Genomic DNA, 72089 nt, shown 5'->3' on the forward strand with positions numbered 1-72089 from the left:
AAACAATCAAAAAAGTTCCAAAATACAGGTTGGGCAAAAAATCTGAGATAAACAAAAAGATATCTAAATCACTCCAAAATGAACAAATCTCATTAAACTTGTTTGATTCATTTACCGTATGGCCTGAAAGCAGGCAGCCGATATCAGAAAAGTCGCCTCCAATCAAAGATAACTGAAGAAAACCAAATCTGTAATTTCCACAAGAGAAGTTTTGAAAAAAAATTGTAAATGGATCTAAACCAGTCTATAACCAGGAATTAAAATATGCATAAATGAAGCTCTTTCAGGTAGTAAGGTTTTCACTTTCTCCTACAGGGACTAGGTGTAAACCTTCTGACATTATCAAGCTATACATAGATGATGTCAGCTCATTGGTCTGTTAAACCTGACACAAGGAAAAGACTTGGCTTCTAATATATGTGCTCTGATAACAAGTTGTGTAGATTGATTCTTGTCTAGTGATGGAAGAAGTAAGATAAAAAGAAGAAATAGAAGAAGAAAGGGGAGATAATCGATTAGAAGCAATACCTCTATACAAAATATTTGTAGAGAACCAAAGAACAGAGGTAGAGATTAGAGAAAGAATACCAGAACATTTAGAAGTAATTAATACCTCTATACAAAAAGAAGGCCAGAACAATTCATCTGCAGTAGCAATAGCACTTCTTTGGTGTCCAGAACGATGACTTGGACTATGGTGGTGTCGCTTTGGTGCTAGCAATAACCGTGGACGATGAATGGTGGTGAACTGATTGTGTTTGAGAAGAGAGAAAAGATCATGAGAGAATGAGACATAATAAAGCCAAGGAACGGAACTGAAACTGGTTTGATAGATTGGAGGGAGAGTCGTTTCTTTCAAAAACTCAGAAATTTTTCATTATCATTGCATATTGAAAGGAGATGTGAAGGGTCGTTTCTGTTTTCGCAGAGATAGAGAGGGGGGGAGGGAGGGAGAGGGGGGAAATTTTATTTTAACGATATAATCTTTTTATTAATTAATCTTACAGCTTTTTTTATTAATGTAATCATTTTTAAATGGAATTTAAGTAGATATTAACTTATAGTTAATTTTGAATTTAAACTTTAATTTATTAATAATAAAGTTTTATTGTCAAATATAAATTTAAATTTCTATAGTTCTTATTTATTAATTATACAGCTTATTTAATCATATTTATTAATTTAAATTTCTATAAAATGGATTTTATTTTTTATCAATTATTTTGAATTTTTTAAATTTATAATATTTTTAAATGGAATTTAAATGAATATTAAATTAAAAGTAAATGGAATTTTAAATTTTAATGCATCTTTTATTTATGTAATCATTCTTAAATAGAATAAGTTGATATTAAATTATAGTTAATTTTGATTTTAAATTTTAATTTTATTAGCTATAAAATTAAAATTAAAATTAAATTAAAAGTAAATGGAATTTTAAATTTTAATGCATCTTTTATTTATGTAATCATTCTTAAATAGAATATAAGTTGATATTAAATTATAGATAAATTTGATTTTAAATTTTAATTTTATTATCTATAAAACTAAAATGAATATTAAATTAAAAGTAAATGGAATTTTAAATTTTAATGCATCTTTTATTTGCGTACTCGTTCTTAAATAGAATATAAGTTGATATTAAATTATAGTTAAATTTTATTTTATTAGTTATAAAGTTTTGTTGTGAAACATAAATTTTAATAGTTTTAGTACTTAATTGTAAATGATAGTCTAAATTAAAAGTTAATTTAATTACATTAAATAAATTTAGAGAATTGGATTTGGTATTGACCTAAAAAGGAGAGAGGTTCACAGGACAGTGGTTTAAGTTAAACCCTGATGGCATAATTATATATTAGATTACAATTTATTAATATATATACTTATGTTCTTTTATAACATATAATTTTTATTTTAGTTTCAATTTTTTAGATTAAAGAATAGCATTTAAGCCAAAAAAGGTGTTTTTAGCAAAAATAGTGGGGCAAGGCGCCTTCGACCCCTTGGGAACATGTGGATCTAAAATAGTTACCTGAAATTAAAAAAACAAGAACACCCCAATTGAACATCTAGCACAAAGTTATGGCCTCTAGAAGTTGTATTTATATGCTAAAAATAAAAAAATCAACAAACTGGTCATTTTCTAAAATCAAGACCAGTTCATTGATTTTCCGGTTTGGCCGGATAGGTTGGTGATTTTGGCCTTTTTTTTTTTTTTGTGCAATCCAATTTTGGGGAATGACCAAACCAGCCAGGGGCCCAAGGCCTAGTTCAATCAATCCAACTGATGGATCCGGTTCGATTTTCTAAACATTGGTTACAAATTCAACTAAAGTCTTCATACCTTTAACTTGCTAGTAGAGATTTTAGAATTTCACCATTGTTCCATAAATTTGCTAAACACTAGGCTAAATGGAATATGAGTAGGGGTGTCAGTTGGACCGAATTTGGTCCAATCTGATCCAGTCCAATGTGAATCCATTTTGGACAAATTTGGACTAGTCCAATTCAATGTCTGGACCATTCAATCTGTTCAAATTCATTTTGATTTAGATTGGTTTCAACCCAAACCCGGCCCATTGACACATGTATTCTTATCTAATATCAATGAACCAGATATTGACTTAATCCAACCAAATCTAATATAAATTTGTTACGAATGAACCAGGTCCAATCCAATCTAATAAATATTTTGGACCGAATTGGTGTCCAAATTTATTTTGGAGTGGACGGGATCCAATCTAAAACCGGACCATTGACACCCTTAAATATGAGGGCACTAGTTGAAAGGTCATGATACAAAGATAAGAGTGAGGATGATCTTTTCAGCCCAATTTAAGTCAAGCAAACCCTTAAGTGGGTCAGTGGTTCAACCACTCAAGTCGAAAGGGTTTCGTCCAAGTCAATAGTTTTTAAACTAATGATGAATTAGAGGTTGACCTAAACTAGAATTATGGCTGAGTCACCATTTTATTGGTCCAACCAACCAGTTCGAGGACAATTTTATAATTTTTGTACATATAATTTATTACTTTTTGGGCTAGCTAGATTGAATGCTAAGCCTAGACATATATTATCAAGCCTAATGTATGGGAGAATGGAGCTGGGCAACACCAAAGGCTACTAATGGTCTACAAAAACTAGGCATGTCAATAATACTGAAAATCCAAGGCTCGATCCGACATTTGATACAATTATCTTGGATTCGGTTGATGTATTTACGTAATCAGATGGGATTCAAATTTGACTCCATTCGATCCAATTATATTATAATATTCATCGATTTTAATATATAAATTTTATATAATTATATTTAAAATTAAAAAAATTTATATTATTTTATATATGAATTAATATATGTATACTATATTCAATAAGTTATTTACATTAATTTATTATATATAAAAGTTGAAAAGTAATTAACATTTTTTCTATATTTTAAACAATTAAATTGGAATTGGATTAGATCTGAATCTGAGGCCTTCAAGATGGTTTGCAATACAATGCATACATACAAGCATGCATAGACGATACATACATACATACATACATACATATATATATATAGATCTTTAGTGACATTGTAAGAAAATGTTACTAAAAATATATTTTGATTTAAATTATGAAAAAACATTCAATCAGCATTTTGTAACAAATACTCAATTATTTTGTCATTGTAAATTTTTTTTTTTGGTGACCAATATTAAACTATTCGTCACTATAAATCAACTTTTGTGATTTTGTGACAGACACTTACCGTTACTATAGCTAACCATTTAGTGACAATAATTTAATAATCCGTCACTATAATTCAACATTTAGTGATGATTATTCAATTGTCCATCACTACAATTCAACAATTAGTGACGGATGATAACTATCTGTCACTATATATCAAGATTTTGTGATTTTGTGATGGACAAGAACATGTCCATCACTATAAATTACATTTTAGTGACGGAACTTCAATTATCAGTTGCTATATACATTTTTTAGTGACAGACAATCATTCCGTCACTTTGCCATCACTAAATATTACATTTCTAGTAACGGAACTTTAAATCCATAACTATAAATTATTTATAATGACGGACATCATTGTACATCCGTCACTAAATCCCAATTTTTTTGTAGTGCGTTTGGAAGTCTCGCGGGTTTGGCATCACATGGCTTGCAGTTTAGAGGTTTAATGAAGGTCATGTGGTCGAACGCACCACTATCAAGCATTCATGTGTTTTCATTACCAAATATTAGGAGGTGAATTAGTAGTCTTACTGGAAAATTTTGCAAAGTTAGAACACTTATTCTCATTCAATAAGTTCATAAGCTGTTGATATTGTTCCGATGTGAGACTTAGGGAAGATGATGAGCTAGAGGTTGATCCTTCAGTTGAGGTGTTCTGAGCCGAAGAGGGTGGTTGTGTACCTTGTTTCTTCTTGTGGCATGTCTCCCAGTCCCCTGGATAACCGATCAATTCATAACACCTCTCTTTCGAATGACTGGTGTTTTTGCAATGGTCACATTGCAATCTTGGCTTCCCTAAATTATGTGAGGTCTAAACTAGGGGTATAAACGGATCGAATTCGGAAAATAAATTATTAGATTTTTATTTAAAGTAGCAACAAAATACATCCATACTAATAAATCTAAGCTGGATACAAGCGGAAGACCCCAAAGTATCACTCACCTCCACAATTGGCACCAACTCTAGTGTATGTAGAACTATTAAGAATGGCAACGGGGTAGCGTGAATTGCATATCCCATTCTTGCCTTGTATCCCAACAAGGCTAGAAATCTCAATTCCATCTTCATTCTCACAAATAATGAAAATCCCCAAATTTGTCCTGCTCCAATCATTCCTACTTGAAAGCCCTTTTTTTTCTCTTTGGAAAAATACCACCCCCCCCCCCATCTGTTGTCATCTGAGTTTTAGGCTTCCCCCTGAAACTCGCCCTGAACCCAACCCATCCTGAGTGGGGCGAGTCAATTTGCCATCTCTATTAGCAAGCAAAATCTATACACGTATACAAACTAAGAACCCGTTTGGGAGGGCTTCACAATGAAAGCTATCTGTAACTGTAGCAGTCCATATTGCCAGTGCATGCATATGCTATTACGGTATTACCTACGAGCTTTAGCCAAATCTTAGACACGACTCACGAGGCAAAAGGACGAAGCCTGATTTTAAATTTTTAATTGCCGACGTTCGTTTTTCGTAGGGCAGCAGTAAAAAATTACTTAGGTTATAGTGATACCACTGCACTGGCTGTGGCTGAGCAGCAAAAGATCGGTATTTCGGCTCACAAAAACCAGCATTGGAAACATTTTCTTGATTCTATATGATTGTTGTTATTACGGAATAAGGAGAGGGATATACTGTCCAGCTTTTAGCCTTGGCGAATCTTGCCAATCCTCTGTTTGAGGTCCTATACCCCATAAATATTCGCTCAATTGTTAGGCACTAGCTTGCACCTCTAGTGGGTGGCCGTTCTCATGTATTTTTTACCATGTTTAGCTAATAGAGGTTGAAAAGAGTTTTTCTTTGCATCTATCCTAATAGAAAATGTACAAATTTGGCGTTCCTGAAGATGGTAAAGCCAAAATTACAGTCAACAAAGAACCCTAACCACAGTGAAATAAATACCTTTCCCAATCAGCAAACAAACCACCAGGCAAGCTTATTATGAAAATACATAGAATCCTGATATTAAACAGAAGTTGCAGTTGCCTCTACAATGCCTTCCTGCAGTTTCTTCTGAGGTAGACCATTCGGTGAGCTGGAAGTGAAGCAACTTTTTCGTCATAAGCAGCTGCATGAACACCAAGAGCAGCTCGTCCAGAGGGATCAGGCTTTTTAGACTATGCAGCATCCCATTCCGCCGCTTTGGCAGTACTGCATGCCACACTAGGGCCTCCAGGGAAAGTTGATCTCGCAGCATTCTGTCAAAACGATCATTTTATGTAGGGAATTCAGTAACAGAACGAGTAGCAATAGCTTGACAATAACAACAACAATAATGTGTTTACCAAAGCTAAATGGAATTTCAGCAATTTACAACAAAACAAACACTAAAAATAAAGAAAATAAAAATGAAATAAAAAAAAAAAGAAGCAAGCTTAGTAACAACAACAATAAAAGTTATATGGGCCTTAAAAGCTCAAGGTATTTCTTCCCGTTTCTTTCACTAAACTGTTCTGTGACATGAATTTTTTATCTTGTTCCCATATAAACTATTGTGGAATGTTCCCCACCTGAGACACATGCTTCCTACTGGAAGTAGCACATCATAACACATGAGATGAGACAGCTGAGAAGTGGCAAATGATGCTTGCCTTGTGCCTGGCTGAAATGAAGACAATGAATCATCTTATCCACTGTAATTTTGTACCTCAAATATGGAAACAGTTCCCAAATATTTCCAGTATTCCTTTCCTGATTCATCAGGATATAGAGGACATTCTGGGGTTTTTTTTTTCGGATGGGAACAGTTAGAGGTTGGTATTATAACCTTCAGGCTTCAGCGCTAAGTGCAAGGTTTAAACTTTAAAGTGATGCATTCTCCACATGGAATTTTGAAAAAAGGTAAGCTACAAAAATTCCGAACAAGGAGAGACTCCAACAGGTAGTGGTCAAGCTGATTAAAATTAAAGCAGTCCATTAGGGTTGTTAATCAGGGATGTCTAGAATTCTTAATGATTATTAGGGTAGACTCAATCATCGGAAAGTGCAGTACCATCATTCCTTGCATAGAAAAAACATCATTTCCTTGGCCCCCCATACCATGAAATCTTTTCCATCCTCAGATCTCCAATCAAGTTAAAATTTGATGGCTGTTTATTAGGCAGGCTTGGACCATCAGGGGTTGAAGTATTTAGAGACAATGATGGCAAAGTTATTCTTTTTTTTTTTATCAATAAATGTGGATTGTATTAAAATTAATAATATAGTTGGGCATGGGGTTCTGCAGTAGACAAGCTTCATCACTGCAATAGGCAAGCTTCAGACCGAGTTGAGTCACCAAGACCAATAGGACCTGAAAACAGTGCTAATATATTGCCTTTTTGAATCTCTAAAGACTACCCTGATTCCTAAAGCACCTAGGCTCCCTAAGCTACATCCATCAAAATTTATTTTGATTTAGGCTTAGGCTCTCCAACCATCAGTCTCTAAGAGCTATTAAATGATAATTGCACCAAGGGAAAGCCCCAGATATTGATATAATGGAAGAGAGGTGGAGCCATTATTAGCATCCCTCATTACATCAGGTTCTTAGATCACCTAATTCAATGCCTGATAAACTTTCAGCAAGTAGTTCAGACCAAGTTGAGTCACCATGCCCAATACGGCCTGAAAACAGAGCTAATATATATCGCCTTTCACATCTATAAAGACTACCCTAATTCTTAAAGCACCTAGGCTCCCTAAACTACACCCATCAAAATTTATTTTGATAGAATTAGGGGATGGAAGGGGACAAAGTAAATTTGTAAGGTTCCTTAAAGTGGAGAAGCGTGCCACTGCCTGCCAATTCCTACAATATTGATGCAAGGAAGTTGGTAAATTCTTTCTGTGATTTTACCCAATGAGTCACCTTGATGATGGCGTTCTTAATGATTGCAGCTTGTTTCTCTCCCTCTCTTTAAATATTCTATTGTTTCTTTCTTCCGATACGTCATCCTTAATATTGCTGTCCTAGTACGCCACATTATTTCACCCCTTCTCTTCAGTGGGAAGAAAAAGGATGTGCTAAAGAAGCCGTCAATATCCCTTGGTTGTGTCCACCTGTAACCAAACACAGTAGATAAGAATTCCCAGATGTTGGACACATAAAGATAGGATATTAGAAGGTAAAATGTAGCTTCACATCGTGCTCTACAAAGGAGACACATATGGGGCAATAAAGACCAACTCGGTCTCCTTTTCTATAAAATCTAGCAAGAGTTGATTTTGGCATGATACACCTTCCAAAAGAAAGCTCTAATGTTGAGTGATAACAATCCTTTCCATGTAGCATTTACAAGGAAAGGCATGGAGGGGGTGTCATGAGTGATACCCAAGAAGAAAAAGAAAAGGTCCATGATTTTCCTTGGAAGGAAATATGGCTGCCACGTATCCCAAGTCCCAACCAAAGTTGGATTTTTAGTGTAGTCTGATGCGGTCGGTAAATGTCTTAGAGGAGGGGAATAGTGCTTGATTCATCAAATGGTGTGATGTGTGGCATGTATGAAGAGTCGGTAGAGTATTTGATTGTGCACTACAGGTTTCTGGACTCTTTTACAGTCATTTCTGCAAACTGCTCCAGGTTAGTTGGTGTCAGCCAAAAAGTATGTATATCTATCTCCTAAGGTCTTGGAAGCTGGTGGGGTTGAATCATTGAATCAGAGGGGGAAGATTTTATGAAGCACAAAGCATGATCAGCAAAGGAAACTTGAGAGTCTTTGAGAACAAGAACAGTGCTACAGATGATGTGGTGCTTCGAACTATACCCTATTTACTCTCATGGTTGTCAACAAAGGATCTGCTAAGAAAAGCCCCTTATCACCTGTTTTTTGAACATAATACAATTCATGCACAGATCTGATATGAAGTACAGTTTTTCTTATTGGTATAGCATGCCTGGATTTTAGTGGCTCTCCTGGAAGATGTATAGTTCCTGGCTGATCCATACATGTAATCCGAAGTTTTACAGAGAAGAAACATAATGCAGTACCTTACCTGTTCTTGAAATAGAAAATCCAGTGGAGAGCAGTCCAGACTCCAGATTCTAGTACCCAATTCTGATTTGAAGATATGAACCCCCTCCAGATATTCAAGAAGTGAGAAATTTAAAGGGGTTTACACTCTTAGGTCTTTTCTCAGACAAGTCCCAACCCAACCCCTGTCTATAGGTAGTGGCACATTAGGAGACTATACATTCCTTATGCAAGGATAACTGGATAAGTGATATTAAGGGATGGGAATCCTTTTTTTGGTTGGAGGATGGGAATCTGTCCTTAAGAGATTTATCCCTCCACCAAATATCAACCCAGAACATAGTTTTATTGCTAGAGAGAACACCCTACCTTATGCTCTGCAAAGGTAGGAACAATGGAATAGATGTCTTTCCAAAGCAATGATAGAGAGGCTCTTGCATTTGAAACTCATGTCCAAGACAATAGCCACCATTCCATGTATGGCTCTTTATTACCACGTCCCATAGTTTGTCTAATTCCAAGGGGAATCTCTACAAGCATTTCCCTCATAGAGTCAAATGCCTTATTTATCAAAAATAAAATAATAGAGTCGAATGCCTTTGAGTTTCCCTTCCCACTCCCAACCCACCCTAATTTACACTTTTACAAGCCACACCCCAACTAATCAAGTGGTACTTCTGTGCCACTTCCCTTGAGTCCCACAAGAAATCTTTCATGACTTTCTCTATTGTTTTAGTAATTTTTTATTAATAACAGAATTTCATTAAATTTAATATAGAACAGTACAAAACAGGAGAGGTAAACTTTTTTTAACTCCATAACAGAATTTATCTATTACAATTGAGCCCAAAACAAATGACTCCTTCCAACCCCTTCCTTTGCTAGTACTGGTACATCAGCAATCCCATTTGCAGTTCTTTTTACGCAACTAAATTTCACTTCCATATTTTGTGTCAACCACTTAAACAGTTAAACCTTTTCTTTTCATCATTAAAGATCCAAAACCCTTGGCCTTCCTTCTGCAGCCACTCCAACACCAGCTTGGAGTCACCTTCTATAATCAACTTCCTTATATTCATGTTATTTGCCTTTTGCAGTACCTCCATGACAGCTAACACCTCTGCCCTTAAAGAATCACTTACTCCAATTGGACACAAAAATAGGCCCACAATTCTGCCCCTCCCAGTCTCTAAAAACACCTCCAATACCAGAGGGACCTTGATTATCTGCACTGCTTCCATCAAAGTTTAATTTTATATAGCCATTCAGTGGTGGAGACCAAACAGGGCTTGTGGTGAACTTATTTGGGAGATCACTACTTGAACAAGCATCAAACATCTCCAAAGATTTTACCCAATGTATCACTCTCACCATGTTTCTTTGACAGCCTCACTAGTCCTTTCCTTTCCTGAAAAAACTCTCTAATATCCAATGCTTATTTCTTCTATAAAAAAACCATAATAGATTCAAACCATCCCACCCTATTCCTCTCCTAATCCTTCGTCCTTTACTCCTTAACTCATTTTATTGTTTTTTTTCAAAACAAAATATTATTATCAGAAAAGTAAATCGATTACTTTGAGAATTAAGTAGTACTTGTGGGATTTGGCCATTTGGGAGATGCCACTATAAGTATAATGTGAGTTGTGCGATGCTTTTGTTATGCTGCCAACATTATAGCGAGCTATGCTAGCATGGCACGAAATTGTGCGCCCGGGACTATGGCCCATGGGCCCGTGCCGGACCAACCTGGCCTGTGGGCCGGTACAAATTTTTTTATGCGACAGGTTGTAGTAGAATTTTCCTATAATTCATTTATAAATGTTATAACATGACACTTATAATATATATATAGATATAAATAATTATATTTTATAATGTATAAAATAAATTTATATGCATGATATATGTCATTTATATTTTTATAATATATATGAAAGACATATACCTGGGTTGTTTTACACGTCTAGTTGCCATAAAACCTATAACCCAAAGATATGGCAGTTCTCTCACCCCTCATATCATTTATGCATTTTTGACCTTGTGTAATAATATTTTTAGCAGTTGGAGTCATGCGTTGGAGACAGCTTTATATGAATAAAAAACATACAAGTACGAATATATTATTGATGTACAGCTGCGACTTGCTATGAGGCGGGTTTGAGGAGGAAATCCAGACTTGGTTGTGAAAATTCACACAATGACAATGCCTCAACCATTCATGAATGTAAAGTGAAAGAGAGAACAACTCTGGACCATATGCATTTAATGACTATAATGGGCACAGCCATTGCATTCAGGCTTCAGCCAATTTGATCTCACTTCATACCCATTTTAAACATGTGGGTTGGGGTTCAAGTTATTGTTTAAATCAAATTAATCTCAATTTACTTAAAGCCCCGTGTAATCGGATTGATCTATTTCCGTATTTTGTTTAATTTACACAAGAGTTATAATTGGAATGAGATTTCATTTGGGAATGGTCATTCACTCAAGTAACAAAATGTCATTTGGGCAGGAATGAGGATGGGATTCCAAATCTACCCAACCAAATAATTAGCTAGAACCAGAATGATCCATTTCCATTCTAATTCTAGATACCTATTCATTTGAACCAAATGGACCCTAATTAATTGCAGTCCCCATGCAGGCTTTGTTAAGCGAGAGTGAAAGAACATCAGCGTATAGTATTTCTACTTGAGCTTTACACATATTAGAATAACCATTTTTATAATTTTACTTATTTACTTAAAACAGTAACTTTATTAGTAAATTATTAAACAATTTTACTAATTTTCTATATCTATTATAGCGATTTAAGTAATTTATGATAACATTATTACTTTACTAATTTTTTAAACCTTATTGATTTATTAATGTTCTAATTTACTAATTTAATAATGTACTACTTACCATAAATTTTACGATTTATTATCATGTTACTAATATACAAATTTCTAGTATAATTAATTATTAATTTTATTGTTAACTAACTTGACTAGATGCGTAATTTTAAGTTCACTATTAATTTTTGGTTTAGTAAGTTAGGTAATTTTATAATTCAATAATTTAAGTAAATTAAGTAATTAATTTAATAATTTTCTAATTTAAACTTTATTGGTTCACTTAAGTCAAACAAGTTTATATATTTAGTACATTAATTTTAATGGCTCAACTTGAGTAATTAAGAAATTTACTAATTACAATTAGTAAAAGTTCACCTTTGTAATTTAAGTAAATCAATGATTAGCTATAAATTTTATCCTTTTTTGAATTTTTAGTTTTTTATTCCATGTAACTTTTTAAACAACCAATGACATGCTCCCCTTCCCATATAAATTACCGAAAATCTCCCTCTCTTCCACACATTCCCAATAACCTAAATAATATCCTCTTCTAAATTTTTTTATAAACTACGTCCTCCATTATCCCCTACTTTTTCCTAAATTACCTCTAATTCATATTTATTCTCTCCCCAACTTTTTATCTATATCTATCTAAGAAAGTTTGAATTAAAAGTTAAAAAAATCAAAAAATATATTTAAATATATATATTTATAAAATTCATTTTATTAATCATATATTTAATAATATTCATTTTATTAATAGGTTTATATTTTTACAAAATTCATCACGAAATTATGTACTAACAATATAAATTATGGTTTTCAAGATTATTCAACTTAAATTTTATTAAAAAAATATCATTAAAAAAAGTATTATTTAAATATTTCAATAACTAAATATCTTAAATAAAAAATTATTAAAAATAGATAAATCATTATATAACAAAATATTTAATATTATGTAATAACTTTAAAATAACAAAAATTTTGAAATATTTTATATATTATTTAAATATTTAACTAATGAAATATTTAACATAACTAGATTTAAAATAGTTAAAATAATGAAATTTTGTAATAATAGTATAAGTTATAATTTCATGGATGATTAAATCCAATAAATAATTAATGTTTTAAAATTTAAATAATTATACTATTTAAATAACTAAATAATATTGTAAGTAACTAATTTCACTTACATCAATTAATAATTCTAGAAAAATCACTTTAAAAAAATCAAAATTTAATATTAATAATTTTAAAATCTTAATCTATATTTATTATATATTTCTATATACTAAAATTGATATTTATTATACTTTAAGCAATTATTTATTGATGACTTTATTATATATTTCTGTTATTTAACATAAATTTTTCAATAATTATTGGAGATTGAATCGATGCTATTTAACTTTTTAAATTTAATTTGTTGTACTTATTGTGTTTTTATTGTAATTTATTGATTAATATTTACTAGAGATTAAACTATTATTTGAAATTACACTATTTTTTGACTAATTTAATAGATTTCTAGTCTTTATTGTTGATGAAGGAAGATTTGGCCCGACCTCGTAACCACTCAACACGTGGGAAAGGCAACAGTTCGGCACAACAGCTCGCAAAGGCGCGAGCTCCGAAATGAGGAACCAGTGGTCCGAACTCCCTGCAAGGAGCCCGAACTCCCAGTAAGGAGCCTAAGCTCTCCCTTAGACCCCGAGCCTTACGAACACAAGGGGCAACAATCCGAACTGGCCTGCCCCACGGCAGTTCGAGCCACACCATTGCAGCACTTCGCCCCCGGGACACCGAACTGAACAAACCGTACCTGACTACCGAAGGAGACCGTATCCAGGGGCGGCGCACCTGACTGACTTGGAATCTGATGCTTGACAGTCGCATTCCAACAGCCACCTGCCACCGCCATCTCTAGTTACAGAGACGGCTCCAATAAGGAGCAGTGGCGGTTCTGTCCCAGCAGAGGTGATGACACCCGAATTAGCAGAAGCACAGAAGTAATTATACCTGACCTGATAGAGGCCTCGGAGTGAGTGCGCGAGGTGGTTATAAAAGGCTCTCTACCCCCCGAGGACAAGGTATGTAAAGTTTGCGCCATCTAGTTTTATCTTGCCTTTGAGAGAATACTAACTTGAGCTTTGGAGTGATCTCGCCGGGTTCCTCCCTGGAGATTCCCCACTTTCTTCTCCGTTTCAGGCCCCCCTGTCGCTCCAATCAGAGGCAAGGTCGTTGACAGCTAGGACCGGCCGGATTGCACACCATCAATTGGCGTCGTCTGTGGGAAACGCTTCTAAAAGCCTCCCTCTAAAACTCTCATAACCTCTTTTCTCCAAAAACCCCAACACTCATGGCTTCTTCCAGCAATTCCAGACGTGGCACGGAGATGAACACCACCGGGGAACAACTTCAAGTCCCCGTGGTGTGCGTCGGACAGTTCACCATCCCCCTTCCGGTGGATGGGATCCCCAGCTTGAATGCGCCACAAGCAGTGGCGCCCGTAAACCTTCCTGCCATGAGCATTCCCTTTCCATCCCCTATTGAAACAACCTTTACTGAACCAACTGTTGTCCCCCTGGCAACCAGCCCGAACCAGTTGGATGACCTGATGCAATGCATGCGGGCAATGCAAGCCCAAATGCAACAATTCCAGCAACATCAGCTCCAGCAGCACCAAGTACTGCACCACATCTCCCAGTATCACACTATCAACAGCAGTTCCCCCAACTGCCTCTGAACCAACCACTGCTTCCACCTCGGCACCTTGCTCCAAAGCCGGTTAAGCCCTCCCCTCAGGGTGAACGCCGTCACCAAGGAGAGGCCTCCCAACCTCAGAACCCCCACAAGAGCCAGGCCTCATCCCCGGGTCGAGGGCAAAGAAAGATCACTCCCACCGCGCAGCTCGCCCGCCAAGTCAATATCCCGACACTCCAAGTCTGAGCTCCCGCCAACAGAGAATCGGTTCAGCGTCCTAGCGACAGACTACCAACATCCCGGGCCCATCGAGCTCGGCAACACAGAGGCCAGCAGCGCCAGCACCAGGCCCACTCAAAAACGAAGGCGCCGGCGAAGTTGTCGAACTGCCACCCGTGTGCTGCCCGAGCTCAGAGGTAAAGAAGAGACGAGCTCGAACGAGGTAAAAGCTGCCCCAATTCTCTCAGTTCCTTCCCCCCTCGCATCAGAACTCCTAGCAGTCCCCATGCCCAGAGACTTCAAGCTCCCACCTTTGGACAAGTATGATGGGTCCTTCGACCCCAACGACCACGTCGATGCTTTCCAATCCCAAATGCACCTCGCCAAAGCCAGTGAATCGTGCATGTGTGTGGCCTTCACAACCACCTTCAAGGGGGTGGCTCACACTTGGTACAGGAACCTGGCCCCTGGGTCAATAAGAAGCTGGACCTAGTTCGTGCAGGTCTACACCGCGCACTTTGTCACCAGCAAGCGATGCCCCAGAACCGAGGAGAGCATCTTTGGAGTAGTCCAGAGGGAAGGAGAGTCCATCCGGGGCTACATCAAGCGATTCAATGACGCGTGCTTGCAGATACCACGATTAGACCCCGCGATGCAGCTCGCGGCGGCCAAGAGAGGTGTAACGCACAAAGAGTTCAAATGGCACATGGTAGCTAACCAGCCTGCAACCGTGGTCGAATTCCTCAAGCTCGCGGATAAGTTCATGAGAATAGAGGAACAAATCAACCAATGGACCGAAAGTGGGAACGAGAACGATAAAAGAAAGAGGGAAGGCGAGCCCTCCAACCCAGTCGACAGAAAAAACCCGACCCGGGAGCCGAAGCCGAACCAGCCGTTTCGAGCTCCCTTAGCAGTTCGGACGGATTACACACCGTTAAACATGAGGCGGACCAAGATCTTGATGACGATCAAAGACGCCCCATACGTAAAGTGGCCACCTCGCCTAAAGGGGAATCCAAACGAGAGAAATAAAAATTTGTATTGAAGTTTCCATTGAGACCACGGTCATAGTACCGAACAGTGTAATAATCTTCGGGACGAGATAGAGGGACTGATCCGTCGCGGATACTTGAGGAATTTTGTACAGTATGATAATAATAATAACAATAAGGCTGGTCGGCATGGGGAGCACGGAAAGGATGCCCCCGAATCCAGCAGCAGGCCAGCCGAACCGTTGCAGCGACAGCCTCCGGAAGAGAGGCCAGTTCGGGGAACCATCCATGTAATAGTGGGAGGTTTGGTGGTAGCAGGGTGTACTTCGGCAGCGGCCCGGATGTCAGTTCGCGAAGCAGCCCGAGAGGAACAGAACCCTCCAAAGAGACTGAAGACTGAAGAACTGATCTTCTTCACGAAAGACGATGCGCAAGGGGTCCACTACCCCAACGATGACGCGCTTGTCATAAAACTAAGGATCAGCGACTTCGAGGTCAGGCGCGTACTCGTGGATTCGGGCAGCTCGGCAGACATCCTCTTCAAGTCAGCATTTGACCAGCTACAGTTGCAGAAGAGCGAGCTGAAGCCCGCGAACACTCCTCTGGTGGGCTTCAGCGGAGAGGAAGTCAGGCCCCTCGGGAAAATAACAATACCTGTGGAAGTCAGCACATGGCCTTGTGCGATCAGACTCAACCACGATTTCCTGGTGGTCGCGCCCCCCTCCCCCTACAATGCCATAATAGGGCGGCCCATTACGCATATCCTGCGGGCAGTGGTCTCCACATACTATTTGACAATGAAGTTCCCTACAGACTTCGGTGTGGGGGGTAGCGCGGGGCGACCAGCTTGAGTCCCGCAAGTGTTATGTTGCCGCCTTGAAGGGAAAAAACAAGGCGGCTGACGACCTTGAACTGGAGCGGCCTACGGAGCAAGGCGAGGAACGAGCTTCGCTCACAGAGGAAACAGTCGCAATCTCGACTTCGGCTACAGACCCAGCTCGCACGCTACAGATCGGTGCTTTCGTCAATGAACCACTACGAACCGAACTGGTGAGTTTTTTACTTCAAAATTTAGATATTTTTGCCTAGTCCGCGGCCAACATGCCCGGTATTGACCCCAGCCTTATAACTCACAAACTTAATACTGACCTTGTAGTCAGACCCGTTAGACAGAAGAAACGCAACTTAGCCCCAGAGCGTTGGAGGGCGGTCGACGAGGAGGTCGAAAAGCTCCTCGCAGCAGGCTTCATAAGGGAAGTTCATTACCCGAACTGGGTAGCCAACTCAGTGCTGGTGAAAAAGGCAAACGGCAAGTGGCGCATGTGCGTCGACTACACCGACCTGAACCGAGCTTGCCCGAAAGATTGCTTCCCCCTCCCCAGAATTGACTGCCTAGTGGACGCGACCTCGGGACATGAGTTGCTAAGCTTCTTGGACGCCTACTCGGGCTACAACCAAATCAGGATGGACCAATCCGATGAGGAAAAAAACAGCTTCATAACCGAGTTCGGCCTGTATTGCTACAAGGTCATGCCCTTCGGATTAAAAAATGCTGGGGCGACCTTCCAAAGACTTGTAAATAGGCTGTTTCGGCCCTTAATTGGCACGAAAATAGAATGTTATGTAGACGACATGGTCGTCAAGACGCAGTTTTCACAAGAATTAATACAAGACTTAGATTCTGTCTTCCAAATTCTGCGTCAATTTAGCATGAAACTGAACCCAAACAAGTGTGTCTTCGGTGTCACATCGAGTAAGTTCCTAGGGTACATTGTCAACCGGCGCGGTATTGAGGCCAACCCGGACAAGATAAAGGCCATCCTAGATATGAGACCACCCCGAAAAGTAAAAGAGGTTCAGAGGCTAAACGGCCGCACAGCCGCTTCATGTCCAAATCAGCAGACCGCTGCCTGCCTTTCTTCAAAGCAATCAAAGGCAAAGGGTTCGAATGGACCCGAGACTGCCAGCTCGCGTTCGACAAGCTAAAAAAATACCTCGCTAGTGTGTCGATCTTAGCCCGGCCCGAGGAGGGCGAGGTCTTGGAACTGTACCTCTCGGCAAGCGACGAGGTGGTCAGTTCGGTACTAATAAAAGTAGATCGGGTCCAATGACCCATCTATTATGTTAGTAAAATTTTGCAGGGAGCAGAGACAAGGTACTCGCAGATAGAAAAGCTAGCATACGCACTGGTGATAGCAGCTCGGAAACTCCGCCCATACTTCCAGGCTCACACTGTCATCGTCTTGATTGACAAACCTCTGAGGCAAGTCTTACTCAAGCTCGAGGTTTCCGGTCGACTGACGAAATGGGTCATCAAACTCAGCGAGTACGACCTCCAGTACAAGCCATGAACTGCTATTAAGGCCCAAGCCTTAGCAGATTTTATCGCTGAATGCACGTTCAGCCTCGAAGTCCCTAGGCCGGTCGAGCCCGAGATCCCCAGTTCGGGTGAACACGGAGCTCTCAAGCCAACAGAGTCTGAACCCCGTGAAATAGCAGCCAGTGTGGCCTCTCTCCTGGTTAGGACAAACGCGAACTGGGATGAGGAGCCCTAGATCCTTCACGTAGATGGCTCCTTGAACCAACAGGGCAGTGGGGCCGGAATAGTACTACGCGGCCCAGGTGGCACGAAACTGGAATACGCACGCTTTGAGTTCGCGGCATCCAACAACGAGGCGGAGTACGAGGCACTGATAGCCGGACTGAACCTAGCGCAAAGAGTAAGGGCAAAACACATAGTTATCTGCAGCGATTCCCAGCTTGTAGTCAACCAAGTTACGGGCGAATACGAAGCACGCAAGCTGACTATGATCGCCTACTTGGCAAAAGTAAAAGAGGCTCTGCTCAACTTCCAGTCACACTTCATCAGGCAAATACCGAGGTCAGAGAACATTGAGGTCGATGCCCTGTCCCGGTTAGCCAGCACGAGTCACAACACCATGAGAACCGTGTACATAGAGGACTTACCTCGGCCTAGCATTCTCGGTGGGGCAGAGGAGGTCGCTCCCGTCCTTGAAGCAGAGCCGAGCTGGATCGACCCACTCGCGAGCTTCTTGCTAGATGGAACCCTCCCTGCAGACCGCAATGCAGCCAAGAGGGTGCAGTGCCAAGCAGCCAAATACATCATAATAGACGAACGGTTGTACCGACGATCCTACACGCTGCCCTACCTGCGCTGCTTGCGACCTACCGAAGCCGAGCTCGTGCTCCGCAACACTCATGAAGGTCTGTGCGGCGGACACTTGGGAGGCAGAGCCCTCGCTCAAAAGGCACTTCGACAAGGATACTACTGGCCAACGATGAAGGCAGAGGCCATCGAGCTCATTAGAAAATACGACAAGTGTCAGAAGCATGCCAACATCCACCATTAGCCTGCTGCCGACCTCAAGTACCTCACCAGTCCATGGCCCTTTGCGCAATGGGGCATCGACCTCCTGGGGCCATTCTCGCCAGCAACAGGTGGGAGGAAATTCCTAGTGGTGGTGGTAGATTACTTTACAAAGTGGATAGAAGCTGAACCTCTGGCAACAGTTATAGCCCAAAACATACAGAACTTCTTTTGGAAGAACATAGTATGTCGCTTCGGTCTACCTCGGGTACTGATCTCCGACATCGGAAAGCAGTTCGAGGATATCAAGTTCCAAGAATGGTGCCAAGATATGGGAATTCGTCAGAACTTCACATCGGTCACACACCCGCAGGCAAACGGTCAAACAGAAGTAATGAACAGAGCCATCCTCCGTGAACTGAAAGCACGACTCGACCGAGCTAAAGGGTTGTGGGCGAACGAGCTACCCAGTGTTCTATGGGCTCACCGAACTACGGAAAAAACCGCCATGGGAGAGACCCCCTTTAACCTCACCTATGGCACTGAAGCAGTAATCCCGGCGGAGATCGAAATACCTACACTGCGACTAGAAGCATATGACGATCAGACAAACGGAGATGAGTTATGTACCAACCTCGACCTACTGGATGAGGTAAAAGACCTCGCGCACATCCGGACAGTAGCCTACCAGCAAAAAGTAGTTCGGTACTACAATGCTAGAGTAAAGAAGCGGAGCTTCCGCGTCGGCAACCTGGTTCTCCGTAAGATCATGGTACCCGAACCAGGCGTGGGAAAACTTGGACCAAATTGGGAAGGGCCATACAGAGTAAAGAGAGCACTCGGGGGGGCATACGAGCTCGAAACCTTAGAGGGCAAACAAGTACCTCGAGTGTGGAACATCATCAACTTAAGGCGATACTACCTATAACCACCAAGCGAAGTGGAAAAAATCGCTATCAAAGCCTAAGGGCTAGAATGCCGAGCTAACGAAGTGGTGACAACGAACTAATAGGGACATCGGCATCTCAGAGACTAAGTATTAACACCAAAATAGGCCGCGCATGTGCAGTAACCCGGGCAAGAAACAGATCAAGCATATGGACAGTTCGGCAAATACGGTCAGTTTGGGAGAAAAAACAACCAACACTTAACCAAAAGAGATTCTATTTCAAAATAAGGGAGTGTACATTTTGAACAAAAAAAAATACATATCGAGCTCACAGACCTAGAGGTGCTTATTCTTCATCAGAAGGCACTTCGACAACACCCGAAGGTCCTGCCTCGCCCTCGGAATCTGGCTCACCATCAGCGGCGTCGGCCATCTCCTGAGTAATGCGCGAGGTGGATATCGCACTAATATCAAGCTTGGAGTATGTATTCCGGATCAATCACCGGCTTAGTTTAAAGCCCTTTCTGTACGAGTTCACCATCAGGTCATTAAAGCGCGGCGAAGCGATGTACTCATCAACAACCTTCTTCTTGGCGTCCTCAATGCCTTGGGAAAAAATCTACGTCCTCTCCCTAATATCCTCTTGAAGATATTCAACCTGATGCTGCATGTCCAGCCTTAGGTTCGCCATATGCTTCACCACAACTCCCAGGGCCTCAGCATCTCTCTGAGACCTCGCCTGCCTGGCCTGTGCAGCGCGAGTAGCCGCCTCAGCAGCTCGGGAAGCCGCCTCGACAGCACAGAAGGCCTCTTCGGAAGCTCGCGCCTGCCCCCAGCTCCTTTCCACCTGGGCCGCCAAGGCATGGATTGAAGAATTCACCTACCAAAAGGGGAAGAACAAAATGATCAAAGGAACGACAGAAGGATAAAAGCAAAGAGCCAGACAAGAAATCTGACTTACCACCATGGCATGAGTGGCAGCACGACAAGCTACCTGGTTCAAAGGAAGCTCGGACCATGCCGCGACCTCCTCAGGATAGATGGCCTCCCTACTCTTCTGAAGAGCGTGGTTCGGTGACAACATGCTCCTGAACTCACCTTGGGCGCCCGAGCCCAAGGGCCCAGCTCGTGTGTAAGCAGACTCAGAGTAAGCAGGATCCCCCGTATAAGTAGCTTCGGCATAAGGAGCCCCTGCCGCCTCATGGACTGGAGGGGCCATCTCCGCGTCTCGGGGCACCTTGGCACGAGTTCATTTGGCGACCCGCTTCCTCCTCTTCATGCCGTGAAACAAGTGCCCACCGCGAGTCGTCTCTAAGCCCATCACACCTGCAAAATGAGTTCGGCATCAGGAAAAAGCGAAAGAACAAAGCAAAACAAAAGACAAACCTGAGTAAGGAACCTACCCGAACTCAAACCGGCCTCAATGAGCTTGGCCTCCGACAGATAAAGATGGCATTTTAGCCCAAGTCATGCCCATTGCCGGAGGCCCTTTACCGTCTCTTTATCAAGCGTAACACCGGAGTCAGGGGCGGCCATTCCCCACCCGGTTTGAAATGGCCACCCCAATACACTTCGCACCCCGAAGTAGTCCCACTTCCACGTCAGGACCTTGTTGGGAAGTTCGTGTAAAAGCTTAAAACCTGGGCGGGAGACAGGTAATACGCCCGCCTACGCCCGGGAAGGAGACCCACTTGCTTCTTAAGCATTAGGATGGAAGAGAAGATCTCCAAGTCTAAAGGAAAGCCCTGTTCGCAAAATAGGGAGATTGTCCCCACCAAGTTACGAATGGAGTTCGGGTGAAGCTGGCCGACAGTAACGTCGAAGTGATTCATGACCTCGACAAGGAGGGGATGGAAAGGCAGTCGCAGCCCCGCAGCGAGCTGCTCTTAGAATATCATGATCTCTTCATGACCGTGTTCCCAAGGAAAGCTACCCGAAGGTATGAAATAAGCGTACTCCCCAAGCAAGTTGTAATAGGTAATAAGGGATTGGAGCCCCTCAGGCGTCATGGTCGAGGGGCCGAACTTGTCTAACGTTCAACCTCAACGAGAGGTGGACGCCAAGCTACCCGAGGTGACTCGGCCTACGGGTTCGAACTCCTCCTCGAGCTCTACCTCCGGTTCGCTAGGACCATCAGGGGATGCAACTCGGTTCGTATAACCTGCATCTGACCCCCTTGAAGAACCGTCTGAGCTATCCGAGCTAGACATCAGGGAGAGAAGATGGATTATAGGAAAGTACTCACCCGGAAAAATGCTTGAACGGACTACGGGAACTTGAACAGGAGCAAAAGACCTTGAAGGCGAACTAAAGGCTTGGACACGAGCTCAAGAAGCAAAGGCGAACTAAAGGTTCGTCAACAGCTCAAGAAGCAAAGGCGAACTAAAGGTTCGTCAACGGCTCAGATCAAAGCCAATCCTATGGCCCGCAGTTGCGCTGGCCGCACGTCTCCTGAGACCAAGACGTGACTGGCCACACGTCTCTCGAAACTGACTGCACGTCTCCTCACATTAAAGGCGGCAACTGCACGTTTTCAAATTTGAAAAGACGCCCGCTGTCGCATCTCCCAGCGGCGCGCTTTTTTGAATTTTGAAATAAAGCGCACGCTGTCACGTCTCCCAGCGGCGCGCTTTTTGGATTTTGAAATAAGGCGCGCGCTGTCACGTCTGTCAGCATTTGCAGGCAGATCGGCGCGTTTCCCATCTTTTGGGCGCTCGAGAAACCCAAAAAATTATGACGACGCACCTCGCACTATCAGTCAACCAAGCCGAAGTACGGGACAAATCCACCCACCACCTCGCGAACTCCCCGCGCCAGGGCAAGACCCTTAGCACGAGGAGTGAGGGGCAATTGATGAAGGAAGATTTGGCCCGACCTCGTAACCACTCAACACGTGGCAAAAGGCAACAGTTTGGCACAACAACTCGCCAAGGCGCGAGCTCCGAAAGGAGGAACCAGTGGTCCGAACTCCTCGCAAGGAACCCGAGCCTTACAAACACAAGGGGCAACAACCCGAACTGGCCTACCCCACGGCAGTTCGGGCCACACCACTATCCGAACTCAAGACTTCACCTCGCACACCACTCCAGCACTTCGCCCCTGGGACACCAAACTGAATAAACCGTACTTGACACCGAAGGAGTCCGTATCCAGGGGCGGCGCACTTGACTGACTTGGGATCTTACGCTTGACAGCCGCATTCCAACTGCCACCGCCACCTGCCACTGCCATCTCTAGTTACAGAGACGACTCCGACAAGGAGCAGTGGCGGTTCTGTCCCAGTAGTGGTGATGACACCCGAACTGACAAAAGCACAGAAGTAATCATACCCGACCTGATAGAGGCCTCGGAGTGAGTGCGCGAGGTGGTTATAAAAGGCTCTCTACCCCCCGAGGACAAGGTATGTGAACTTTGCGCCATCTGGTTTTATCTTGCCTTTGAGAGAATACTAACTTGAGCTTCGGAGTGATCTTGCCGGGTTCCTCCTCGGAGATTCCCCACTTTCTTCTCCGTTTCAAGACCCCCTGTTGCTCCAATTAGAGGCAAGGTCGTTGACAGCTACGACCGGCCGGATTGCGCACCATCAATTGTATTTATATTATTATTTGTTGTATTTTCATTATCAATGTAATGTATTTTCGCTATAAATTTTCAATAATTATTGGAGATTAAACTAATAATTTAGCTAAAATTAGGAGTATTCATGTGTTGGTTCAATTTGGTTGTAGGTTGTTTGGCAAATCAAATCGACCTGGTAAGGTTGGGGAGTTGGTAACCTAAAACTAATTGACCATTAGTGAAAAACGACCAACTCACCTTGTATCAGTTTGGCTCGATTTTCGATTTGGTCTATCAGTTCAAAAGATTTAAACTTAAAAATTAATTTTTATTTTTTTAATTATAGTGGTGTTATTAAAAATAAATTCAAAAAGTAAATTTATGATATAAAATTTTTAGACTAATAGATATGGGAATTTCCCCACTTTGCCGTATTAAAATTTGATATTAAAAATATAAAATATTAATATATATCTATAGTCAAGTTGTTTGATTTTGGTCGATTTACAAATAGCCAAAGTGAAACTAATCCAACCTGGTCAGGTTGGAAAATTGTTGAGCCAAAGCCAATTGGAAATACTAAAAAATTAACGAGTTGGTAAGTTGGTTAATTTCATCATTTTGATGAAACAACCCTATCCAAAATTAATTATTGTTATTTGTGTATCGTAAAAAAATAAATAAAAGTAGTATATGAAATATAAGGGAAATCTATGGTGCGGGAAAGATATGGTATTGGAAATGTTTTGACCAATCAAAATCCACTAATGAATTTTGATAAAAAAAAAACACTTGATTGGCTACCACGTTTATGATACCAGCTGATTGGTTAAAATTTTTCCAGATATCATATATTTCTCACATCATAGTCAAACCCAAATTGTAAATAATTGTTATTTATTTAAAAAGTTAAAAATATAAAACAATTGTATACTCTTATGTGTTTCTATTGTTTACCTTTTGCTTAATAAATTTCTTGCACACGGGTCTCTGCTAGTATAAATTAAAGAGCAATAAACTATGAAAAGACCTATAAATTTTATAGCAATATTTTCATAAGCAAAGCTATCAATATAGACTACCTGCCAACAAAACATGTTCCAACCCGCTACAAACTTAATTTCACATTACAAATCTTATACATGGTAGGTCCCACTTTTGTGGTGGGTCCTAATCTCGTAGTGAGATGTGCGGTGTTAGATCAAGTTGGTAAAGGGTTGGAACATGTTTTGTTGGCATAATATGAAGGACAAAATGGTCACAAGTGCTTATTGGAGAAAAAGACTACCAAACACCCAATATGAAATAAAGTGCTTATTAAAGGTTTGGTGCTAAATGCAAATAATTGCTTATTCAAATAAGCACTTATTTTTAACATAAGCACTCTCAAACATGGCCTTATATCTATATATTCGAAAGTTTAGGAGAAACTTGGGTGGCCTTCAAAGTATGAATCCTATAAATAAAAAGAAAAAAAATTAAAAGCATTAAGTGGAAATTTTGTTTTTTTTTTTTTTCTGCTTTTGCACATGTTTGATTGTAGTGGAGTTGATTAGTAACCTAGATGTTATGAGGTCTACAAAATTTGCATTTTACAAATTTATCCCTTAAGCTGTTACTTAAATAATAATAAATGAAAGTGATTAAAATATCATGATATTATAGAAAATATTATGAGATAAGAAATATAAAATAATAAAAATAATAAATAAAAAAATAAAAAATATTAAAAGGACAATATTATAGAAGCAATACAAATATAAAGATTATAAATATTTTTAAACAACAAAATAATAGAAAAATTCATAAGTGATGTAACCGTTTTTGGTCACGTACCATTTTTTGTGATGTATAAATTTTTTGGCTAAGTACCTCGTTGTTTGACCCGGTGGTGACGTGCCTTGGTGATGAGCTACTTGGTGGCGAACTCCCTGGGGGAGAACTACTTGGTGACGAACTGCTTGGTGGCGAACTACCCAGTGGCGAGCTCCCTGGTGGAGAGCTACTTGGTGACGAACTGCCTGGTGGTGCTCCCTGGTGGCGAACTGCCTGTTGGCGAACTGCCTAGTGGTGCTCCCTGATGGCGAACTGCCCGGTGGCGAACTGCCTAGTGGTGCTTCCTGATGGCGAACTGCCTAGTGGTGCTCCCTGATGGCGAACTGCCCGGTGGCGAACTGCCTAGTGGTGCTCCCTGATGGCGAACTGCCCGGTGGCGAACTGCCTAGTGGTGAACTGCCTGGTGGCGAGCTACCTGGTGGCGAACTGCCTGGGGGCGAACTGCCTGGTGGCAAACTGCCTGGTGGCGAACTGCCTGATGGTGAACTGCCTGGTAGTGCTCCCTGGTGGCGAACTGCCTGGTGGCGAACTGCCTGATGGCGAACTCGTCACTTGACTTGCTCCTAGGCGGTCTGCAACTCAGAGGATGGTGGAGCTCCCTGGTGCAGCGCAACACGACTACCCTCCGCGTGAGGTGATTTTCTCTCCTTTGTAGACGGTGAGAGCTGAGGGACCTGCGAGAATTGAATCAGAGGACCCTGGGGTATTTTCCCGGCGGGGACTCTCCGATGCCTAAGTTAGCATTCTGATTACAGAGGGCTTGGAGAGAAATGAGAGAGCTAGAGAGTGGGGGTTACCATCCTTTTTTCTCCCATTTGGGGGTCGGAGTCCTTATATAGTGGTGCCCTCGCGGGTTAGGTGGGTGAAAAGCCTTCAAATGGTAAGACGTCATATCCCGTCAGAACCGGGGTACGGTGATGAACTCCTCGAGGTTGTCAGGTTGGCGCTTGTGCCAGACGGCTAGGTCGGCGCCTGGGCCAGGTTGTCAGGTCGGCGCCTATGTCAGTCGGCGGGTCGGTGTCCGGGCCAGGTTGCCAGGTCGGCGCCTGTGTTTGGGCCAGGTTGTCAGGTCGGCGCCTGTGTCAGTCGGCGGATCGGTGTCCGGGCCAGGTTGCCAGGTCGGTGCCTGTGTCCGGGCCAGGTTGTCAAGTCGGCGCCTGTGTCAGTCAGCGGGTCGGTGTCCGGGCCAGGTTGCCAGGCCGGCGCCTGTGTCCGGGTCAGGTTGTCAGGTCGGCGCCTGTGTCCGGGTCAGGTTGTCAGGTCGGCGCCTGTGTCAGTCGGTGGGTCGGTGTCCGGGCCAGGTTGCCAGGTCGACGCCTGTGTTCGGGTCAGGTTGTCAAGTCGGCGCCTGTGTCCGGGTCAGGTTGTCAGGTCGGCACCTGTGTCCGGGCCAGATTGCCAGGTCGGCGCCTGTGTCCGGGCCAGGTTGCCAGGTCGGCGCCTGTGGCAGGCTGATCCGGCCAGGTCGCATAGGCCGCGCCAGGTCGCGCGCAGGCCGCGCCAGGTCGCGCGCAGGCCGCGCCAGGCCGCCCGTGGGCCGCGTGCAGGTCACGCCAGGCCAGCCAGATCGGTGCCCGGGGAGGACACCAACTTGGTAAGTTGTTGCCTGGGTGCTTGCCTAGTTGTCACGAGGTGCCACGTGTCGCAATTTCACTAGAGGGCCAAATCTGCCCTCATCAATTGCCCCCCACTCCCGAGCTGAGAGTAACTCAGTGAAGGGAGTATATTTTTTTTGGCCCGTAAGTCGACGAGCTAGTAAGTTTTGATCCAATTCCTTAGGCTTTGGGAGCTGCCTGTATGTGGCGAGCTGCCAGTAAGACGAGGGGGTCTCCGCCAGTTCAGTAGTGTAGCCCTTAGGCTCTGGGGCAACTTATAGTTCACTTTTGCTGATTTTGTTCCTGCTGAGAAAGCGACTGGATATTTAGCAATAGTGTGGCCCGCAGGCTTTGGGAGTGACTCGTAGTCTACTCTTTTTTTACTTTTGCTCGTGCCGGAGAGGCGACCGGGCCTTAAGCAGTAATGTGGCCCGTAGGCTTTGGGAGTGACTCGTAGTCTACTCTTTTTTGACTTTCCCGTGCCAGAGAGGCGACCGGGTCTTAAGCAGTAATGTGGCCCGTAGGCTTTTGGGAGTGACTCGTAGTCTACTCTTTTTTGACTTTGCCCGTGCCGGAGAGGCGACCGGGTCTTAAGCAGTAATGTGGCCCGTAGGCTTTGCCTGTGAGGTGTCGAGCTATGATTGTGCTGCATCAGCTTCGTAATGTTGGTCACCCACTCCTACAAGAAGCTACTAGGAGCTCGACCTTCGGGGGCAGCACTACTAACTTTAGGTTGTCAGCTCACACGGGAGCCTTGGAAGGCTCGACCGGTAAGGGCGCCTATGTAGTCTGTTGGCCGTCAACTCCCGCGGAAGCCACGAAGAGCTCATCTTTGTAGGGGGACCTTGCGGAGAGGACTGATGAGGCATTATCTGAATTGAAAGTAAGGTTGGTAGAGCTACTTAGTTTGTTAGCCCCCTGCATAGTTTTTGAGTTCATAAAAAATGTAAACTATAAAGTGATAGCTTCAAAAAAGTGAGGACTTAGCTTTGGTAAGATGAGAACTTAGCTTTTGTAGGATGAGAACTTAGCTTTTCGTAGCGTTTCCCACAGACGGCGCCAATTGATGTAACCGTTTTTGGTCACGTACCATTTTTTGTGATGTATAAATTTTTTGGCTAAGTACCTCGTTGTTTGACCCGGTGGTGACGTGCCTTGGTGATGAGCTACTTGGTGGCGAACTCCCTGGGGGAGAACTACTTGGTGATGAACTGCTTGGTGGCGAACTACCCAGTGGAGAGCTACTTGGTGACGAACTGCCTGGTGGTGCTCCCTGGTGGCAAACTGCCTGGTGGCGAACTGCCTAGTGGTGCTCCCTGGTGGCGAACTGCCCGGTGGCGAATTGCTTGGTGGCGAACTGCCTGGTGGCGAACTGCCTGATGGCGAACTGCCTGGTAGTGCTCCCTGGTGGCGAACTGCCTGGTGGCGAGCTACCTGGTGGCGAACTGCCTGGGGGTGAACTGCCTGGTGGCGAACTGCCTGGTGGTGAACTCCCTGGTGGCGAACTGCCTGATGGCAAACTCATCACTTGACTTGCTCCTAGGCGGTCTGCAACTCAGAGGATGGTGGAGCTCCCTGGTGCAGCGCAACCCGACTACCCTCCGCGTGAGGTGATTTTCTCTCATTTGTAGACGGCGGGAGCTGAGGGACCTGCGAGAACTGAACCAGAGGACCCGGGGGTATTTTCCCGGCGAGGACTCTCCGATGCCTAAGTTAGCATTCTGATTACAGAGGGCTTGGAGAGAAATGAGAGAGCTAGAGAACGGGGGTTACCATCCTTTTTTCTCCCCCTGGATTTGGGGGTCGGAGTCCTTATATAGTGGTGCCCTCGCGAGTTAGGTGGGTGAAAAGCCTTCAAATGGTAAGGCATCATATCCCGTCAGAACCGGGGTACGGTGATGAACTCCTCGAGGTTGTCAGGCTGGCGCTTGTGCGAGGCGGCTAGGTCGGCGCCTGGGCCAGGTTGTCAGGTCGGCGCCTATGTCAGTCGACGGGTCGGTGTCCGGGCCAGGTTGCCAGGTCGCCAGGTCGGCGCCTGTGTCCAGGCCAGGTTGTCGGGTCGGCGCCTGTGTCAGTCGGCGGGTCGATGTCCGGGCCAGGTTGCTAGGTCGGCGCCTGTGTCAGTCGGCGGGTCGGTGTCCGGGCCAGGTTGCCAGGCCGACGCCTGTGTCTGGGTCAGGTTGTCAGGTCAGCGCCTGTGTCCGGGTCAGGTTGTCAGGTTGGCGCCTGTGTCAGTCGGCGGGTCGGTGTTCGGGCCAGGTTGCCAGGTCGGCACCTGTGTCCGGGTCAGGTTGTCTGGTCGGCGCCTGTGTCCGGGCCAGATTGCCAGGTCGCCGCCTGTGTGTGGGCCAGGTTGCCAGGTCAGCGCCTGTGGCAGGTTGATCCGGCTAGGTCGCGCAGGCCGCGCGCAGGTCGCGCCAGGTCGCGCACAGGCCACGCGGGCCGCACCAGGCCGCGTGCAGGTCGCACCAGGCCAGCCAGACCGGTGCCCGGGGGGACACCAACTTGGTAAGTTGTTGCCTGGGTGCTTGCCTAATTGTCACAAGGTGCCACGTGTCACAATTTCACTGGAGGGCCAAATCTGCCCTCATCAATAAGCAATAAAAATTATTAATAAAAGTTAATCAATAATGTAAAACATCTATGATGGATTATCTTCCTTAGAGCTACAATTAATATGTTTTCAAGGGATCAGCTGCTGCTAATGATGGTTTGCCTTTGGTCCTTGTTTTGTTAAAGTGGGCTCTATTTATTGGTTAGATCATAGATGTTCATTGTCATGATAGAAGCTCGTCCTCTGAGTTGCATTGAGTGTTGGTCCAATGCTCGTGGTCCAAGCTCGTTGTATTTGTAGATAAATGCGGAAGCATTGCGGGAAAAGAATAAGAGAGAAAGATATTAGAGAGAGAGAAATAGGTGAGAGTGATTGAAATTTGAATTAGCGGTGGCAATGATTTTGGTTTGCTGACAGTATAATGAAAAAACATAGAGGAGAGAGGGAGAGACAGTAGGAAAGAAGAATATAAGCTTAATAAGGCTTAAATGGTTTTTCAAAAATTATAAACAGGTATTTTGGGGAACAAAATGTCGTTTGCTACATTTGAACGTGTCAAAACTGCTAATAATTCTAAGGAATTTGCAGAGCTCGGATGGTTTAGAGGTGCTATTGAACAATTTTGAAGATCCGAAAAGCATAAAATTTGGTGTTGGAAGGTTGATTCAATGCCATCGAATGCCACCTTAGTTGTCTCGGCCCTTAAATGTTACCATCCCCAAAGTACCCAAAGTATTGGTTTTTATGAGTTCACATTTGCACCCCACAACGTCCCACAGTACATCCCCATCATGTATTGGGAACATTTCCCGATGATGACATCATTGAGTCTAGTACTATCATTGAGATATGTTCCCCAATACATGGCGGGAGTGTGCTGTGGGACGTTGTCGGGTGCCCCCTCGTGGGGTGCAAATCTGAACTTGGTTTTTATCTATAATTTACCCCTAATTTATTTATATTGTACAATTTAGGTTCCACTTGATTCTTAGTTGGAATTGGAATCATAATCTAAATGATTTATTCCTACAGTCTGTTTGGTTCAAACAGGAATTGAAATGTGATTTAATTTCTAAGGGAAGGGGAGAGAATGCCATTCCACCAGGAATGAGTGGAATGGAAACAAGATTTTGATTCCGCCCAACTAAACATTTTGGGGATGTTTTTTTTTTTTCCTAATTTTCCTTGGGGACCAAAAATTCCATTTTCTTTTTTTTCAGATTTATGTGGGGACCAAGAAAAGTTTATTTTCCCAAGTATCATTTACCTGGGTAAGTGATACCCATCTCCTAGGTGGGTAAATAACTTTCCCACATAGGGGGGGAAATTGTCAACACTTGAATGGGACAAAAGTATCAATTTTAATAATAAATTTTTATGGCTAAAATGGTTATCGCCTTATTTACATGAGAAATAGAAGAATATGGGTAAATGCACTTACTTGGGTAAGTATTTTCTATGAAAAGCCTATCAAGGTAAATGCATTTACTTGGACAAGTAACTTATTAAAAAGTGAAAGGGGCCTTAGAATCGGAATTACCCTTCTAGTCTTGAACCCTTGTTCCTGCAAACCAAATGGGCCCTTATTATCTTGTTGCAATCCGGTTTCAATGTGATTTGGCAACATATGCGATTCGATCCGTTTGTTGCCTAAACATAACCCCAAATCCTGGTGGCAAGGGATTTGGACCCAGGTCTCCACTACTAAGACTAAAGATCCGATCACAAATATACCTGTTCATGGGCCGGGCCGGGCTTTTACTCTTCATTAATGGAAATTTGTTAGGCTCGAGCCTGAGCCCGGCCTGATCAACGGGCCTACAACTTGGTACCGAAGCCCGAGGATTCACCGCCGATGATTGTGTTCGCCGAAGCTGAGTTCACAGTGACTGTGAGCTGCGACCTGTGATTTTAACAGTGATCAGTTCGCGTCTGAGCAAGAGAGAGAGAGAGAGAGGGAGAGGACTCACCGTCGGAGTTGTTGCGCCGGTGAACATTTGCCGCTTCACTGGTTGTGTGGCAGCCTGAGAGTATGAGGACTGAGAACTATGGAGGATGTGGAGAAGAAAGGTTCGGTTGGGAAAAGAGGTGAAAGAAAGAGGGGTATTCGACTAGGGTTTTTAGCTTTAATTATAGATTAGGGCGGGCCGGGCTCGGGCCAGGCTATTTCGACAAATCCCGAGCCCGGCTCGAATTTATTGCGGGCCGGGCTTTTTGGCCCGAGGTTAAGCCCACAGGCCCATTTGCGTGTTCAAGCCCGTCCGGGGCCGGGCCGGCCCGTCGGGCCACCCGGCCCATGAACAGGTCTAATCACAGAGCGTAGTCGATGCACGGGGCGTTTGTGCGTGTGCACACCCCCAGGGGAGATGCCTCCCAATAGACGGTTGGGATGTTCTGTGGGGCGCAATTCGAATTCCCTTTTTAGAGCTTACCGTGGTTGTATCTCACTCGAATTGAAAGAAAGTTGTTGTGTCGCGAGGGAATGCGAGTTGCCTGAGTGACGATTTTGGTGAGAAAGAAAGCCGAATTTGCTGCGACAGAGAGGGCGGTCACGCAGTCTAACATGAAGCGTCCGCGTTCAGACGATGACGAGCCTAACAAACCTCCAGCGTATTCCTCGTCCTCTTCTCTCGAAACCCTAACCTCATCTTCTTTGCCTCCATCCACAGATCAAATATTCAGGAACTTTAATCTACTACTTCATGGTTTAGTGTTTAAGCCATTCCAGTACACGTTTTCTATTTGTTTATTTATTGCTCCCTTGAATTCCTATCAATTTCGGGCTCATGTTTCTAATGGCATCAGTTATGTTTCAAGTATTTACCATTAATTTCGAATTTCAACTTCATTTCTTTACATCACCTTATTGATATCATGTATAATTTTAATTTGTTTGGAGCTTGCTTAACCTGCAATAATGCATTTTTTAGGCAAAAGAGAGTGAGGTTCCCGAAGGGTAAAAAGGTGAAGACTGGAGATGAAAGACCAAGTGTGAGCGTGGACGAAGATGGTCTAAGTGAGTTGGCGGACCCTCGGCTTGCTGCGAAGGAGCGGGCGAAGCGACGGAATCAAATGACTGCTGAGCTTTTCAGGGAAGAAACTCATGGGATTTTTCACGACGTATCAAGTGCAGAAGTGACTTACGAGGTTTGCTTTTCTTTTTTTCCACATGTTTTCCCCCGATATTAGGGCTTTCTTCTCGTTCTTGGCAAGTTGTGGGCTGGTTAATTTGAATTGCCACGAGGATGCAAATACAGTTCCGGTGCGGTATCTCTGAATATCCATTGATATTGGTCCTACAAATCGTATGCGGTAGGCCTATAAATTCGTCGGAGTATTCACTTGTTCAGGAGAGTTATATTCTGACAGCTATTGAAAGTATGAAGGAATATGATACTAGAAATTCTGTTAATAAGAGGTGGTTTGCCAAATAGCGTAAAGAGATCGTTGGTTGGGATTAGTGGAGTATGAACTGGAACAAAATGGTTTTATTATGAAATGGAACAGAGTGGTTTTAACCTTGGATGGAGAAACTGGATCTATTCTTTCCACTCATTTCTCCATTCTTATCAGGTTCAGCTAAAACCTTGCTTTAATCACCATTATCAGTTGTTTGAGGCAAGAAAGGCCCGAGACAAGGAGTATCTGTTTATTTGTACTTTTGACGACAATGCGCTCAGTTGGCTTCTCCAATAAGCTCAATGTATCAGAATAGCAGTTTTAGAAGAAAACTATTTGATTGCTTGGAATGTCTTGTTAATCCTCTTTTTTATCCACTGCATGATGGTTCTTTGATTTTAGACTAGTTTTGATAGCTATTTGAATTGGATGGGGTGTTTTCTTGGGAGCGCTTTCTTGGAAGTCCCTGCATCTGGGATTCTCTTTGTATGCAAAATAATTCTTCACTTTTAAGAAGCTAATGCTATGAAGGGCTTCTACTAGCAATTTATCAAAAAAAAAGGGCTTCTACTAGCAGAATAATTAAATTGTTTTTCATCCCTGGTTAAGGAGGCATTGGATTTCTCCCCCTAATTAAGCTAAATTTTGATGGCAGCAGTGTTGGGAATCCAGGTCCTTTGGGTATTGGAGGAGTGATAAGGAATGGGGAAGGGAATTTAGTTGCCATTTTCTCTGGTCCACTTGGAGTTCGTGACTCTCTTAGGGCTGAGATCCTAGTAGCCTTGGAAGGTGTTCAGAGCCAAGGATATGAACATTAACAAATTGATAATTGTAGGGGATTCCAAATTGGCGGTGGGCTGATTGAAGGAAAAATATAATGGGCACGACCTATGGGTTTACAGTAATAAAAAAAAAATTAAATGGCTGATGCAGGGCATTGAAGTTAGAGTGTGATGGATTAAAAGAAGCATTAACTCTTTTGCTGATGGGTTAGCCAAAACAAGGGGTGAACAGGGCATCTTTATTTTGGGCTCAGTTGTAATCTTTTGTTTTTTTTTTTTTTTTTTTTCTATTCTTCTGGAGAGTTAAGAGAGCTTACCTCTCCTTAATGTACCTTCTTTCTATTTAATGAAATTTCTGGTTATTGATTAAAAAATAATTAAATTGCAAGTAATTGTAATAATTGTAAAATCAGGAGCAGTATTTGTAATAGCAGAATAACTAAATTGCTTCTATTGTGTTTTCATTAAGGTTGCATGTTGCTGAGATCATTTGATCCATATTTCATTACCTTGGATATTCAATTCCCAGTTGCTGCCATAGGTTTTCAAGTTTCTGATATCTTAACCAGGATCCTGTACTGAAGCTTCTGGCCATGACACCCACTTATACTTATTAAACTATTTCTTATTTCTGATTTTATGTGTACTTTTAGTGTGGCTTATCTAACATTGACTTATGTTCTTATCCATTCTTTAATTGGTTTTTCTTGAACACAATTTGTTTTTTGGTCCATGTCTTGTACATCTGTTACATGTATTTATTCTTTTCTATTTTACTGTTCCCCAGGGAATTCTGATTATAGGTTTTGGGATAAACACTTACTGCATTCTCTACTTTTGTGCCCTGCTGATTTAAGATCATTTTCTTTTTTTTTTCCTTGAATTGGCAGCATTTTTCAGTCAAGATAATTGTCAGTTTCATCAATAATTGGGCAGGGGATAGCCGATAATAAGGGATTACTTTTGGCAGGATAATGCTGAATTAGTTGATGATGGGATTCAGATAGAACCTTTTAATTTGGAGCAAGAGAGAGAAGAAGGTTATTTTGATGCACAGGGAAATTTCGTTGAATATTTCAGGGAGAATGAAATTAAGGTACCTTATCTGGATCATTAGTAATATTTCAATCATGGAGTAGCACCTGTGTCCTTTTTTTTTATAAGTAAATCATTCTTTTTTTTTTTTGAAAGAAAAAACAAGAGTCAGAAGAACCTCATACAAGACAGGGACCTGGCCCAGCCTGGAAGACCACTAGCTACATGAGACAATACAGTAGAACCCTACCTGCTATAAATATCAGAAAATTGGCCCCCATTAAATTCCTTTAAAATGGAATCCCATGGATACACCACTCTTCCAATTTTCCCAATCACCAATTGAACCTTACAACTTTATCTTTTTTTTTTTTGTTCTTTTCTTTTGAAAGGCAAAAGAGTATATGTATTATCATTCAAAAAAAGAAGGGGAGGGCGAAGAACCCTCAATCACATATACAAAAAGTAGTGCCACTTTCAATATGCACAGATGATAATGGGCAGTCAATGAACCAAAAAAGAATTGACTACAACACCCACAAAAAAGATTCGAACAGGCTACCCGGCTCATCAATAATAACCTTTGAATTTTACCAACAACTGCCTTTAGCGGCTCTGACTTGGACTCGATGGTTCTGCAATTCCTCTCTTTCCAAACTACCCAGCACAGAGCAAATGGAAGACACTTCAAAAGGAAATTTATTGTTGGGCTAAGTATGGAATGGTCCCCCAAGAAGAAAGCAACCCAACAACCAAGCTGGGGAGGACCCAGTTGATATGAAGAGCCTAAAGAAATGAGACCAGACCTGGTTGGTAAATGGGCAGTGCAGAAATAGATGGTGGGCAAACTCTGGTGCAGAGCCACACAAACTGCACAGACCAACCAGATTCATCCCTTGGTTCAGCAAGACATCCATCGTTTGAACCCTTTCCTTAGCCACCAGCCACATGAAGAAAATGATCTTGAATGGGACTCGTGCCTCCAAATCCAAGCCCAGCCCACGTTAACAGATGAGCCTGACACTGCCTTGTAGCAGGAACTTGTAGGAAATAATCCGTTCTTTTCACATGCCCACATTTTGGCATCTCTAGAGTTGGGATTGATTTGATACTCCTGCAGCCTACTCGGCAGAACCTGAAGAAGATCAACCTCCCAATCATTCAAGTTTCTTTTGAACCTTGGAATCCAATTGGCCTGGCCATTAAAAAACTCCAATCACTCCCTAACTACTGTTTCTTTATTTGAAGCAATAGCAAAAAGGGAGGGAAAAAACAATGGCTAGTGGCTGATCTAGACACAACACATCCTTCCAAATCAACACCCTATTCCCCTCCCCAGGTCTGAACTTTGTAGACTTCTGAAAGGAAGGAAGTTGGGCCATAATGCCCTTCCAAATGCTTGTGCCATAGGACTGATTAGGTGGATGGGTGACCCAACCCTCAGAAGAGCTGCCATATTTACTGTCAATGACTTGCCGACAAAGTCAATCACTTTCCTCCGGAAACCTCCAAAGCCACTGGCATAAGGGAGCATTATTTCATCACCTGTGACTTCCTAATCCCCATACCACCAGCCTCCTTAGCCTCACAAATCGAGTCTCAACTCTCAAGTAACCAAGTGAAGTTTTTTTCTCTTCATTGGGTCCTTGCCATCAAACCTTGCAACTTTATCTTGTATTCTGTTTGTCATATTATCATCTATTTGTGCAGGATGCATGGCTGGATAGTGCTGAAATTGATACAAGATTTGCTGAAAAGAATCTTGAGACAGCAAAGAATGAAGAGGATATACATGACCTTTCATCTAAAGACATCGGAGCGATCAAGAGGCGTATTGCTAATCTTCTTGAGCCAGGCGAAACGGTAAACTTTTTGCTATGTTTTCCCATATCTGTCAGAGCTTTCCATGAATGTGTTATATCTGTGTGCTCGCTTTTCATTAATCTATATGGGTCTTCTTGCATTGAAAAGCTGCAGGTTTCAACTCCATGTCTTTTTTTTTTTTTATCAATAACACCAGCTTCATTAAATTGAGAGAAAAGAGGGAATAAGGATACAAGAGGGGAGATAAAATATCTTAGCTCCCCAATAACAAAATACAAAGAGAATTCAACTCCATGTCTTTTCTCCTTATCCCTTCTGTTCCCCATGCACAAATTATTTTGACCTTAATTACAATGTTCATGGTGATGACTACTGTTTCCAATATCTTTATCAAAAGTCATTGACACATTTAGGCCATGTTTGGTTCACTACTCTGGGCCTCATTCTTTTAATTCTTGCTCATTCTAGGCAAAAATGGGCAAGAATGTATAACATTAGAGCGTTTGGTTACAAAATTCTTGCCATGGGCCTCATTCTTTTCAGAATGAAAAATCAGCCCATAGTACAAAAGTCAAGATAGCCTGCAACATAAAAAATAATCATGCCCCATCTTGTTCATTTTCATTCTTTAAGGAAACTCTATGCCAGTCCTCATAAACCACTGGCCCAGGTCTACAAAATGACCGCCATAAATATTTACTGACGGATTGCTGTGGAAACTTATGCCAATGGACATTGATCTCTGCCTATCTGGTAAACATCTATGCCGATGGTTTAGGAGACCTAGGCTTGCACATATTGTTTTTTTTTGGGGGGGGGGTTTGAAGAATGAAACTAAGCAACATAGATCACTTGTTGGTTTGAAAAAAATACATTTTTTTTAGGAAAAAAGTGTTTGGTCCATAGCAATATTTTCTCTTTCTGCCAATTTTTACCCATTTTTTTCCATTTTAGAATTTCTATCTTGGGTAAGAATGAGAATTGAACCAAACATGTTTGCGTTAATTACTCTAAAAGATATTTATTTATTTAATTTTTGAACAGCAAAAGAGATTTTTTTTTGGTTGGGAAGATTTTGGTAAACTTGAGTTTGTTTTTTTTTTTTTAATTGGTGAACTTAAGAATTTTCAGTCAATGTTCTTTTCATGTGTTGAAGTCATGCCAAAGTTTGCTTAACCTTTTTGGTCTTTCCCTAGTTCTTCTAGCCCTTTCAACTTGTAATAGATCACTTAATCTTACTTGTGCTATAAATGGACTCCAAGATATGTATCGGATTCTGATTTCTGTTTCCATAAACATGGAACACTGCCTTCTAACCTTAACTGCATCTTTCTGGTATGTTTAATCCATCCCTCAACCTTAATTGGATTCATTTCCAGCCCTGCAAACACCTCTTCATCAGTTCACTAGTTTATATCAGCTGGGATACTGGCCTTGCTTTGTGGCTTCGGGTGGATGCATTTCTCTAAGGTTTTAGCAGGTAGATGTGCAAGGTGACCTTCAAAGGTGTTATTGGTTGGAGCAGAGATGGTTTTGATCATTCCTTGATGGATCTTTGGTTTTTCTAATTTGATTACCAATAGTCTTTTGAAGGGTGGGATTGGGACTGAGCGATATTGTGGGTCTTTGCTCTCTAGATAGCACTATTTTCTTTGTGCTTAAAAAATAGATAAAATTCCACAAATTTCCTGATTTTGGCCAAGGCAGAACTTCCAAGATGATCACTTCTGTTGGATTGAAATCTTTGTATGTATGAGTATTCGGATGATAAGAGTTCTTATTAGCCTATACTTAAGTTTAAGTTGTCCTGTACTGGGCCTAATCTGTTTAATGTTTTAAGTTGTCTGGTGTCCCATCACTAATCAGGGGCATTCTAGTAACTTCCTGTATCATTGTATTACACCATAATACAAATAATAGTACTGTCGACTGAGCAGTGCAGTTCGACATTCCAGCATCTCTTCTTCTTCTTCTTCTTCTTCTTCTTCTCTTTTCTGTTACTTCGGCTACAGTAATTTAGCTTTCATGGTATCAGAGCATTAGCTTCTTCCTGGTTTCAGCCGGCACACACTCTCTTCTCTTGCTGTCTTTTCATCTTCTCTCTTCCTTTTCTGGGTTGCTGTAGTGAAGACCTAGGGGTGTAAGAGAGTAAAGCAAGTTCGAACCTAGGGTTTCTCTTGGTTGTAGGACTCAAGGGAAGTAAGACCTAGAAGTAGATGTCCTACTAGGTTATTTCCAGCAAATAGTAGCTATTTGGCTACTAAGAGAGGTCTGTGTAGGACAGACCTAGTTGAGGACTGATTTCAGCAGTCCTAGCACTAGCCGAAAGGGGCTTAGCTACTTCTACAGTTGCAGCTTCGGTGCTCCAGCAAGACTCGCACAGACTTAGCTTCTTCTACAGAGCCCACTGTTCACTTGCTATTGTTGCAGCATCGAACTGTTCACTCGCTACTGTACCCGAACTGTTGCAGTTTTTGGTTCAGCCCAAGTGAAGTCTATCTAGTGTTCTACCAGCACTGTGAACACTTCTACCAGCATAGCAATGTGGCAAACAACTCCAAGTTCAGGGTGGTTATCAGTCTGAAACCCCTCACCACTGCTGTGAGATTACCTAGGGAGCTGCCAGCTCCAGATTGTTCAGCACTGTGAACCCTAGTTGAGGACTGATGTCAGCAGTCCTAGTATTGGCCGCAAGGAAGGGCACTCTCTTTACAGTTGCAGTACTCAAAGTTCAAGTGGAGTCTGCATAGCACAATAGTTGAGAACCCTTAGCTTCAGGTCGGTTACCAGCCCAGAACTCCTTGCTTGCTGTTGTAACTGAACTGTCTCAGAATTGTGACAGTCTCGGCAAGTCCGAAACTGTGTCGAGTGCTGTCAGAACCTGCTGTGATCATTTCAACTAATCAGATCTGCTCCAGAACTGGTTCAGAACCTTCAGAACTGCTTCGGCTAGTCTTAATCAGTGTCACCTACACAGTGGCTGCAGTCAAGATGTCTTCAATACCCAGAGATGTTTCTTCTAGAGATAACAGGCCTGCGGCAAGTGGGAATTTTGTCGCCAGCAACAATGATGACAACTCACAAAATACACCAACAGTGTCTTCTTCTCTTATGGGACAGGTTGCTGATTCCTCTGGAACTAGTACATTGGGCTTCACTGCTAGTGAGGTTGAGGTCCTTAGTAGGGCATTAGCCCATCTAAGAAATAATTCTTTTGCTTCTACATCTCTTGCTAAATCAGGTACAACCTCTGCCTTCAGTGCCACTGGCTCTATTGACTCTACTTCTTGGGTTATTGATTCCGGTGCTACTGACCATATGACACATATGTCTTTCCTATTCTCTTCATATCATTTGTTGTCTGGTTAGGATAAGATGAGAGTTGCTGACGGGTCTTTCTCCACTATCTCTGGAAAGGGAATTGTTGACCTAAGCAAGGACTTCTCTCTTAAATCAGTTTTACATGTTCCCAGTCTTACCTCAAATCTTTTGTCTGTTTCAAAACTTACCAAAAATTTGAACTGTAGTATAACCTTTTTTCTTACTCATTGTGTCTTCTAGGACAGATTGACAAGGAGAACGATTGGGTGCGGTCATGAGTATGGAGGCCTCTACTACCTTGATGCAGACATCGGCTCAGCCTTATAAACATCTGCTGCTAGTAATTCAGAAAGTGTGGAGTCAATAGCTAAGCTGCATTTTTGGCATGCTAGGCTAGGTCATGTGTCTTTCTCCTCATTAGAAATGTTGTTTCCCGAATTGTTTAAGGGCATTCCAAGTCAGAGTCTAACCTGTGAAGTATGTCAAATGTCAAAACAATGTAGAACTGTGTATCCAATTTCCAGCAATGAAATTTGTGCTCATTTTGATTTGGTTCATTCTGATGTCTGGGGCCTTTCAACCATTGTTTCCTTTGATGGCTTCCGGTACTTTATCAGTTTTATTGACCACTACTCTCGTTGTACATGGATCTACCTGTTAAAAGGACGGGATGAAGTACCACGGATAACCATGGCATTTTGCAAGATGATTGAAACACAATTTAATAAGAAGATTAAGCAATTCAGGTCAGACAATGCTGTTGAATACTTTGAAAAATCCTTGAACTTATTCATGGAAGATGCTGGCATACTACATCAGTCATCCTGTGCTTATACTCCTCAGCAGAATGGGGTTGCTGAGCGCAAGAATAGACATCTATTGGAGACAGCTTGAGCCTTACTATTCCAACACAAAGTCCCCAAGCAATACTGGTCTCAAGCTGTACTTTCTGCATCATATCTGATAAACCGGATGCCATCTAAGGTGTTGGGTATGAAAACCCCTTTCTCTGTTTTGTGCCCCACTCTTCCAGACTTTCCCCTTCCTCCTCGGGTCTTTGGCTGTATATGTTTCATACATGTGAAGGATCCAAAGAAGACCAAGCTGGATCCTAAGGCTACAAAGGGAATATTCTTGGGGTACTCTCCTACACAAAAGGGTTACAAGTGTTATGACCCTGTCTCCAAGAGAAAGTATGTCACCAGAGATGTGGTGTCCTTTGAGTCTCAACCCTATTTTCAGTCTTCTCAGAATCCTCTTCAGGGGGAGACTAGTGGGATGGAAGAGGATTCTCATTCTCCCTCCTTTTTTGTTCCCCTATCTGCCTCGGGTCTTCCATCCTCTCCTCCTACTCCTTGTTGTGACATTCCGGGTCAACCCAGTGAGGCTCCCACTGTGCCGGTTACCTCTTCTGATGCTGCAGATGTTCTTGAAGGCTCCAGTAGGCAACAAAAAGAGATACTTACATACAACAGAAGAAAAAGGGGTCTTCAACCTCATGACAGCAACCAATTGGACTCGGATCAATCTGTCTCTACAATCCAAGGTAATTTCAACTCTCATACTTCTGATTTGGATCTTCCTATTGCTCTCCGTAAGCCTATCCGCTCTTGCACCACCCGGCACCCCATTGCTGATTTTGTTTCTTACTCACATTTATCTCCTGCCTATCACTCCTTTGTGTCTGCTCTTTCCTCTGTGCGTGTTCCTTTTAGGTACTCAGAGGCTGTGTCTAATCCAAGGTGGAAAGAAGCTATGAATGAAGAGATGAAAGCCTTAATGAAAGCAAGAACTTGGGAATTAGTGGATCTGCCAGAGGGGAAGACCACTGTTGGGTGCAAGTGGGTGTTTACTGTAAAGCACAGGGAGGACGGGTCCATTGAAAGGTACAAGGCCAGACTTGTGGCAAAGGGGTTTACTCAGAAAGAAGGGATTGACTACAAAGAAACCTTTGCGCCGGTAGCAAAGCTCAACACAATTCGGGTTCTATTGTCACTAGCAGCAAATTTTTCATGGGAACTTCATCAGCTGGATGTGAATAATGCCTTCTTAAATGGTGACCTTCATGAAGAGGTATTTATGGAACCTCCACCAGGCTATGACTTTAGTAGAAAGTTGTGCAAACTGAGGAAAGCATTATATGGGTTGAAGCAATCTCCCCGTGCATGGTTTGAGAGGCTTTGTGGGGCCATGAAGAAAGTGGGGTACACTCAGAGTGGTGCAGACCATACCTTGTTCATAAGGAGACAGGATAGCAAACTTACTGCACTCATTGTTTATGTGGATGATATGGTAATTACCGGGAATGACTTGGAAGAGATAAAAAGACTGAAGGAGTTTCTAGCTTCTGAATTTGAGATCAAAGACTTGGGTCATTTGAGATATTTTCTTGGGATTGAAGTTGCCAGGTCAAGAGAGGGAATCTACATATGTCAGCGGAAGTATGTTCTTGACCTCCTAGAGGAAACAGGCATGATGGGGTGCAGGCCAGCAGATACTTCAATGGAAAAGAACCATGGCCTGCAGGAATCAGTAGGGGAGGACTACTGTGATAAAGAGAGATACCAAAAATTGGTAGGGAAGCTGATATACTTATCCCTCACTTGGCCAGATATTGCTTTTGCTGTGCATGTTGTCAGTCAATTTATGCACTCTCCAAAGATTCCTCATATGAAAGCAGTTGAAAGGATTCTCAAGTATTTGAAGACTTGCCCAGGGAAGGGAATTCTCTTCAGGAAAAACAATAGAATTGAAATTGAAGCCTACATTGATGCAGATTGGGCTGGGTTTGTTGGAGACAGGAAGTCAACCTCAGGTTACTGTACATTTGTGGGAGGAAACCTGGTCACATGGCGCAGTAAGAAGCAGAATGTAGTGGCTAGATCAAGTGCAGAATCCGAGTATCGAGCTATGGTCCACGGGGTTGCTGAACTCTTATGGCTCAGAACTCTTCTTAATGAACTTGGCATTAAGGCTGAAGGTCCTCTCAGGCTGTATTGTGACAATAAAGCTGCCATCAACATTGCCAACAATCCCATGCAGCATGACAGGACAAAACATATTGAGATTGATCGGCACTTTGTTAGAGAAAGAATTGTCTCGGGTGAACTCTGTGTGCCTTATCCTCCATCTGAGATGCAAATTGCGGATGTACTGACTAAAGGGCTGGCAGCAGCAAAGTTTAGGGACATGCTTGGCAAGCTAAACATGATTGATATCCATGCTTAGCTTGAGGGGGAGTGTTGGATTGAAGTCTTTGTATGTATGAGTATTCGGCCGATAAGAGTTCTTATTAGCCTATACTTAAGTTTAAGTTGTCCTGTACTGGGCCTTTTTTAATGGGCCTAATCCTGTTTAATGTTTTAAGTTGTCTGGGTGTCCCATCACTAATCAGGGGCATTCTAGTAACTTCTTGTATCATTGTACTACACCATAATATAAATAATAGTACTGTCGACTGAGCAGTGCAGTTCGACATTCCAGCATCTCTTCTTCTCTTTTCTGCTACTTCGGCTACAGTAATTTAGCTTTCAACTTCCTCCCCTTCTCTAGTATCAGTTCTGTTTGTGAAAGGGACCTATAACTCCTAAATGAACACCCCCTGCCGAATTCACTCAGGTTGTGTGTGGGGGGGGATTCCCCCTCCAAATCCTTATGTTCTATATGCAATTCTTCTTCCAAACTTGAAATTCCATTTCCTTTCTTTATCTTGGAGATCATAGATTACTTCGATTTAAATTAATTACCTCCTTCCCCTCTCCACTAAAAAATTGGTCAACTTGAGTTCATTTTTTTTTTCTTGGGGAAGATGAATTTGAATATGAATGTTTAGTGCTTTGAGAGTTAGAGTGCAGCTGAGGCAGTAGAGGGGATGGCTGGAGAAGAGTCAAGTGAGGATATTAAAAGGAAGAACTAGGAGGGATAAGAATAAGATAGAAGGGGAAGGATCTAGCGCTGAGAGAAGAAAAAAGGTAGTTATGAGCCAGGGAGGAAGGAACTACCATATGCACTCTTAGGGGATGGGACAGGTTGGTACTGCAAGGCATACACAGTGATTTCCTAATTGGTGAATGAAGGAGGTGGTAGTAGATATAGATTCTCTATAAGGGGAGGGGCTCTGATTCTTTTCCCATCTGAAATTTCTCTCTAGTTTTGCTTTCATGTTGATGATTGGTGAATGGGTTCTTTGATATAGGAGCTTGAATTCTATCCTGCTGTTTTTGTTTGGCATAGGGGAATGGGGGTGTTTTCTGGGAGGAGGGATCTGTTCTTTTTTATTCTTGAGGTGGTCCAGCAGTGGTTTCTTTCTCTGTTTTTTCTTGAGATGGATTTCTAGGTGCTTCTTTTGAATCGTTCTTTTGGGGTTTGAGGTGGCTACTTGTAGTTTCTTTTATTGCTGCACTTTATTTTCCCTTTTCTAGGGCATGCCATTGTGTCCTTCTTGCATAGCTTTTCTTTTTAATTCTTTTCCCTCCTGTTGTTTTTCCAGAAATTGGTGTATTTTTTATTTTAACAGTAAACAAATCAAACAAAAATATGAGATAAAAGCTTCTGGACCCAAACTTTCTCCTAGGAAATACTTTTTGTGGTTGGGCACAATATGTTCAAAGAATCTCAAATAGAAAATCAGAAATACCGAGTTTATCTGTTGTATATATATATATATTTTTATCAATAACAATCAGCTTTATTAAATTAGAAAGGAGCAATTACAAAATATAGGGCAGGTAAAACGACTTAACTCCCCAACAACAAATTACACAAAGAGATATATTAGAAATTAGCCCAAAACAAAGACACCCTATTCACCCCTTCCTTAGCTAATCCATCAGCAAAAGAGTCGGCATTTCTTTTCACCCAGCTGTACTTCACCTCAATGTCCCTAGCAAACCACTTGAACTTTTTCCTTTCATTACTGTAGCTCCACATGGTACTGTTGTCTTCCTTTAGCCACCTAACCACCACCTCTGAATCACCTTCAAGGACCAATCTTCTTATGTTCAATTGTCTTGCTCTTTGGATTCCTTCCAAAACCGCAGAGATCTCAGCCCTGAGAGAGTCCCCTTCTCCAATTGGGCCTGAATACAAGGCCAGAATAGACCCTTCCTCGTTCCTGAAGACACCCCCGGTCCCAAACAGTCCTGGATTTCCAAAACTACTCTCATCAAAGTTCAGTTTTATAAATCCAGAGGGTGGGGAAGTCCAAATGGGGCTGGAAATTCTCTTAACTGGAGCAGAGTTTGCTATCTCTTTCCAATTTCTCAGCAAGTCAGTCATGGAAAAGTCTGTAAAAAGGTCCGATGATTTCAGCCAGTGAACCACCCTTAGGTGTATCAGATCTGTTAAGCTCTCAGCTGTTCTCTCCTTGTCTGAAAATATACGAGAATTCCTTTCTTCCCATAAGGACCAACAAACTGCTGCCCTAATGCATCTCCACATAATCCTCCCTCTGTTCTTAGGTCAACTGAAGAAGGACGAAGAGAATAGACTTTGCACATTCAAGGGGGGACTCCAATTACACCCAAAAAAGGATAAAGCCCACACCCAAATAGATTTAGCAAACAAGCAAGTAACCATAAGGTGGTAGCGAGTTTCCCCATCAACCTTGCAGAGAGAACACCAATTTGGGGATAAACAAGAATTAGGTCTCTTTCTTTGAAGTAGGTCACTTGTGTTGATTCTTTCCAAGAAAGTTTCCCAGCAAAAACCACTAACCCAATGAGGAATGGGCTTACTCCAAATCTCTTTAGCAGGGAAGGAGTTTATCTGTTGTTAATTAAAAAAGAAACAGAAACACCCAATCTTTTTTATTAGAATTTGAAGAGCAATAAAAACAAATTTGTAGAATTAAGGACCTGCTGATAACAGAAATACTGAGTTTATCTGTTGTTAATTAAAAAAGAAACAGAAACACCCAATCTTCTTTTTTGAGGGTGGATTTTTTTGGGGGTATATAGTGGGTTGTCTTGTACAGTTTTCTCTTTGTACAAAGGACCTTGATCAGTGATTAATACAATATACTATACTTTGCCTTTTTCCAAAAAAAAAAAAACATAATCTGCAAAGGTGGGGGGAAATTTGATAGTTGATGACATTATTATTATCTTTAGTGGAACGAATTTACTAGTAGTCAAGGTAATTTGGTTAAATTTCTTCTATATCCATGTAATGGACTTTGGACCTTGACTGCATGCTTGTACTTTTCAACATCATTTAAGGCTTGGTTTATTAATACTGAATCCTCAAATTGTTATTAAAATTCTTGCAACTTTGTTTTTCTTTCAATTTTGTAACATATTATTGGGTAGGTTGGAGTTTACTTTTTTCCCCTCATAGGTTCTACAAGCTCTAAGAAGGTTGAAAGGGACTACAAATAGCAAGAAGCAGAAAATGCCACAAGAGATAAAGCTTATGTTTGACCAGCTAACTGAAGACTCCGTGAAGCTTATGGAAGATGGTGATTACAGTTAAGTGTGTTTACTATGTTTAATCAATTCATGAGATTACAAGATGTATGTAATTTTGATTAGGTTGATAGGTTAAGAAGTTTGAACTTGATGAAGCTGAGCTCAAATGTGCTGTTCAAAAGAGATGTATCAAGTGCTGGCATAGTGGTTAATTTTTTTGAGGATTCCTAAGGTGTTTCTCTTCTTTCACAGCCTTTGTGCAGTGAACCCTTCCTGTATCTTTCATTTTTTTTCCTTAAAAAAATCTTACTTTACCTCTTCAAAAAAAAGAAGGATGTAATGAACTTGATATTAGGGGCACAACATTTGTAGGCTTTAAACTGCACATGACTGACTGAACCTGATTCCAAGCCAGGTTGGGCTATTTGATTGATTAGCAATCTGAAAAGGAGCCTGGGTTAGTCCCCCCCTTTTTTGATTGGTAGCTAGTTACGGAAAAGAATAAATGTGATTGAACAAAACCTTTTTTTTTTTTTTTTTGGGATCAATAAACAAAACCTGTTTCTTATAACATAGCTCATGGTAGCCCCCTACTGCCAGTTCTAGTACACAGTGATTTAAAAGGTGCACAGGCGAGACACATTTTGGGGTATGTGCCTCGCCCAGGTCCTAGGGGCACCCCTTTCAAAAGGCGCACGCCTGGTGCGCCTAGGCGTGCACCTTTTTAAAAATTCGCGCTTTTTGCTGTTTTTTGAGTTCGCGAGCAAACTGGAGCTCCGAGAACCCCCTAATTTGCTAATGTCGTTCATTCATTCATTGCAATAAAATATCTTCTTAAAAGGCAATGAAAGTTATAAAATCATTATTTTTTATATGAGAAATAAGAATTTCAGACCCTAACATAGACTTGTTCGGGCTTGCCTCGAGGGGCATGGTACAAAGGTGACTCATAGAATCAAGATTGTAATATGTTTTATATCATATTAGCTACTTGAAGCAATGCAATTAAGGGAAAAAAGAGACAGTGGGTTTTACATGCTTGAAAATGCTTTATATGTTTGTATTTATTTTTAAATTTTCATTTGAATACGCTTTACATGTTATGTTTATGTATTTTAATTTTAGATAATAGGTTTTTTAAAACATTTATTTTAAAATTTAAGTTTATATTTTTTATTAACATTATGTTTTTTTGGCCTTCTTTTAATTTTCTGACTTTTTTTTTTTTATTTTTAGCTTTTTTTTTTGTAATTTTGCGCCTTTCTTAAAAAGGGCGCCTCGCCTTGCGCCTCAGGTGCAAATTGGCCCTTGCGCTTTTAAAACATTGCTAGTACACCCTTTTATCTATACATTGCTGTTGAGTGGGTCACCTTTGGTTACCCCTCAATACATATAAATTCTGTTCACCCATTGTTTTGCCAAGGAATCTGCCAGGCTATTACATTCGCTTGGGATCTACTGAAACCAAACTCCTAACACCCTTACCAGCTTCGTATTTTTCATAATATATTCCTATACCTCCATGGTCCAGGGCTGGGCTGTAGTCTAACAGGCACCTAATAGGTTTTTTATCAGCAAAATTTAATATTATTATATTAATTGAAAGAGAGTAAGTACAAAGTGATTTCACAATTCATAATCTGATTTTACGAGGAAGCCCATTACAAATGCTGTCTTACATTATACCCCCTTGTTTTGCTTTGGAGTCGGCTACCCCATTTGCGCTCCTTCTAACCCATTTGAATTCAGCATTTAGGTCCTTTGCTATCCTTTCCCCTTCCCCTTCCCTGAAAATATGTTTGAGGGTGCAAGGGATATGTCTATTACATCTTGCCCACGAGATAATGACTTTTGAGTCCCCTTCCACCTTCACTTGTTTGAAGTCCAATTGTTTTGCAAACCTGAGCCCCTTCAGTAGTGCCAAAAGTTCAGCTTTCACCGAATTTGCAGTACCAATTAGCCCTGAATATAATGCAGTATCCTACTCTCTGAGTTTCTAATTGCTCCGCCTACTCCTGCCAACCCCGGGTTGCCCAGTGATCTCCCATCAAAGTTCAGTTTTACTTTAGCATCTATTGGGGGTTTCCACTCCATTCTTATCTCTTCTTTTTCCTTCCCTCCAATTAGGACTGAGCATTTTCAGTTAAAACTGAAAAACCGAACTGAATTTCGGTTTCAATTTGTTTGGTTTGGTTAATTCGGTTTTTGAGTATTTCGGTTTTGGTTTTGGTTTTTAGAATTACAAATTCATTTAACCGAATAAACCGAACTTTAGTATATAATATATAATATGTAAGATATAATATATAATATATAACATATTATATATTTATATATTAATATAATGAAATTTGATTTTATAATATATAATATATATTATACGTTATAATATATAATATAGAACATATTATTAAAATTTGGTTTTAACCGAAAACCGAACCAAAAATTTCAGTTTCGGTTATTTCGGTTTTTTCAGTTTTTCTAAAATTTGGTTTTGTTTCGGTTTTTAATTTTTCAGTTCGGTTTTTAAAATTTTGGTTTATTTGGTTAGGTTTTTAACCGAATAAACCGAATGCTCACCCCTACCTCCAATTCCTTATAATGTTAGACAGTGAGAAGTTGTGGAAACTATCCCTGTTTTCTACCCAAAAGGCTACCTTCACTTTAATACTATCTAGCACCTCCTCCAGAGACCTGTTCCTCTCCTCCCACACCTTCTAAACAACCCCACTTCCTCTCTTCTTTGGTTGCGCCAAGAAAGCTGGGTTGAAAATATCCACCACCTCTTGAGGGGGTCCCACCTGCAGCTTTTCTGCAGCATGCCACAGGTATTTCCCTTTCCAAGGAACATTTCGCAACAGAGCTTGAATTTTAGGCACCAAACAGTTATGCTTGAATTGCCTTTTTCCATGAAGTTAGTGAGGTCTAATGATCTAGCTAGCTGAAGTCCATGCAGAAGTGCTGTTGTTTCAGCCTTTAATGACTCACCATGATGCAGTAAGTCTAGAATAAATTGGCACAAGTTAGAAAGAGAGAAGTATATAGACAAAGTAGAAAGGGTAGAGAGAGAAAAAGGAAAAAGAACCCCAAGGAACCACCCCAAGGAATCTAGAATACTCTAGGGTTTGTAGGAATGACTCCATACAGCAAGTTTGCAGAATAGCTCTAAAGAAATCTTCTTAGCTTCAAAAGGAAGAGAATACATATCCATAGAGTGACTTGTGTTGTCCGGAATATTGGTTATCAGAATTACCAAAATGCCACTTTTCATTTTTTTTTGGTAAGGGTGCCACTTTTCATTTGTGCATCAAGAAACACATTCCACCTACTAGTATAAATAAATTAAAAATCAAAAGATAAGCCCTGCTAATCTAGAAAATCAAGATACCATTGGGCCAGGCCCACATGGGATTGGAAAGAATAATGAAAATATCCCTATTATCTAAAAATGCAAAAATACATAAAATTTTTGAAAAATTCCATATTTGATTCTTCAGCTCCTGCATCATTCTCCCCCGGTTCAAAAAAATGTCTTCAAGTTTTAAAGAACTTGAGGTCAAAAAATTGATCTACCTCAATGACAAAAAGAGTAGGAGTTCCCAAAAGTACGTCAACACACAACACACTTGGACTATAGAGTAGATGCCACACACATAGCTACAAACTGATCTTGAAAGCAATGCATATCCTTTTTTTGATAAATGATAAGTGGAATTTCATTAAGATTAAGAAGAAACTATTAGTGGACTAGCATTGGAGTTCCAAGAGGCACGAGCTGCAACCTCCAAAAGAAAACAAAATTACAATTGAGCCCAAAATAAGTTGTCCTTGAACACCCCTTGCTTAGCTAGAGAATCTGCCAGCTCATTAGCTAATCCCCTCTCCCACTGAACTCTCACTATTAGTAGGACTAGGCTACAGTCTCCAGCTCCTTCGGCCACCTAGTTACCAGTTTAGAGTCATCTTCTATTAGTAGGTCCCCAAAGTTCTGTTCTCTAGCAATCTATGTGCCCTATAAAACTGTTTGAATCTCTGCCTTAACCGCATCACCCACTCCAATTGGACCAGAAAATAACGCAACAATCTGACCCTCTGTGTTCCTAAAAACTCCTCCCACTCCAGAAGGCCCCCAATTACTGAAGCAACTGGCATCAAAGTTCAGCTTCATGAAACCTTCTTCAGGGCGCTTCCAAATTGCTATAGGCTTGTTCTTAACTGAGGAAGAATTAGCAACCAGTCCCCAATATCTCCAAAGGTCGTCAAACGAGAATTGTGAGAGTAGATTTGAAGCTTTAGCCCAGTTGATGGCGCTGATCATATTGCACATCACTCTCTTTGTCATTAAAAATCCTAGCATTTCTTTCCTCCTAAACTGTCCAAACAAGAGTCTCTAGCACATCTCCACAACACTCTCCCCCCTTGTCTTAAGCCACTTGAAGGTAGATGGGTCGAATAGCCCACCAATCTGTAGGGGCTCTGTCCACTTGCAACCAAAAAGACTAAAGATCTTTTCCCATAGTCCTACAACAAAAAGGGCAGGAGATTAGTAGATGGTAACAGCTTTCTCCATTAGCTTTGCAAAGGAAATACCAGTTTGGTGAAATGCCAAGGTCCTTTTCTTTTGCAGGTTATCCAAGGTGTTTAACTTCCCAAGAGAGACTTTTGAGCATTGGGGTCCCACTTTAGGGGGTTGGGTTTGGGCCAGATTTCCTTGCAAAAAAAACGGGCTGATGGTTAGGGACAAAGCAATGCCTAGATAAAAAAAGAAGCACAAGAGAAACGGCCTGAGGGGTTAGGGGTCCAAATATGAGTGTCAGGTTTAGAAAGATCCAAACAGATAGGTTTAAGGGTTTTGGGAAGCAAAGCAACCTAGTAAAGCTCTGATTTAAAGTGGGATAAGGAATGCAGGGAGGGAAAAGCATCCTTGAGAGTGGAATTACCAATCTGGAAGTCCTCCTAGAATGTAACCTATCTCCTATACACACATCATACTTGATGAAGCTCAAGAAGTTTGGAAGAACCCCACTGATAGCCTTCCATAGGTTACCACTAGTATGGCTAGTGGGTCTTTTAGTTAAAAGGACAAGAAATGATATGACTTAAGTAATGCACGATGTGCAGGAAGTTGGAAAACAGCCCAGGCTGTTTTTTCCCCAAACAATCAAAGCTTTCCCTACCCATCAAAAAACAACTCAGTAAGTTGCTGGTTGGGAAACTTGGAAACTTGAATATTTAATGCTAACATGAGAAAAAGGAAGCAAAATTGAGTTATTGCTGACAGTATTAGACTCCCTAGAGAGCTCCATCTTTTTGCGATATGATATAAATAACATTCAATTATACCCAGCGTTGCTCAACACAAGTCCAACTGAACTGCACCTATCTTGGCTTGGATATAACTCAGATGTAAGGCCTTCTCTTGTAAAAAGAGGTATTTGTTAAAATAAGAAAGGGTACAATTTCATGTGATGGTAGGGCATTGGGTGGGTTTGGGCCAGTTATGGCTCAAATTTTTGCTTTGTTTTAGCATTGAGCAAAATCGATTTCTACTTTAAGTTCTTGCTTTCAGTTATACTCTTTAGATCTTAGATCAATTCACCAAATAACATCTTTTTTTTTTTTTTTTTTGGCAGATGTATACCATGAAACAAGGGAGATGTTTGAGCGTGAGGCAGGTCAGTAGAGTATTTGGTTATGTTACCTGTCAATATTGTGCTAATGAGGGAACCTTCCAGCACCTAGACACTAGAAAGCACAGTATATGATATCAAACAGGGACCCTATTATAAAGCATGTCATATCAGCATGGAAACTGTTGGGGTGGCTCTGATGATTACAATTTGTTTCACACATGCGCGTGTGCACATACACACATTCATCCATTCTTCTCCATGTGGGTGCATGTACATTTATTGTCTCTGTAAAGAATATTTTGGTGTTCTTGCTCTATGCTTGGATCACTTGGATGTATGCACACCATACACCTAATAAAGGCAGGAGGCCACACAGAATTCTGTTTTATAATGCTTGTCTTGTTTTTCTGCATCCCAGAGGGGTATGAGAGGTTATCTCGTGCAAGAGAGGGCACATCTGTAAGTTCTGATGTTGGTGGTTCTGGTTCCGATGCTGTGAAGGATATTTTCTCCAATGGACAGGAACCTGGAGTACCTTCCTCATTACCCTCTGACATGGTTGTGGGTCCTTCACTCCTGAATTCATCTACTGCACAAGTTTCATCCAGCAACGGTGCTGATTCATTTGATATGTTTGCTGAAGATGATGTGAACACTACTTCAAATCCATCTTCTGATGTAAATAGTTTGGATTCTGGTTCTACTCCCAAACAATTCCCTCAACCTTCATCTGAAAGAGTGAACACAGATCAAGAAAGTAAGATATTCCAACTGCAACTTCCTGAAGCTACCTACTAAAATGGCCTACTTTCCTCATTTCTCATATTTGCTGAAATCTGCAGGTGGAGATCTGCAAAGTGATTACGTATATGATGAGTCATCTGGGTAGGTATTTTTAATTGTATATTTTCTTTGTAATCTCTGTGTGATAGACAGGGTGTGCAGTTGCAATGGGACTTAAGTAGTAAAATACTTTCACCTTCTAGAAATTAAGTAAACAAAACTTACTTTCAATTAATATGATAATATTATTAACTTTTGCTGATAAAAATATGTAAAGAAAACATGCATTTTTTTTTTGTAATGGACTTAAATCATGCTCACTTCATGTCTTTTAATTGTGGGTTTTGATACACTTGCATATATACTCACTGGTAATTCCTTCATTTGGATGAGCAAAATTTTCCATTACTTTTGGATTGCGCAATTGTTGGTGCTCAAATATTTGTAATCCAAAAAGAAGTGTGCAACTTATTGTTGCATGATTTGAGCCTTAGATACCTATTCTATGACTATAAAGATGGCTATGCCAGGTTAGCACCTAGTAAGTAGGGTTGGATATTGAGCTGGGGTGGTACAATCCTGGCCTGGTCTATTCCAAGATAGCCCAGTCCAAGGTAAGGGACCTGGGTTGGCCTTGGCCCAGTTGAAGGGCCCTGAGACCTGGCCTGGTTAAGTGGTTATATTTATAGGGAGCAGGTGCTAGGTAGATGGTTTAGAAAAGAAGATCAAACAACCAAGGAATCTTCTGTGTGAAAACTGGTTGGGCTAAAATGGCCCCACATGTTCCTCTATTAATGGGTTCAAATTTGAGCCCAAAATCCCTTGCCGCATGGTTCTTTTTTGGTCAATTTTAATGTCAAAATATTGGACGTATAGCCAATACTATTTGTGAAAAAAAACTAATAAATACCGTTTCCCATACCTGGTGGACGTGGACCGGAGCATTGAATAAGTGGTCAATTAGAAGGGTCCACTACCTCGTGGATGGCTAGGTTGGCCACACCATGCTTCCATGTGCAGAAATACGATAGGTTGTGGCAGAGCTCCCTAATTAACCCCACTAAGAGGCCTTTGCCAAGCAGTTCCCTATATGGCCAACTCTGTTTTTTGCTAGATGGAAGGATGATGCGGCTGATCCAAACTGTTCATTGGATAGGGTACCCTGTCCTCCAGATTGGCTATGTCTCTCAATACTGTTGTCTATGTCTTCCTACATATTGTATTGATATTTTCTCTGGGGTAACATCAGCTGTTCAAGGTTTTGATATTTTAATTTAAAAGTGCACATCTAAGAAATTCTTGTTTTAGGCATGTTGCTGGGACTATTTAGCTTAAATTTCTCCCATATGCAAAAGGGTGGAGAGACAAGGAGTCCTATTGACCTCAAACCATTTTGTGACATGTAAAATGTCTAGGTCTTTTGGTACTAGCTTGGGCGGGGTTTTGGTCTGAGCTTGGGCTGCTTGCTGCTTATTGCTTGTTCCTACTTTCTTTTTTATTGGAAACGGTACAGCTGTCAACCCCATAATATGAAGTTGACCCCAGTTACATACTCATTACAACACTTTTGATCTACCATTTGTATGGCCTTCCCTTGCATCTCTAATTCTTTATGCAAAGTGGTATATCTGACATCATTTATTGTCTCTTGTTAATCTTATTTTTCACTGTGCCCTCACTCTATGTCTTATTGCACGAGGCTGAAGCAATGATTTCAGAATAGGGATAAATTTATAATACATTGTTATTTCATTTGGTCTCTTTACTTTCTTTTTCTGAATTCTGCATTATTCTCTAATGTTAAATTTGTTTCTTTTTATCTGTTTCAGTTACTATTACAGTAGTAGTTTGGGCTACTATTACGACCCTACATCAGGCTTGTATTGCTGTGCAACATCAGGAAAATGGTATGTATTCCTTTGTTTTCATCTGATGTCAGTGGTTGTCTTGTGTATGCAATTATAGGAAACCTTGTAGAATCAGTATACATTTCGGGAAGTTTAATTTTAGACAACTTGCTTAGGTGCACTTTGATAGGCAGAATACTGTTGTGGTGGAGCTTATGCACATGATTGGATTAGCTTGATTACTCAAGGCTATAAATTCTGTTTTGGGAAATAGCTTTCGAAGTTTAGCCTTAAACTATCACATCCTAATAAATGAACTTGCTTTGATAGAAAGCTTGCTTTATGGAAGGACTTTTGGTAGTGGTGAGACAACTCCCAGTTGTCAATTGGCATAGGCTCTATCAAATTCCTTGCCACTTCTAGAAGGTGACTGTGGTTGATAAATAGCATGTACATCTTGCAAGAATATTTCAAGGACTCCAAACCCTTCAACTAAACATGAGTGGAGAGAATTTCATTGAGTTGAGGGATTGCAGGATTGTAAATCTTTAGGGCAAGAGTGGGGTTGGTTTGAACTTTGAAGGAGACCAGAAAAAATATGACTTTTTTTTGGAATTTGGAAGCACGTTCAATGAAGGAGGAATGAGACAACAAAGAAAGGGTGTTTTGTAAGTGGCTGTGGAGGTTTCCCATTGACTAGATCCTTGTCCTTAGAGGAGATAAAGAAGGCTATAAGGGGGATGAGTGGTAACAAAGGGGTTCACTCTGGCCTTTTACCATGAGTGTTGGGAAACCATTCAAGAGGATTTGAAAAGAGTTTTTGATGATTTTTGCAGAAGGGGGAAGTTGGGAAAAGGAATGAATGCAACTTTTGTGTGTTTTGATTCTGAAATGTGTGGGTGCTACCTCTATTAATGGGCTTAAATCCATTAGTCTAACCACAAGTTTATATAAAATTGGATCAAACTTTGATTGCGAATGAAGCTTTTGAGAATTTTAGAAGTCAAGAAGGAAAGGTTTTGTTTTTCAATTGGATTTGGAGAAGGCTTTATGATCATGTTGATGATGGGATGTTTGAAGTCTACCCATTTCTTTAGTGGGTATTGGGGATGGGGTTTGGTTAGAGATGGGTAAATTGGATAGTGGGATGTTTGAAGTCTACCCATTTCTTTAGTGGGTATTGGGGATGGGGTTTGGTTAGAGATGGGTAAATTGGATAGTGGGATGTTTGAAATCTACCCATTTCTCAATTATCATCAATGGGGTTCCCCAAGAGATTTTTGAGGTATCCGGGGGCTTATTAATTTATTATGACAAGGGGAACCATTAACTCCCAAGCTGGTCAGCTTAGTGGTTGAGATCTTCCATTAACTTCTAAAGAGGGCTGATGAAAGAAATATCGTTGGAGGGTTAAAAATGGAGGAAGAAAACCAAGTAATTTAGTACTTGCAGTTTGCAAATGACACCTTGATCTTGAGTGGATTCAGGGGAATTCAAGACATTAGAGCATTGAGGCAGATCTTGGAGACATGGTTCAAAGTATTGATATGCAGAAGCGTATCAGTACTTAGATACACGTGGAATTTTTTTTTTTTTAGTTTTTTTTCAAAATTTGGTTTTGGGGGAGTTTAGGACCCAAAAGATACGATATCGATTTTTTGAACCTTGCTTGGAGATAATTGAGAAGGTAATAGAATTGAAAATTTAACTTCAGGAAATTCAGCTTGACAGGTATTAGCTTGGAGAGAGGGGTGTTGGAGGAGGGAACAATTGTATTAAGGTGTGAAATTTGAGAATGGCTATTTCAATACCTAGGGCTTCCTTTGGGGGGTAATCCAAGAGATGAGCCTTTCTAGAAAGGTATATTGGAAGGTTTATCAAGAGATTAGTCTTGTGGAAAAATAATTTTATTTCTATAAGGGGGAGAGTTTGAAAAAATCTATGTTTTCCAACCTTTTGGTTACCCCTCTTCTTCACCAATAACCCAGTAGCGTGGGGTGTCTAACCTTTACACGTTAATTTCATCTCTTTGTGCCTAACCTGTGGTCCCTCTTGTTCGCCAATGACCTAGTAGCTGAGATTGCCTCTACCCAATGTTTTAAAAGCGCAAGGCGCAAAAAAGGCGCAGGGGTCAATTTGTGCCTGAGGCGCAAGGTGAGGCGCGCGCCTTTTTGAAGCAAGGCGCAAAATTATTTAAAAAATGCTAAAAAATAAAAAAAAAAGTCAGAGAATTCAAAAAAAAATAAAAAATACTAAGCATAATATTAATAAAAAAATATAAACTTAAATTTTAAAATAATGTTTTAAAAAATCTATTATCTAAAATTAAAATACATAAACATAAGATGTAATTATGTAAAGCATATTCAAATGAGAATTTAAAAATAAAATCAAACATATAAAACATTTTCAAGCATTTAAAACCTCTAATCTCTTTTTTCACCGAATTGCATTACTTGTGCTCCGATTCACTCACTTCGCTCACTCAAAAGGTGCACCAAGCGAGGCGAGGCGCATTTCAAGGTAGGTGCATTGCCCAAGTCCTAGGTGCAGCCCTTTCAAAAGGTGCACGCCTGGTGCGCCTCAGCCCAGGCGTGCGCCTTTTCAAACTTAGACATTTTTTTTGCTTTTTTTGTGTCTAGCGGCTGGGCCCCTATTTGATAATGTTGTTCATTCATTCATCCTAATAAAATGTCTTCTTAAAAAGCAATTAAAACTATAAAATCATTATTTTTTGTGTGAGAACTAAGAATTTAAGACCTAATGTGGACTTGTTTGGGCTTGCCTCGAGGGGCGTGATACAAAGGTAGCTTGTAGAATCAGGAATGTAATATGTTTTACATCACATTAGCTATTTGAAGTAATGCAATTAAGAAAAAAAAAGAGAGAGAGATTGTGGGTTTTATATGCTTGAAAATGTTTTATATTTTATATTTTATTTTTAAATTCTCATTTGAATATGTTTTACATGTTATATTTATGTATTTTAATATTAGATAATAGGTTTTTTAAAACATTTATTTTAAAATTAAAGTTTATATTTTTATTAATATTATGTTTAATAATTTTGTTTTTTTTTTTTTAATTTGTAGCCCTTTTTTTTAATTTTTGTGCCTTGCTTAAAAAGGTGCATGCCTTGCCTTGCATTTCAGGTGCAAAGTGACCCCTGCACCTTTTTTTGTGCCTTGCGCTTTTAAAACACTGGCTTCTACAATCTACTCTCCCTTCATGTTCAGCAAAGAAGTAAAAATGGCAGAGATGTTAAAGTTGAGGTTTATATTACCGTGTCCGCATGTTGGTTTTTGGTAAGAACAGCTCAAGATCAGCAGGGAAGAAGGCCAAAACAGGGTGACAGGAATGGGGTTAGGGGAGTGGAGGAAGAAGAGGAGGTTGTAGTTGCAGAGGGGATGCTAGGGGGTGCTGCCATGGGTCTAATAACAATGGCAGGGCTTGAAGAAATAACTGCAACATGTAGTTGCCATAGTAGCAGAACTTGGTGTTGGATGAGTTGCAAGCATGGGCAAGGGAGATGCTCGCGTTCAGGCGGTAGGAACACCTTTGTGTTGAGGCTTTGTCTGTCAGATGTTTACCAGTAGATGGCCAACAATCAATGTTTGTCAAGGTGAGTTTCCACGGTAGTCCGCTAGTGATCAATGAACATCTATGATAGCAGTTTCATAAGCAGAGTTTCCTCAAAGAATGAAAATGAGCAAGATGGCCTTAGCTAAAAAAGAATGTGGCCCATGGCAAGAATTTTGTAACCAAACATTCTAATGTTACTCAATCTTGCCCATTCTTGCCTGAAATGAGAAAGAATTAAAAGAATGAGGCCCAGACCAGTGAACCAAACATGGCCTTGGCTACTCGGTCATTGGTGAAAAAGAAGGTTTATGGGTTAGGACTTGAAGAGATATGATGATCGTGTAAAGGACTCACATGGAAATGAGACTGGATGAGTATGTGGCTGATCTTGGGCTTTATCGCCCCAAATCTGCTTTCTTTGCATGGCGAGCGGAAAAACCACAAATGACTTGCTAGTCTCTTGTTTGGTTGTTAGCAGTTTGTGGGGATATTATCATCCTCTTTGTGCTAGGTGGTCCCCTCTGCAAGGGCGGCAGCATTATGGTCCATATCAGAACAATGGAATGCAAGGATATTTTTGGAGGAACAGCAATCCTAAATAGGGGTGTCAATTGGACTGGATTTGGTCCAATCCGATCCAGTCCAATGTGAGTCCATTATAAATGGACCAGGTCCAATCCAATCCAATGAATGTTTTGGACCAATTGGGACCAGTCCAATTCAATGTCTGGATTGTTCAATTCTGTTCAAATTCATTTTTTATTGAGATTGGTTTCAACCCAAACCCGATCCATTGACACATTATTTTCTTATACCAATGGACCAGATATTGGCTTAATCCAATATAAATTTGTTACGGACGGACCAGGTCCAATTCAATCTAATAAATATTTTGGACCGGATTGGTCCAATCCAATGTCTTGTTGGTCCGTCCAATCCGTCCAAATTGGTTTTGCATTTGACACCCTTAATCCTGAAGGCATCATACAAACAATTGAAATCAGTGTAGTCCATTGAGGGTAAGGCAGGAATTTGTAGGAATTCCCCATGTACTCAGGCAGATGACCTTAGAGGTTGGGAGGTAGTGGCATCATGCAGTGGACCTATTATTAGGAATTCCCCATGTCGGGGCATCTCCAGACCTATTGGGTATGGTAATTCAATCAGAACTGAAACAGTGCAGCTCTTCAGTGTTTTAAGCTGGCTAGCACATCAGAGTTCAGGGAACTGATTTTAGAAGGCTCAATGGGCTTCAAAGCTTAGAAACCTTATTAGAGAAGCCATATCTTGGGCACCAAGACCTGCTGACTCCATTGCAGACTCCCTAGTTAGGGAAGCTGTCAGTAGACAGTCTCGGTGGAGAGCAGGAGCATATGTGCACTTGTATACTATATATTACATCTGTACCATGTATCTTGCAATAAATTTACAGCAAGTGATCAAAAAAATTAACTCGCTGGTTTTTATTTCTCTGCAGGTATGCCTTCAATGAACAGACAGGTGCATATGATGAAATACAGGACGAGGCAACCTCTGAACCTCAGTAAATTGAAGCTGCAATATCGTAGCTTCCATCGGTTTGAAGACTTTGTATGGCAATAGAATGTTGTAATGCCTGAAAGCTGTTCTTCATAGAGGGTTCCGTAGACAGCAGTGGATTCTTCGATCTATATGTCCCCTAGATTTGCCTTAGTTCTTCTGTTCACCTTACAAATTTATCCTGTTTAGTTGACTTATGAGAGTGGAACCTTATTTGTGTTTGCTCCACAGAATGCGGATATATTATCAAACAATTTTCCCCCTGTCATCAGTCAATTTCTGAGTGATGAGGAATGCAAGTAGAAACCGTTATTTGTAAGCATTTCTCCTGTCCTGGCTCCTGAGTGTTATACCATTGTTGATTGTCTGTCACTAGTTTGAGCCACCCCTCCCCCAAGTCAACTTTATTTATATCGATCCTGGGCTGTTGCTGGTCTGAGCCATAGTGCCGCCATTCCCCGGCTGAGATAGATGGGTCATCATTTAATTAGATTGGTCCCGGCTTTCAGGATTATGACATTTCATTTTGGGTTGGGTTATGAACTTTTGATTCATAAACTAATCATTCGTTTTTAGTTAGCACTTGCGTCTAGCACCTGCTGTCCGAATTGTCGCCTTGTAAATGCCATAATTGAAACAACCTAGCAAAAGGATAGATGAAAACTAAACTTATGGAATATTTTAAACGTCATAATTGAAACAACCAAACAACCTAGCAAATGGAATATCGGTAGGGCATGGGCATTGTAGCTCGTTAAAAGCGTTTGATCCTGGATCATCTGCAATGCATGGCTGATCCTTTTAACTGTTTACACTGTACATGGTCGATTATAGGATGATCTGTTAATCTAAACGGTTGGTCCAGTGTCTCTGTCCACGTGGAGAAAAAGGCAATTTCAGCAGAGAAGCTTGTCTCCACCAACGGTTTGGATTCCCTTGTTTTTCCTTTCACCATCTTGGTGACAACTCATGAAAATGGGATAAAGAACACAACAGGTCCGGTGGTTTTCTTCAAGGGAAACCATCCTCCGTAATCAACACAAATTAATTGAAGATCACCATCTACTTTTCACGGGTAGCTTAAATAGACAAAATCAAAGACTCCAACAGATTTCCTACCACAAGAATTTTAGTTACACCTACCCACTTAGTACGGGAGACCAGATTAATCAACATAAGTTAATTGAAGATCACCTTCTACTATCAAGGGGTAGCTTAAATACATAAAATCAAAGAGTCCAACGGATCTCCTATCCACAAGAGTCCTCACACCTACCCACTTAGGAGACCTGATTCAGTAATCATATCATTGTGGGTACATTCAATAAGCTCAATCAAGGTTCAAAGTATCGACATGAATCAGCCCATATTGGCTGATACGTATCATTCTGGGACTCCTTCGATACGCCCCTCTGACCTTCAGGGGGTGGAGGAGCCCTAAACTGGCCCCCTTAAACCGGTTGCGAAAAAAATAAAAAAACACACAAAATGCAGTATTGATTTGCCCGACACCCCCCTACTAGCATATCAGGTGTATCGATATTTTGAACCTTGAGCTCAATAGATATTTTGACAGCTGTCTTAAAATTTTGTTTGAATCATTTCAAGGGTATTTTGCCAATTGCGCCTTTAATTAAAATAAACCTTCTAGGCATGCTTACTGCAAGTTACAATGAAAAGAAAAGTAAAAATCCTTGAAATCTCCATTATTGAGGTTTTTGTTATAAGTATGAAACATATCCCTTTACCTATCTATTTGGTTAATCGTCAGAATTGGAATCAGGATGGTCTATTCCCCCTGTTACGTTCAAATGGGACAATATCATAATCAGAATGAACTGGGATTGCCCCACATTCCCAAGGGAGGGGAGGGAAGGGAATGGCCATACCCTCGGATGGGAGAATGCCGTTCCCAATGGAATGGGAATTGGATGCTTGGAATGAGATCAAATCAGCCCCTCACAAGGTTGCCCCTCACAACGTCCCGGTCCCACAGCACATTCCCGCCACGTATTAGAAACATCTCTTGATGATAATACCAGAAATGATGATGTCATCATTGGGAGATATTCCCAATACACGATGGGGATGTGCTGTGGGACGTTGTGGGGGACAATCTTGGGGAGCTGATTGGAACTCGCTTGGAATTGGAATTACATTCTCATTCTGGATCATGAACTTCCCTTGTTGATTCGCATGACAAAAGAGAACCATCACTTAGTAATAGAATTCTATTAGGATCAGTGTCAGATCATATAAGATCAAAATTCTAATAGAACATTAATAGGGCCTCTATTTTGATTATCAACATGCATGCTGTGGTTTACTTTTTAACACTAAATTATGAAGCTTTTCAAACCAAGAAAAAATATTTAAACTTCAGAAGCTAAGCTTCAATATGAATAGTTTTGAACATTTGGATACGTCAAATCACAAAATATATTATCACTACTTGTTAACCTCCTTCAATGGGAAGGATAGTTTGGTGATAGCTGATACCATATCATAGCTAGGAAAGATTATCCCGTCTATAATAGATATCTGAAGTAACATACAACAAATTCTTACACACTAACCTCTCCTTTGAGCTTGTACGATATTTACAGTTCAGACAATATTATTTAACAGACCTAACTAAACAATGCCACAAGGAACGCCCTTGGCTTGGTTCTCTTTAGTCGGACACCATAAGTGCATCTCCTCTCAACAGTTGTTCCTTTCGGTATGAAATTGGTTTTTCTGGCTTCTCTAGTGTAGCAAAGATTTGGTGTAATTCAACTTTTCCCTAATCCTAAAAATGCTACAACTGTGATTGTATTTTATATATTATTGCCTTCTCCCCTTTAATGTCTATGTTCCTGATGTCTGGATATCACATGGGTTGTCATACACCAGAAATATCTTGCAAGGGTCCGATTGAATAAACGTCAACCAGAGGATATTAACCAGTCTGTTGTGTACTTGTGCTTAGACCTGTTCATGGGCCGGGTGGCCCGACGGGCCAGCCCAATCCCTGGACGGGCTTAAACATGCTTATAAGCCCGCGGGCTTAAATTCGAGCCAAAAAGCCCGATTCGTAATAAATTCGAGTCAGGCTCAGGTTGTCAAAATAATCCGGCCTGGCCCGACCTAATATTAAACTTAAAAGTAGTTATGTGATTATGTCCATTTGAATAAATTTTTTGATTTAAGAATGTAAAATTGTGTTTTAAAATATAAAAGAAAGGGAAAAATACCATCTTGTAGGCCCATTGTTCATTTAAATAGAAAAAAAAATACTATCTGAATTTTTAATTCTAATTTGAATAGGGAAAAGTTTTTTTTTTCAATTAGGTCGGGCTCGGGCTCAGATTTCAGGCTTTTTACCAGGACCGGATCGGGCCCAAATTATAGGCCCATTGATCGAGCCGGGCTCAGGCTCAGGCCTAGTATATTTTCATTAATGACAAGTGAAAACCGGGCCCAAACCCGACACGGCCCACGAACAGGTCTACTTGTGCTTAGTTACTTGGGTATAGAGTATCGCCCCTTCAGGGAGGCCAGCAAAAAGCAAACCGGCTGGCTCGGGATGACATTGTGACAGAAGCTGAGCAACAAAGGAGAGGAATATCATACTAGCCAAATTTGTTGGATGCCACCATGGGTGTACAACAAACACAAGAAAAGTGACAATTAATTAACTGAAATACCAAACCACCACCATTCGGTAACATTGAGTATACACGTCTCACAATTATTGTAAAATCAAAGTGCAGGCTTTAACTGGCTTCGAGAAAAGGACGGGGCGCTAGGGAATGGACGAGAGAAAAATGAAAGATCAAATAGATTATCATCACACAAAAGGTTCGACAGGAACTGAGGAAAATAAGCTATTTTTAATTTACACCTTATAAAATACAAAAAAATGATCACTGAATAATCTAATCCGTATAAGCAGAGTCGAGGAGTATAAATACAAATACGTACAATACAAATAAATATTACAAAATATAAGGTTTTACACTCAAAATATGTATTCATACTCCTTCCAACCCAGGTGTCGGCATGATCCGATCCTTACTCTGTGATACAACCAGGAGACCTTAGCAACCAGCTGATTGGGACCCCTCATTCAGTGTTTCCATAGTCACCTTTGCTCCCTTCTCAACGTGAAGTCTTATTGTTTGTCAAATTAATAAATATAAAGGACCAAGACAAAATCCCTTTTAGCTCTCTAAATCCTTCTGACGTCCAAAAGCTACACAAGGTTCAGAGTACCAATAGTAGTATCCGTAGATACAACAGAATAACCTTCCCAGAGATGCCATAGATCAACTCCTATATATAACTTCAAAAGAAAATAACAAGCACAGATTATAGACCTAGGAGGCATCTGCAGTAATATTTCACTCTGGTCCCGGCGCTATTTCTTAAAATACGTCCACACAAGACTACTAGTTACATCTCATTAAAGAAACGTCACTATCCCTACTGCTGGACCTGTGGTCCTAGCAATTCACAATCTTGTTAGGACTTTGGAGAAAACAGAATTATAACCTATACCCTCAAATAAACGTCTTATAGCAAGGTGTTAGCATCGACTCAACAATTCATCATCTCAGATCATCAACCTCATTAAACACATTTTCATGGACCTCATTCTATGAATGTAAATGCAGGTTATGCATATTGATTGCCCCAACAATCCATCATATAGCATAAGCCTGAACCAGCTCTAGTGAATGGGAAATAAAAGCACAACACGATGCAGTCCAACCAACAACTCCCTCAATTGAGTACGAATCGAACTAATCATATGAACTACTCGTATACCCTATGAGCTGATAATTGATTTGAAATAATTTCAAACACTTCCTACAACAATTTTGACCAGAATAGAAAAATGAGATCAACTTGTCCTCGCATACAAAAAAATGGAATTTTGCTCATGACCAAAAATGTGCAAAGACATTTAGACCGATTACACTTGCTGTTTGTACAAACCCAAGAAAAACAGAGATGGCCGTGCAATTGTGATTTAAGCAATCTCAACCACATTTAACCGCATAACATACACGTTTCAATCAACAGATAATTGCAGGCACTTCAACAAACAGAAACTAGCATCATAGAGGGACATCAGACATCAAAAAACAGCCACAATGCATGTAACATCCTGCAATTTGGAGAGAATGATATAGAAAACGAGAGGATAGCTGTAATTTTAAATGATAGAGATCCACAAAAGAGAATAGCAGTTATTAGTCATCACTGCACCATTTTGCAACTTTAATACACGCAGATCCATATAACAGTACAGTCAACATGGAATAAAAAAACCCTCATAAACAGCACCTATACCCAGATTCACATCATCATCATCACACAAGCCTTAATTCAACATTGCACCAAAATCATGACTGGGAGAAGGGTTTTGGCCAAAATAAAGCATCGAAGAGCAAAAAAATGAAAATATTTGGTTCCTATGCCTCAAATCTAACATGAAAAAAGATGACAACAGTAACTGGGATGGCCATCGAAGAGAATAATAGTAATAAAGTCGTGTGCTGTGAAACCTCTAAAGAGAGTTATATAACCTGATATCTTCACTGTTAGGTGTAACAATGACAGCAACTTCAGTATAGACGTTTGCAGAATGGGATCGGAATGAATGTATTAGGAGCAAGTTTATCATATGGGACCTGAACAATGTGCAGATCTTCCACTTAAAGAGGACCTAATGTGAAATTAACAATAGCCATATATCATCAACAAAAATAATAAATAATGCTAGAACAGAGTAACCTGCAGTAGTAAGAACACAGCTAATTATGTGCCACTAACAGCCAGTCTCTGTGAACCATGTTCAATAGTTTGACAAGGTTGAGATTAATAACAATTTTATAACAATGGAAGCTCCAACCGATCTGCTGCATGAAATGGATTTAGGAATAACAGCAGAAGCAGATCTATTGGAGCAGACTTCAACTCAGCAACCAAACCAAGCATCACTCAGCACCAAAATCAGTTGAACCAAATTCGACCCGACCCCAGCAACTATTAAGGACAGCAACAGCCAACCTTACATAGATCTCAGCTACCACCTCACAGGTACAGCCACAACTTGATGTGCTATCACATCCCAGTAAATGATGCAATGAATACTTGCAACCACTTCACAGCTACAGCCACGATTCCATGTGCCATCATATCTTGGTACATGATGCAACATAAGTCATCACCCCAAGTGGAAGCCTAGCATCCTCAACAAAATAAGCAATCATATATCTGTCTGCTACCCCGTCTCAACCTCGTCAGGATGGAAGGGTCAGCTCAGCATTACTAAGTCACGTCTTAAGTACCAGCAACAGTGTAATTGAAAATCAGGTCCAGCCCACTGGCAGCATCAGCTACAAGTAAAGACACATGTCCCGACCATCTTTTTCAGGCCTCACAGCTACAATTATTTTCTTCAGGGCCCAAATTTTACAGCCATTGAAGACCAGAGCACGGTCAGGTTAAAAGTCAAATTCCTTTTGGATGCAAGACGAATCATAAGAGATAAAATATAAACCTTACCTATCATGCGATCATCAGAGTAAATTACTTAAAAATTTTAGGCGGTGGCATCAAAACGAACATCATCCATCTAGGAAGTATAAAGAGCATCAACAGCTACTACATCACCATCCGCCAATCAGCCACAAAAACTCTTTTCACGATCATAACTATAAAATCCCAGTATACGATTCATCACAGGTCAGAATTCCCACCAAGGCATTAACAGAACCCACAAATGCAATTTATGGCACACACATAATATGACTAAAATACTAGTCAAAGATACATATAAACAGTATAAAATCTATTGCAAGTATTGGAGATTTTCCAGCTTACAAACTACACTGTCCATAGAGTACTCAACAACCCCACAGAATGGAAGGATGCATTAAGTTCAATAGAAAATAGTTAAAAGAAGATGCATTCAGTACTTTTTATCAGACCATGCAAAGTCCACAAAGATCTGCTGCTGTAGCAATATGATCACACAAAACGCCTTCAACCAGTAGCAACTCATAACATGTAATGCCCCTCTGTTTATTCCTGCAAAACGTTAGGAAATGTTAAAATTAGTAGTATTTATTTACTAGTTCCACTCAAAATGAAGCCAAGAGGAATAGTTAACTGCATTTCACAATTTACAACATAAGATTACATATCAAATCTTATAACTGAATCCCTACCCAAAAAGGAAGTTTTATGATTACAATTAAATTCATGATTTTATGACTAATCAAGACAAATGAAACTTGGATCAATAGTTAAGACCCATGAAAGGATCATCGTTTCCTTCAAATTTTTACAGGCCTTAAATTACATACTATAGACTTGTTTGGTTAGTTAAAACAATATAAAACCCTTATCAGCTTATTTCCCATCCTATATAATCTAAAAAAACATCATTGTCTGGGTTAAAATGGATTTTAAACTTGACAAAAACATATATTAATCATTTATAGAGTGGACATGCATGTAACTGAAACTGGATTGCCATCAATCCCAAATATGTTTCTTTTTAGCATGCTAACATATCATTTTGAAATGAATAGTTTGTGACAAAATTCTATTCAATACAGCCTTCTTTACCATTTACAAAACATTTAGAACTTTCAGAACAATGAAAGTAGTAAAATGGCTTACCTCAGCATCTGAGTTTCGTGGTGATGGGCTTCGAGAACCAACACGTTGACCTCGCGGAGAAACACTTCTGGGAGATGGGGATCGTTCATCACGGCTGCGTCTCTCAGGACTTTCATCCCTGGAAGGTGTCCTGCGTGGACTTGGGCTCCTCCGAGGACTTGGACTACGCCGAACAGGTGAAGCACTACAGCATGAAGTGGGATATCCTCAAAAAAAACTAGTAAAAGTAACTGCAAAGGAAAACAAGATAATGACAAGGAGCACAACAAATAAAATACCTTTCAAATGATCGGCTGCGGCTTCTTCTATGTTCATCATCATATCTACCTCGGCCACGCCCTCTGTGATAATCTGGGCTTCCACTACGGCTCTTGCTTCGACGGCGATAATCTCTCTCCTTCCCACGATACCTGTCCCTATCATAACGACCCCTACTTCTACTACGGCTTCTCCTTCTGTAGTCCCTATCTCGATAATCATCCCGGTACCTAAATATGATTATCATCAGTCCCAGAACATAGTGGAAGCACTGAGATTCTAAGCTACACTAAGCAATGCCAATGACTAGCTTGAGTTAAGTTAATCATCTGAATGATGTTTCCAACCATAACATGCTCCAACTACAAATTTAACAATCAAGACAGCCATTCATGTAGAACAACATATAATGGGAATAGATAAATTGTGCTTGAAGGCATAGCACTTGAAGAGCAGAATGGTTGACAGAATGATTCACATGGCAAAAGCCTAACAGAACAAACAGATCTCTGTTGAATTCATAAATAAGACAAATTGTGCATCAAATATAAGTTGCATTAACCAAAGTGCCCAAAATTATTATCAATATACTCATAATGTTGAATGTTGGTGGAACAATAATTCTTACCTTGGACGTGGGCTGCGGCTTCTTGACCTGCCTCTTGTCTTTGGAAATATTTCAATTATCCTTCCTTTATGACTGGGAAAAAGAAAAAGAAATCAACGTTTAGAAAAATAATTGCTGGATAGAAAACCATATAATGCTGCGGGGTATTAACCATATAAAACCAGGCATTAAGACAAGGTCATACACATAACCAGTAAAATACATGAGAATTAAAAAATGGCCACCTAGGACAGACTCTCAAAAGAAAGAGAATGCAACTATATTTATTAAGGGGTTCACTATCATACTGGATTAACTTGTAACCAACAACAGGTATCATTAAAGTCGTAACCAATCAGGTGGTTGCTTGTCAAATTCATCGGGGGTATCAAATTAACTGGGGGCGGTTGATAAAAGTCCTTCTGGTATGATGTCTTTCCCGCAGCGTAGATTTTTCTATTTATTAAAATCCATTTGTCCAAATTACGATGCATGTGTTGAATTTATTAAAAACTTCCAAGGGTTAGACTATGATACCGGAAAAACTTGTAAACAATCAACCTGTATTATGAAGCCGGAAGCATAGATGTTTCCAACTTCCAAATACAAAAATAATCATGTTCAGGACGTGGCTGTTGCATATAAAACAGGTTATGACCAAACCAAACGCATCAATCGAAAATTTATGTAAGGGGAGAACAAAGTCTTCCCAAAAGAAAGAAAGTTGCAATAGGTATGATACCGCTTACCCTACCACCCCATCAATAAATCGCTCTCATCACTTCCAATGGAACATTAGAGATTAAAGACAAAAAAAATGAAAACTTACATGGGTTCGGCATTTGGACCATATTTCGCAAATTGAACCATGATTTCCCGACCATCGACCGTCCTTCCTAACAACATCAAGGCAAAAATATAGAACATAAAAAATCAACAAAAGAACCAGCCAACTAATCAATGAATATAAAGTTCATCAAACAACAACTATAAATAATGGGAGATGGGAAGAGCAACAATCACCATCGAGTTTTTCCACCGCCTTCTGCGCCTCATCCGCATACTTGTACCGAACAAACGCAAAGCCACGTGAATCTCCAGTCCTATTGCATAAAGAAAAGACATTTTTATCACAAAGATGGGAGGAAAAACCGAACTTCCATAAAACCCATTTAAACGAGATGGAAAAAATTGACCCTCAGCTAAAACATTCAATAAAAAAGACGCAATACCTTCGGTCTCTAGGTATGAAGATGTCTACAACCTTTCCGTATTTGTCGAAAAGAGGAAACAGATCATCTGCAGTGGTTCCTGTGGAGAAAAAGAACGAGCAATGTATTAAAAATACAGAATTTATCTTGAATAAAAAAAAGGATTCAATAATCGAAAGAAGGATGAGATCCTTACGGAATGTAATGTTGAGAACGAGAAGAGAATAGGTGTCTCTGATATCCGGAGGACCAGATCTCCCAAAGTGAGACATTGTTCTGGTTTCTGAGCTAGCGAGCGATTAGGGTTCTTAGGTTAGGGTTTGAGGTGGAGAACCCTACACGCGGAAGGAAGCCTTTCTATCGATTATATAGACGGAGCGAAGGAACTTGTCGGATAAGCATGCCCCGGCTTTGGGTAAAATTACAAAACTACCCATCATATTTTTGTTCCATTGCTCGAAGTATTATACAACAATTCTTTAGTTTAATGGACCTAATTAATGGTCACATCCATGAGCTAGGGTAGATTCCGAAAACCCCTAAACCATACGTGTCAAAAAAAAGGGTAAAATACAAAAACCTTTTCTATAATTTTTGACAATCAAAAAACCTCCCCTGTAATTTTATTTTAACAAATACATCTTCTGAACTTTTGAAAAATTCAACAAAAACCTCTATTTCCTTACTGTCTTAAACGAAAAACATTATATTGATGCACTAATATCCATTCTACCATTTTATAAATTATTTTACATACAAAATTATTGAAATAATCCCATTTTAACTCAACAAAAAAACATATTTCAGTAATTTTGTATGTAAAATTACTAAAATGATTGTTAAAAGAGGTTTTTATTGAATTAAAATGGGATTATTTCAATAAATTTGTATGTAAAATAATTTATAAAAGGGTACAATAGGTATTTGGAAAAAAAATGGTGCATCGATATTTGTTGAGACAGTACTGGAGGTTTTTGTTGAGTTTCTCAAAAGTTCAGGAGAGTATTTGTTAAAATGAAACTATAAGGGAGATTTTTATGATTGCCAAAAACTTTAGAGGAAGTTTTTGTATTTTATCCAGCAAAACCCTAAACTACAGGGGTGTATCATCTTACTAGTGGAGGGAGAGGGGTTGATCGTTGGTACTTGGTACGTTTGATGCATAATGGATTCTTACACCTACAGATTTGGAAAAAGGAGATTTATTGACGGTGTGTGACACCAAATAGCAAAAATAACCATAAAAAGTTGCAAAATACTAAGGCCCTGTTTGGCATCACTTATCAGAATCGTTTCTAGTAATTCTTGCGATTTTGAGAGTGAAAATCACTTTTTTATTTGCCCAACCCCCATTTCTCATTCAAAAATTGGATAAAAAAAATCCCTCCGTCAGCTTGATTCATTAGAGTGAAAAAAAAAAAAGATTCTTTGAATGAGAATTCTAGTCGAATTCATTCTCGTGACGTTCTTATATAAAAAACGAACATGTGTAACAAGAACCACACGTGATAGTAAGGGTACATGTAATTGCAAACATCTTTGACCTAAACCCTCGTTCTCTTCACATTTTGCCTTGCATCTTCTTGCAAGTTAAAACAACTCTCTCCATCCCTCTCCGGCGCCGTCAACATCATCCTCCTCATACTCTATCTCACGTAATATTTCAACCAAATTTGTTTTTTCCACATCATCTTCTTCATGCAACATCTTATTGCAAGTTGCAACGACTCTCTCCATCATTTTTTTTCTTTTCTTCTCAATCTGAGAATCCTTCCAATAGTTCTTTCTCCACTGGTCATCTCTAGCATTGTCATCACTCTCCCAACTCACATGTATGGAATTCTTGATCCCAATAAATTTTACTATTGGTGCATTGACTATTACAAATGCATCCACAAAATGATAAATTAATTATTTAATTCTCTATATTTGGTTATATAGTGATCCCAAAAAAATGATTGTTGCTCACAAATGGTGATGTTGTAGCTAGGACGACAATGTAATAGTTAAAGACTTTTTTAGTTTAAGTCATTGCATTGAGTCCAGTAACCTTTTATTTTTTTTTTTCATTCTTTTTTATTTTTTGGGGTACCGGATCTTATAATCTATCTTAACATGTATGGAAAAATATGACAAATAACATGTTAACCTAAGACTGTGCCAAATAGGACTATAGTGCCAAACAGGACTACAGTGATTCTCGTGATAAAAATTCTCATAATCCATCATTTTTTTCAAAAATGATTATGAGAATGTGATCCTTTGGAGTGATGCCAAACGGGAGCGAGTAAAATGCTGAAATCATCATTCCCCGTCATTTTTTGGGTAAAATACAAAAACCCTAAAGTTTGAGACAATCATAAAAACATATCTTATAGTTTCACTTTAACAAAAACCGCCCTTCCATTAGTGATCATGACAGAAAATGTTAAGCTGGTGCTAAATCTTTTCCAAATATCAATTTTACCCTTTTGTAAAATAGCTCGTGTTCAAGGTGTCCAAACGCAAAAAAGTTGCCACGTCAGCCATCATGAGTCCTGGATGAATTTCGCAACTTAAGTATCCAACTCACATTTTAGAAGAAGCTTTCTTCTCCTCTTCTTTGGTTCTTAGAAATCTCTTGCTTTTACAAAAACTTTGAAACCGTTTTGTTATTCTTGCCGGCTTCGTTACATTTATGATTGCGTCTTCCTAATAACTCAAAAGATATTCCTAGAACTCTTTCACTTGCAAAGCTGAGACTATTGTATTGGTTCGTAGCTAGAACTAGAAGTTAGGTTCAATTAATAACCAGATTCGTATGCAAATTTGTATCAATAACCATTTTAATTTGTTAGTGATTCAGATCTTCACAATAATGTTGCTATTTCGAGCTTTATTGACCATGTCATGCTAGTACCCTTGGGAGCTTGGTGAATTACGAATGTCGCATGTGGACTGAGGTTCGAGCTTTCCTT

The 72089-nt window shown here is 40.7% G+C and overlaps 2 protein-coding genes and 1 long non-coding RNA gene across 7 annotated transcripts in view; 1 reads left to right on the forward strand and 2 right to left on the reverse strand.

The window, feature by feature from the left end:
- The window catches only part of LOC104605117 (uncharacterized), a 3016-nt gene extending 2088 nt beyond the window's left edge, over positions 1 to 928 (reverse strand). For 2 of the 3 annotated variants that reach the window (XR_016076325.1, XR_736544.2), the window contains exons 1-2: positions 614 to 928; positions 116 to 188 (exon numbers count right to left, since the gene is read on the reverse strand). This is a non-coding gene — a long non-coding RNA (uncharacterized LOC104605117). The remainder of the gene's footprint in view (positions 1 to 115; positions 189 to 613) is intronic. The other variant, XR_016076324.1, reaches the window with a different exon arrangement.
- Positions 929 to 31583: 30655 nt separating this feature from the next.
- On the forward strand, positions 31584 to 59698 carry LOC104605102 (CD2-binding protein-like protein). 2 transcript variants are annotated; one of them, XM_010269723.3, is made up of 10 exons: positions 31584 to 31834; positions 32155 to 32371; positions 34376 to 34501; positions 36151 to 36303; positions 45922 to 46051; positions 51626 to 51667; positions 52044 to 52382; positions 52468 to 52510; positions 54238 to 54315; positions 59315 to 59698. In XM_010269723.3, exons 1-10 carry the CDS (start codon positions 31788 to 31790, stop codon positions 59382 to 59384), a joined length of 1245 nt encoding a protein of 414 aa, XP_010268025.1. In that variant the 5' UTR covers positions 31584 to 31787; the 3' UTR covers positions 59385 to 59698. The 2 variants fall into 2 exon arrangements, with proteins under 2 accessions (XP_010268025.1, XP_010268033.1); XM_010269731.3 differs by having other exon boundaries at positions 31790 to 32028.
- Positions 59699 to 65118: 5420 nt separating this feature from the next.
- LOC104605089 (uncharacterized) lies at positions 65119 to 69494 on the reverse strand. 2 transcript variants are annotated; one of them, XR_736537.3, is made up of 10 exons: positions 69329 to 69494; positions 69154 to 69232; positions 68945 to 69024; positions 68751 to 68817; positions 67943 to 68014; positions 67335 to 67544; positions 67057 to 67240; positions 66348 to 66459; positions 65935 to 66083; positions 65119 to 65825 (listed from the first exon to the last, which is right to left on the reverse strand). XR_736537.3 is itself a non-coding variant. In XM_010269710.3 (8 exons), exons 1-8 carry the CDS (start codon positions 69402 to 69404, stop codon positions 66454 to 66456), a joined length of 774 nt encoding a protein of 257 aa, XP_010268012.2. In that variant the 5' UTR covers positions 69405 to 69486; the 3' UTR covers positions 66158 to 66453. The 2 variants fall into 2 exon arrangements, 1 of the variants encoding a protein (XP_010268012.2); XM_010269710.3 differs by lacking the exons at positions 65119 to 65825; positions 65935 to 66083 and having other exon boundaries at positions 66158 to 66459; positions 69329 to 69486.
- Positions 69495 to 72089: the final 2595 nt, after the last annotated feature.

This window comes from Nelumbo nucifera, chromosome 5, assembly GCF_055504915.1.
Source record: "Nelumbo nucifera cultivar China Antique chromosome 5, China Antique-T2T, whole genome shotgun sequence".
Taxonomy (NCBI): domain Eukaryota; kingdom Viridiplantae; phylum Streptophyta; class Magnoliopsida; order Proteales; family Nelumbonaceae; genus Nelumbo; species Nelumbo nucifera.

Bases quoted from the DNA above. Each gene is read 5' to 3' on its own strand.
- LOC104605102 (XM_010269723.3), top strand. From the start codon at position 31,788: ATGAAGCGTCCGCGTTCAGACGATGACGAGCCTAACAAACCTCCAGC. The intron at 34,502-36,150 runs GTACCTTATCTG...CTATTTGTGCAG, and splicing joins TCAGGGAGAATGAAATTAAG to GATGCATGGCTGGATAGTGC. The intron at 52,383-52,467 runs GTAAGATATTCC...TGAAATCTGCAG, and splicing joins AGTGAACACAGATCAAGAAA to GTGGAGATCTGCAAAGTGAT.
- LOC104605089 (XM_010269710.3), bottom strand. From the start codon at position 69,404: ATGTCTCACTTTGGGAGATCTGGTCCTCCGGATATCAGAGACACCTAT. The intron at 69,025-69,153 runs GTATTGCGTCTT...TTTATGCAATAG, and splicing joins TTCATACCTAGAGACCGAAG to GACTGGAGATTCACGTGGCT. The intron at 68,818-68,944 runs GTGATTGTTGCT...TGATGTTGTTAG, and splicing joins GGCGGTGGAAAAACTCGATG to GAAGGACGGTCGATGGTCGG.